General features: G+C 45.4%; 6 protein-coding genes, 1 long non-coding RNA gene, 1 other non-coding gene and 1 pseudogene across 10 annotated transcripts in view; 6 read left to right on the top strand and 3 right to left on the bottom strand.

Moving 5' to 3' along the window:
- The first annotated feature begins 3587 nt into the window (after positions 1-3587).
- LOC101773234 (transcription factor MYC2-like) lies at positions 3588-6277 on the top strand. The gene is given in 1 exon segment (XM_012842927.2): positions 3588-6277. A coding segment is annotated over 1 exon segment (2121 nt). The 5' UTR covers positions 3588-3684; the 3' UTR covers positions 5806-6277.
- Positions 6278-7466: 1189 nt separating this feature from the next.
- Positions 7467-7537, top strand: TRNAG-GCC. Its single transcript has one exon. It is a non-coding gene; the product is annotated as a tRNA-Gly (tRNA).
- Positions 7538-7909: 372 nt separating this feature from the next.
- LOC101772822 (dnaJ homolog subfamily C GRV2) lies at positions 7910-25450 on the bottom strand. The gene is made up of 22 exons (XM_004983501.2): positions 24699-25450; positions 23905-24135; positions 23710-23797; positions 23137-23345; positions 22789-22890; positions 22657-22719; positions 19416-21623; positions 18788-19150; positions 18504-18644; positions 15303-15695; positions 14702-15193; positions 14219-14442; positions 13764-14108; positions 13345-13639; positions 12168-12614; positions 11737-12082; positions 11110-11453; positions 10561-11028; positions 9904-10028; positions 9214-9337; positions 8678-8746; positions 7910-8537 (listed from the first exon to the last, which is right to left on the bottom strand). Exons 1-22 carry the CDS (start codon positions 25134-25136, stop codon positions 8310-8312), a joined length of 7743 nt encoding a protein of 2580 aa, XP_004983558.1. The 5' UTR covers positions 25137-25450; the 3' UTR covers positions 7910-8309.
- Positions 25451-26407: 957 nt separating this feature from the next.
- Positions 26408-28922, top strand: LOC101756242 (annotated as a pseudogene).
- Positions 28923-31888: 2966 nt separating this feature from the next.
- Positions 31889-32742, bottom strand: LOC101772420 (protein MKS1). Its single transcript, XM_004983500.1, has one exon. The coding sequence runs from the start codon at positions 32740-32742 to the stop codon at positions 32026-32028; it is 717 nt and encodes a 238-aa protein (XP_004983557.1). The 3' UTR covers positions 31889-32025.
- An 11892-nt stretch (positions 32743-44634) lies between these two features.
- LOC111258465 (glycine-rich protein DOT1-like) lies at positions 44635-45522 on the top strand. Its single transcript, XM_022829739.1, has 2 exons — positions 44635-44684; positions 44925-45522. Exons 1-2 carry the CDS (start codon positions 44635-44637, stop codon positions 45520-45522), a joined length of 648 nt encoding a protein of 215 aa, XP_022685474.1.
- Positions 45523-46503: 981 nt separating this feature from the next.
- Positions 46504-50956, bottom strand: LOC101772137. Of its 2 annotated transcripts, XR_215900.4 has the most exons (5): positions 49607-50955; positions 47789-48397; positions 47236-47333; positions 46836-46964; positions 46504-46759 (listed from the first exon to the last, which is right to left on the bottom strand). It is a non-coding gene; the product is annotated as an uncharacterized LOC101772137 (long non-coding RNA). The 2 variants fall into 2 exon arrangements; XR_001163123.3 differs by having other exon boundaries at positions 47236-48397; positions 49607-50956.
- A 226-nt stretch (positions 50957-51182) lies between these two features.
- Positions 51183-56003, top strand: LOC101755840 (glutamate-rich WD repeat-containing protein 1). The gene is made up of 12 exons (XM_022829738.1): positions 51183-51371; positions 51555-51664; positions 51770-51848; positions 52410-52550; positions 52660-52758; positions 52940-53096; positions 53284-53387; positions 53474-53613; positions 53710-53782; positions 55343-55461; positions 55563-55680; positions 55798-56003. The coding sequence occupies exons 1-12, from the start codon at positions 51183-51185 to the stop codon at positions 55915-55917; spliced, it is 1449 nt and encodes a 482-aa protein (XP_022685473.1). The 3' UTR covers positions 55918-56003.
- Positions 56004-58186: 2183 nt separating this feature from the next.
- Positions 58187-60948, top strand: part of LOC101755428 — a 4789-nt gene continuing 2027 nt past the window's right edge. Inside the window, exons 1-4 of one of the 2 annotated variants that reach the window (XM_012842617.2) lie at positions 58187-58437; positions 58703-58824; positions 59437-59604; positions 60450-60602. In XM_012842617.2, the coding sequence (XP_012698071.1) occupies positions 58358-58437; positions 58703-58824; positions 59437-59604; positions 60450-60602 (523 nt within the window). In that variant the 5' untranslated portion in view covers positions 58187-58357. Of the gene's footprint in view, positions 58438-58702; positions 58825-59436; positions 59605-60449; positions 60636-60948 lie in introns of both variants that reach the window. The other variant, XM_004986720.3, reaches the window with a different exon arrangement.

Genomic DNA, 60948 nt, shown 5'->3' with positions numbered 1-60948 from the left:
CCTCAACAAGTCGTTGCCCATAGCACGGATGGTGTTAATATGATCATTATACATACATAGTCTTTACATGGACACCATTGCTATGCAGCGTGGCAATCCACATGTTTTGTCTTAATGCAAGCACGAATAAAATGAATTTAAAACATTCTATATTTCGAAATATACAACAAACTGGATACCATGCGTTTTGAATCGTGGTCTCCCACCGTCTACTATTTTAAACCAACGGCCATTGTAACATCATATGCTCCCTCATTTGAATCAATGGTAGTTCCTTCGGTGTGGACCCACATCTCCCTTGTCACTTTCATAAAAAAAAGAGCTAAGTGTCGATGGTCTTACTGCTCACTCCTATAGATTTGATTGCTTGGAGTTTTTTTCCAAATAAATAATTGCCAAAAGTCGGATAAGATTGTATTATGCGGCCATCTAAACCTCAGTTGCATGTAGGGATGGAGCCTAGCAAGGGCCATGCGCCCCCATATGTTCAAAAGTTTTCCACCGCAGTTCATTTGATTTGCACTAAATTTATTTAAATCATTTCATTTAGCCCTGATTTTTTAGAAATTTACATGATATAATTTGCATCGCCTTCCTCATATTCCACTACTCGATATGTGTTAGAGTATGTTCTGGAGCGACGACATCAGCTACCAAGGCTGAAAACACCAACATGAAAACAGCCGCTTAAGCTTTTTGTACCATTTTATGTCAAGAGAATGGTGTGTGCCTGTGTGTGCACTTGCGCCCGTTGCACTTATGCCTTTATTCTTTGTCTACTATCGAAATGGCCTATGCAAACATACACATTTTTTTTTGCTTAATCTAGGGCCTTAGAAGCTTTTATCATGAGTACTTTTGCTGCAATCTTTCTACATGGTTATTTCTTCAAGCCAGTGGTGGGGTGAGCGTAGCATTTGCTTGCGGAATCCAAAAGTGCGTGAATGCGTAGTGGCGCATCCGGTGGTCAAGTTGCGCGAGTGGATTAGAGTAATCCTGGGCCGCGACAGCGACCTGGCGGCCACCTGCCTTGCACAACTGGCCCGCCTGTTTATTATCAACACTAAACCTCCAGACCGCCGAATCATCACACACTAACCCGCGTTAATATAGCAGCACGCGCATCTGCTTCGCCCCGGTATAAACTATGCTGCTAAAACCAAGCAAAGCACGAGCCGCACGATGCCGGGCTCGCTAAACACGTGAGGGCGCGAACGGACGGCCAAGATTTTGTGCCAGGTTTTAAACGATAAGATCGCGGGCGGGTCGCTTTCCCCTCCCCCTCCCGTCCCGTCGCCTGCCTGCTGCGTGGGCCCGCCGACCGAGGACTTTTCTCCTACCCCCGCCGTCTCGCTGCACGTGGGCCAGCTCGCTCTCTCGCTCCACCGCAATGGCGAAATGGACCCATGGGTCTAGTCAACGGTCAAACAAAGCTGGCTGGCTGCCTCTCTCTCACTCACTCGGACTCGGCAGTGGAGCTCGAGGTCTCGAGCCCGTGGCTCGGCTCGGGCAGCCGCATCGATCTCAAGCTCACTCACGGGCTCACCCTCCTACATGTGGCTTGCGCACGTGAGTGATCTTAAAAAAAGCTTGTACTCCATTCGAGGCATGGAATATAAGCGATATTTTTTGTTTAATAAAAACAAATGTGTTCTGTGTTCATAAAATACATATTGGCAATTATCTACGAATAACAAATTTGTTGCATCCTAAAAATCAAGAGAAATATTCAGATCAGGCTAAGGAGAAAGGGTTTGGGTCATGATCCCAATTCTCATGCAACAGAGGAGCTACCTGCCCTTAAAAAATGCAGCTCTCACAAAGTACTGGTATTAGGTGATGGGTCTCTTCTTCTTCATCGTACCAGTTGTGGTACTCCTAGGCCCATAAAGGAGAAATCGGTGTGCAATTGACTTAGGAGTACGTGGAAAGCATGCATATCGTGGTACTAATCCCACAATCAACGATGCAAATCCTTTGCGAACACTTTTTTCTTTGCAAATCTTTTCGGACATAATTCTACGTATCTTCTGGATTCGGTCATGCCTTCTACCGTGTGATTCGTAAAAAAAAGAAGAAGCATATTCTCTTTGCACAAAGTTAGTCTCTCTCACTATAACAAAATGAGTGCTACTCATTTTTCTGCATGTGGAAAATTTACAATGCATGTGATCCGCCGCATACGCATGTCCTATGTCCTCCACCTCCTCATTCCCACATCAAAATTTGGCGCTCCGGTACATTTTCATGTGAAAAGTGCCTAGCTAGCCCCTCTTGATATCACATTTCAAATATATATGCCAACAGGAAACAAAAGCAATGGTTAAAATAGATCTTAAATGGTATGAGCACCAGCTTAGATGGCTTTTTTCACTATTGAAATCCGTAGAATAGTGATTCAATAGCTTTGGTGAAATGTATAGTGACAATGAGTCTATGACACCTTGAAAAACCTTTTAGCAACATGTGCTTCTTATGTATCAAAGCATTTTCTCCCATTCATTCATTGCCTCTAAGAATAACAAGAACAAAATCTACCATATCGTCACAAGTCAATATTCTTTTAAGCGAAAAGCTGGAATGTGATCCAGCCAATATGTATACTCACCCCTTCTTTGCTCCCATCTATACATGTAATACGTTTGGTGAAATGATTAGTGACAATGAGCTGGTGACACCTTGAAAACACCTTTAACAGCATGTGCTTTTTATGTGTCAAAGCATTTTCGCACATTCATTCATAACCTCTAAGAAGAACAAGAACAAGATCTACCATATCGTCACAACTCAATATTCTTTTATGCGAAAGCTGGCGTGTGATCTAGCCGATATGCATGCTCGACCCCTTCTTTGCTCCCATCGATATATGGTTGGTGAGCCACCGTATTCCCATATATAATTACTTGGTCACTTTAATACCAAGATCCTAAAAAAAATAATTCTATGTAGCTTGAAAAACAGCCAGTCATCTATGCAAAATCTAGTATTATCACAAGCAATAAAACGCCAGCTTTTCAAGGATATCGGTATTGTGTCTTCCAGCTAGCATTATCTTATGCGGAAAGTTATCAACGAGATCCAGCCAATACGCATGCCCCCATGCCTCACTCCGCTGCCATCCATACCGGGCGATCCACATCATTCTCACATGTAAAAGAGCCCACCCCCTCTAAATAGTATGCTCAAAATCGAAAATAGCCATGTAAACAAAACCAGCCGTCATTGACAGGTGGGTCCCACCGCAAACCAAGAACCATGCAAAAGGAGTGTCCTGTGGGCTATGGGACCATAAGCACCCGCTGACAAGGCGGGCCCACTTCGCAAGGAGGGCTACAAACCCGGCGGTTACACAAACGCACGCCCCTGAATTTTTAGGTTCACCCTCCTAAATCGACCCCGACGAATAACCCGTTTTACTATTTGGCGCCGCGCAGGCCCCTGCCCCCACCGGTGAAGACATGTTTCCGGATTTGCCCTCGGCAAGCGAACGACAAGCGGGACAAGCGCCCACCCGTGGCGCGGGTATTTTAGGGTTTGTGCCTAATCCCATGGATTCCGCGTTCTAAACCATTTCTTTCGCTTTCCCCTCGCCCTCCATTCTCCACCCACCATTTTTCTCCTCCTCCTCGCCTCCTCTTCCGTCTCCACCCCGCCCTCCTCCTCCTCGGCTCGGCTTGGCTGCCCATGAACCTGTGGACGGACGACAACGCCTCCATGATGGAGGCCTTCATGGCCTCCGCCGACCTCCCCGCCTTCCCTTGGGGTGCGCCGGCAGGGGGCGGCGCCTCGTCGGCCGCCGCCACGCCGCCGCCGCCGCAGATGCCGGCGGCGATGGCGCCGGGGTTCAACCAGGACACGCTGCAGCAGCGCCTGCAGGCCATGATTGAGGGCTCCAGGGAGACCTGGACCTACGCCATCTTCTGGCAGTCCTCCGTCGACGCCGCCACCGGCGCCTCGCTGCTCGGCTGGGGGGACGGCTACTACAAGGGCTGCGACGAGGACAAGCGCAAGCAGAAGCCGCTCACCCCCGCCGCCCAGGCCGAGCAGGAGCACCGCAAGCGCGTGCTCCGCGAGCTCAATTCACTCATCTCCGGCGCCGCCGCGGCCCCCGACGAGGCCGTCGAGGAGGAGGTCACCGACACCGAGTGGTTCTTCCTCGTCTCCATGACGCAGTCGTTCCTCAACGGCTCGGGCCTCCCCGGGCAGGCGCTCTTCGCCGGGCAGCCCACCTGGATCGCCTCCGGCCTCTCCTCCGCGCCGTGCGAGCGCGCGCGCCAGGCCTACAACTTCGGCCTCCGCACCATGGTCTGCGTCCCCGTCGGCACGGGGGTGCTCGAGCTCGGCTCCACCGACGTCGTCTTCCAGACCGCCGAGAGCATGGCTAAGATCCGCTCGCTCTTTGGGGGCGGAGGCGGAGCGGGGGGCGGCTCGTGGCCGCCCGTGCAGCCTCCGGCGCCGCCGCCGCAGCAGCCCGCGGCCGGAGCGGACCAGGCGGAGACGGACCCCTCCGTGCTCTGGCTCGCCGACGCGCCGGTCATGGACATCAAGGAATCCCTGTCGCACCCGTCGGCCGAGATCTCTGTCTCCAAGCCGCCCCCGCCGCCGCAGATCCACTTCGAGAACGGTAGCTCGAGCACCCTCACGGAGAACCCGAGCCCCTCCGTGCACGCGCCCCCTCCCCCGCCGGCGCCGGCTGCCGCGCCCCCTCAGCGGCAGCACCAGCACAACCAGGCTCACCAGGGCCCCTTCCGCCGGGAGCTCAATTTCTCCGAGTTCGCGTCCAATCCCTCCATGGCAGCGGCCCCGCCGTTCTTCAAGCCCGAGTCCGGGAGATCCTCGACTTATTAATACAGTCCGGTAGGTCATGAACACCCGTCGCCAGCGCCCCCCGCCGCCACAGCCAGCCTCACCACCGCGCCCGGGAGCCTCTTCTCGCAGCACACGGCGACCCTGACGGCCGCCCCGGCGAACGACACGAAGAACAACAACAACAAGCGTTCGATGGAGGCCACCTCTCGCGCCAGCAACACCAACCACCACCCGGCGGCGACGGCGAACGAGGGCATGCTATCCTTCTCGTCTGCGCCGACGACGCGACCGTCGACGGGGACCGGCGCGCCGGCCAAGTCGGAGTCGGACCACTCGGACCTGGACGCCTCGGTGCGCGAGGTGGAGAGCAGCCGCGTGGTGGCGCCGCCGCCGGAGGCGGAGAAGCGGCCGCGCAAGCGTGGGCGGAAGCCGGCGAACGGGCGCGAGGAGCCGCTGAACCACGTGGAGGCGGAGCGGCAGCGGCGCGAGAAGCTGAACCAGCGCTTCTACGCGCTGCGCGCCGTGGTGCCCAACGTGTCCAAGATGGACAAGGCGTCGCTGCTCGGCGACGCCATCTCCTACATCAACGAGCTCCGCGGCAAGCTGACGTCGCTGGAGTCCGACAAGGACACGCTGCACGCCCAGATCGAGGCGCTCAAGAAGGAGCGCGACGCGCGGCCGGCCCCGCACGCCGCCGGGCTCGGCGGCCACGACGCCGGGCCGCGGTGCCACGCCGTGGAGATCGACGCCAAGATCCTGGGGCTGGAGGCCATGATCCGCGTGCAGTGCCACAAGCGCAACCACCCGTCGGCGCGGCTCATGACGGCGCTGCGCGAGCTGGACCTCGACGTCTACCACGCCAGCGTCTCCGTCGTCAAGGACCTCATGATCCAGCAGGTCGCCGTCAAGATGGCCAGCCGCGTGTACTCGCAGGAGCAGCTCAACGCCGCCCTCTACAGCCGCCTCGCCGAGCCCGGCACCGCCATGGGCAGGTAATCGGGGCTTGCTCGGCGCACCTGTGTCCGGCCTGCCAGATAGGGACGATACTGTTACCGTTACCACCACCGGATCGTGAGCCGTCGTCACCTCCATTGTTACAGCAAGATAGCCAGAGAGATTCAGGAGGAGGAAGACGATTACTCCGGTGTTGCTGTAAACTTTAGAAGGGGAGGATGGATGATGATACTTAGCTCCTGCTGTTTTGTTCATCGTCGTCTCTGTTTTTTTGCTAGTAGCGTGTTAATTAGCAGTATTGAGCAATCAGCAGGCGTCCATCCAGTCTTGTTAATTACTACCCTATACCTATATTGTTTATGAGCTGTGAATGTGATGATGGATCGATCGACGCTAGCGTTGGTTGGATCGAAAACTGTATATAGGATGGGTTGATCGTCGTTGTGCCCTGATGTATGTATTTTGCAGCAGGATCTCGCCTGAAATGGAGTCTGTTTTTTTGATCGCACAGCAATCCATAGTCTCTGGTTGCTTTACCGTTGAATTCTTTGACTGATCGATTGATCTTTTAATTGCTTACCATTTGACGAGCTGAAACGGAGAGTTCAGGGTTTAGGAACGGTTGCCGTCCCGTCACCTGCGAAAGCGTGCGTGAAATTCAACACGAGCGACAGTAGGATTTGCACATGACATGATGGAGACACCATGGGAGCAGGGGGCATGTGAGTTGGGTAGACTTCATCATCAAGCACGTGCAAGCACTAGGGGTGGAGGGAGTTAGGCGAGATAAGGAGAAGCAACTTTCCCCTTCTAAACTAAAAAAGGAGAAGCAACTTGCTTAGCCCATGAATCCGCAGGAATTTCACATGGAGCACCACAGTTTCCTCGTGAATTAAGAATCCATTAGTAGGAGTACTTCAGAAACGGGGCCTTGACTTGCATAAACACGATTATCCAGTGGCCAGCCAACCGCTGCCTAATGGCTATTATGAAGTACGAGTACTCCTGTCTGTGAAGCAATCAAACGTCACAACTCACAAAAGACGCTATTTGCTGTAGCGATGGATGAGAGGCATGGGTGCAAACCATATCACATGGCCTTTTTATGTATAAATAAAAACATCCTTTTCTATTAGCGCTACTGATAATTTTCTTCTGAGTTGTTTATAGTTTCCTCCGAGACGGCAATATATGTTTTCTGGAGGGGACAAGAGTGGCGTGCGGCTTTGCTTATCGCGCATGTGACTTTTAACTAACACCAGCCCGGGCCGGCCATAACTGGCCAACAAAAGGAGCTTTGCTGTTTGCTTGCCTCCCCAGTCCGTCTCACATGCACCTCCTCATCCACATCCACTGCCGCGCACTCCAAGGATTAGGAGCTGGCTCCAATTTTAGCTTAACTGGCTTGTGCAGAAGCTCCATTCATTCTGTTTTTATAATCTGGTAATCAAGAAGCGATGGAGGATAATAAGAAATCTGGGTTAAGACTTCAAGAGTTGTCAATCAAGGAAGAAGGTTCCTCAAAAAGAAAAATCAAGGAAGAAGAATCCGATCGTTCCTAGTTTTAATACACATAAGATATATTCTTCTAAAAAAGTTAATATATTCATTCGGAAAAAAAGGGTTAACATACAGGGATATAGAACTATCTGAATCACAAGTCTTCTTACACAATTTATATTTTCCTTTGATCCTTACGCGAAGCACCAGTGGTCTAGTGGTAGAATAGTACCCTGCCACGGTACAGACCCGGGTTCGATTCCCGGCTGGTGCATTTTTATTTCTCCATTTCGAATTTCTGAATTGAAATTTAACTTCAGCTTATGTTTTGCAGCATCTCAGCAAGCAATATAACAAAGTAGAAGCGAAGAAAATATCTGTCGTCAGCAAGCAATATAACGAACGCTTGGAGAAAATGTCTGTCCTCGGCAAGCAATATAACAAAATCCATGCGAAGAAAATGTTTGTCTGCACCTAGGAGCAACGTTTAAAACTACTACAATCGTATATGGTATATAATGGTACTAAAATCGGTCTCAGGCCGTGAGCTAAAAATAAAATTCCTTGGCACGAAGCTGGAGTAGAGCTCGCAAACAACAATAAAACTTTTAAAAGGGTTAACCAAGCCACACGTACACAATAAGCGTAGAACGGACAAAAATCATCCATCTTTCTTCCGTCGTGTCAAAATGACAAGCCAGTCATGTAAATCCATAAGAGAAGGTATCCACCCAGCCAAGAATCGATACACATTTCCGAGCTCGAGTATTCTATGGACATCTATGTTACAAAAAAAAGGAGCATATGCTTTACATGTGTACTAGGAACAACAAACGCAAAACCGACCCCTATGTAATGGAAAACTGTACATGCTATGTACTGAAATGCAGCCACTCATAAGCTGCTCTTTGGTGGGGTATGGAGGCGTGAACTGTATTTTGCTGCTGTAACGAGCCCAGTTATGGTGGCTTCACTCTACAAATGATACCAACTTCAAATGGACATATCTCCAAAAGGAACCATGATTAAGGAATTTGTTTGTCGTGCTACGAATGATGGTACGAATGCCGTCCACTAGGATTTGCAGGAGCTGTTGGGGGAGAGGGAGCTGAAGATGGTAGCCGGACCAATGCTGGCTGAGGCGGGGGTGCTGTAAGGGCATAGGTGAGTCTTGATGACGAACTCTCAATGAGCCCAGCAACTCCAGCAGCAGAGGATTGTGCGTTGGATGGGAGAAATAGATCATGCTTCTGGTCCTTGTAAGCACCCCATACCTACACAATAGGGAAATTGTTTATTCAGGCCACTATGTGTTGTCATTTTCCAATTGGTCAATCACTAGTCATGATCACAAATGCACTTTTACATTCCTAAGAATTTCAGTGTAACTGTGCTGCAGCAGGGAGTTACTTACATCAGAGGAATTCAGGACGTCAAGAACTCTAGCACAGTGTGCACCTTCTGTTGCAAAAGCATGAAGCACCTGTGTGAATCAAAAGAAAAAAAGAGTACCACTTGAGGCTGGTGCATCAGCAATTAAAAAACTGTCACAATTTGTATGCTCTGAAGACACTTCGTTTATTTTTTAAAATATATAGTGCCTACTTGCATGAAATATATATCCGTCCAATTCTTGTCTGAATACTTCATGAATTCTAAGTTTAAAACATTCCAGGCTAAGCAAAAAACGCTGGATGTACAATTTTTTACAAGTTATGGATACCCAAAACAAGAAAAAAAGGACATTATCTCAGTTGATTATATCATCTGCCTGCAGAACTTTCACAATTGATCTAATTTGTTTTTCTTTCTACAGAGTTCCAATTTTTTATTGCATCAATCTCATGTGAAGGTCAATCCATAAAAGTAAAGTCAGTGTACTATACTAATATGGAATTGAGCTGAAAGGAGTTAATTGCATCTCAAAGAAACAAAGAAGCTAACAGTCACCTCCACTGCCAAAACACGCCCAATTGAAGCCTCCGATTCATTCCACTTCATTTGATTACAGAGTCCCTGTCTTCCACCAGCACGCCAATCAAGAATACCAAGGAGTACTTCAACAAGACCAACCCTGTTTTGTTTCATTATGAAATACATAACAAAGATTAGTCACTGCAAGGCTTGATTCCAAGAAAGACTAGGTTGAGTGAATATATGGTAACAAACAATATTTTTTGCCACCTAGTGGCAAGGTGAAGCAATTTTTTGGACTACTGATATCCTTTCTTTTGCTTAAAAAGGCTTCAAAAAATGGCACAAACTGATTTGAATATGGAAAGAAGAGGTTAATACTTTTTCTATGTCAGCAGGAATAAAATCAACAAAATGGATTGCTTAAGTAACTCTATAACCAAGAAAAATTAGGCATGACCTGAGATACTACAGAATACTCTGAATTCCCATATTAAACTCGAATGATTTCACCCCCTCAAGGAAATTTGCAATTTTGACTGTTTCCCTTTATATGCATCTTTTACATGGCTATATAATGTACCAACATTTACAGCCGTTAAACTTCTCTTTCAAAAAAATCGAAATTCCATAGTTTTACAAATGTTCTTGACAGAAAGTTTTAGCTTTTAGGGCAATTTCACATGATATACACCAATAGCTATATAGGCATTTGGAACAGCTTACTTTAGCCCCTGTGCAACAAGTGCATCACGAGCTCGATTACCAGCACCAACTACACGCTTTAATGTCTCCAATGCCAGTATACTTCCACCTTGCCACCCAATTGCTTTCATAAGCAGTGGTACAACCTGCATGACAGTTCAAGCAAGAAAAGATTATGATGGAACAATGTGATCATACAGGATTCCTATTGAGTTCCCCTAAACAGTAGAGATAATTTATGGATTTCCACGATATCAAGTCAGGCATACTTAAAAAAGATGTAAGTACTGATAGTGTTCTAAAAGCACAAAGTGGCAGGGTGGCAATAGGCAAGCCAAGCCGATTTCTGAAACAGTGCTAATAGTCACTGTGGAAGTTGAGAGACATAACTCTGCAGTCAAACTGATAAAAGATGCCAGAAATCAAATCATCACATGAACAGGCTTAGATTGTAATCTGAATTCTGAGCACTACAGGTTCTAAACATTATAATTACTTTTCAAATCGCTGATTCTAGCATAAAAAAGCTTGATCACAGGAATCCTTTTAGGAGGAAATCAATTCACAAAAGCAGTCACACTGTTGTATAGACAAATCTAAAAAAACATTGTGCAAAAGATTGAACATGCCTTCCTAGAAAGAGTTACAACAACATAAAGAAGCTAAATAATTCGATACCTGAGGAGTTCCTGCACTTGTTGCTGCCATAGCTTCGGCACAAGTTGTGCTAGATGCAAGCTGATGTAGTACACGCAAACAACTAAGGCGAACACGTTCTTGTGGAGTCTGCACATTGGTTTCAGAGTGACCTGAATTGTCATGTTCACTAGGTTCTGCCTGCAATCCACTTGTGGCCTGCCCAGATGCCATAGTTTCCCTTCTTCCCTCATAGGCCATAGCTGCAACAAGTTTTGGAACATAACCTAGGTAACCGACATGGTCTGCAAGTGCCGGATGAACTCGTAGCAAGGAGACTAGTGCCGCGGACAGCAGCAAAGGAAGCTCTGGATCAACAGCATTTGCTTCATAATGTGTAGCAGCAACAGAGGAGACATACTGATCCAGCAGTCCTTCAAGGAATCTTTTAGGGTTTCTCAGTGGAAACTTGGGGTCCTTCAGGAAAAGTCTTACATAAATTCCACCAACCTGAAATTTGCAAAGCATAGCATCTTAGCCAAAGTAACAGAAATACATTATGCAGAAAAAAGGTTCTAGAAAACAAATTACCTGTGGTTCATCCTTCATTACATGCTGGCCAGATGCTTGTTCAGGTACATCCCAATCAACAACACGCCCTTTCATCTGCTCTTGGTAGAGGTCTGATGCCATGGTTGCCAACTGTGCAGAAAGAGAAGCTGCCATTGCAGGTGTCCACACCAGTTCAGGAGTTTCCGTTGTCTGTTCAAGAGATGAAACAACAGCTTCCCCAGGTCCATCTTTAATGGCAGAAACCAAACCATCAGGCAAGAATCTAGCAAGTGTGATTGCCACCCTGGGACCATGCATTGGTTGACCAACAAGTTTGCCCAATAAGGATGCAGCTGCAGCTCTTTGTTGCATAGGGATTTCCTCTACATAATATAAATTGAGTGATTAATATGCTTACATAATCAGATCTATAAGTCATCTGACAAATTAAACATGTAAAATAAAACCATGTGCGTAGAAGTTAAGTGAAGCAAAGTTTAAAAACATTAGAACTTTACTGGAGGTTGATGACCAAGATTTAATACATGCAGCAATTAATCACAGCTAGAGCGTGTAGACTGCTAGTATCATGCACATTATACAAAATAATGGAGATAAAGAAACATCTGCTTCTATAGTAGCAATATACTAAAGTAAAGATCAAACCTTCAAGTGGCAACATAAGTTCAAGAATGTAAACAACACCACCATGCTTGGCAGCAGCCCAGGCAAGCTCTGGAGTGCTGGCTAAAGAATACAGTACAGCAAGTGCTCCATCCCTGCAAGGAGGATTGCAATGGAGTATCTGAAATAGCAAAATGAGGCTCATCCTTTCTGCAACCATGGCCTCCAAACAAGGAGCATGCTTTGTCAACAGAGAAAGAACACTTAAACAGATTTGTGGGATGTTGCTTTCAGGAGGAACATGCAGCGCAAGGCATTCAAAAAGAGGAATCAGACGCTCCTTGGAAGTAAAAACAGCAGCCAGGCCTGGACTACTTGTCAGAAGATTCTGCAATAAAAAAGATATGGCATGCAATTCAGAAAATGTGCCTCACACAGAAAAGGTTAAGAAAGTACTATTTCAATAGAAGCACCTGTAGTGATGTTAGCCCACTTTGGAGGTTTGTAATAACTTTAGAATCTCCATCAGTCCCTGTACTTTGTTTTTCTGATGAATCATCCATTTTTCCTTCATCAGCAGAATCACCGACTTGGTAATTTTCAGAAGCAGATGTATCAACAAGTGAAACATGTTGATCAATCGTACTTTCCTCCAAATTAATGGAATTCCACTGTTGTACTAACTCTGCTATAAATTTAAGCAGAGCAATGCAAAATTCTTCCTGATCACTTATTTCAAAATCCGGCTGATTGTTGTAAACTCTCAAATATACATTACCAACATTCAATTCTTTTGATAAAGATTCATAGGTGAAAGATTGTGATTCTGTCAAATCGTATGAACCATCAGGGCCTTGACTAGCACGCTGCTGGTCAACAAATTTGAGCAGCTCACCTCTGGTGGAAGAATTCCATATGATCTGAAACAAAAGCAAAGTTTTTTGAGCTCAAAATTATCTGAATCTAAGAGCATTGGATTTTGTGAAATATTTTTTCCATAGTATTAGACAGGAAACAGCTTTTAATTGCACACAATTAGCCTATACACACCATCTATTGGAGAAGCGAATCATGTACACATGTACAGCCAAACAGAAGTTGATTGTAGCAAAATACTTGCATAAGGTGCCACAAGGAACAGAATAGTTGCTTGCTATGACAAGATATTAATTGATGACGCAAATAATGCACTACCGTTCTGAGAGTATCTGTGCATTCATACACAAACATGTGCTGCCAGTCTGTCAGAGTTACTATTAAACAAGGGGTAGGGAGATCTTGAGTATGAAACTGTCCTTGCTACATTTTTCAAGCTGGAAATAATTAATTATACCAACTCTAATTATAATTCCCAAAACTGAGTGTGCATGACCACACTCTTAAATCATATGCGCATGCGTGCATGTGCATTAGCAAATAATTAATTACATATGCACTCTGATTATAATTCCCCTAAACTGACTTAGTGTGCGTGACCATACACTCTTAAGCCGCTTGCGCATGAGTGCATGAGTATTAGCAAGTTGCTTAACATATTGCAGACCATGGTGACGACTAATATACAAAATGCATACATTTACACAATATATTTTTATATATTATAACACTATCGCAATGTTCTAGGCATAGCAATTAAAATAGAATCCTTACCTCAGGTGACTCTAAATTTGAATTTAGATTTGATAATAGCTCTTTAGGTGGGTGGTTTCTCAGCATGTCAGCAAGCTTTGGAGTAAGAAGTGCCTTTAGTGCATTGTATGCAGGTTTGTTAGATGGGCAACGTATCTCATCGCTACTGAGACCACAAAGCCTAGACAAAGCCTCAATTGCATGAACAGCATGCAAATTTTTAGCAATCTGCACCCTTGCCCCAACACCATGTGCCTCACTTGTCTCATTCTCTTCTGCTGTTGAATCGTATTGAAGCAGCAGGGGCAGTACATACCTGCAAGTATATTTCAATTAGATACATCAGAGACATCTGTTTTTCTCCTAATGTATATCATATTTCGATTTAGTTTCTAATTTCCACATTTATTGAAGAAGCAATAAGGATGGCAGGCAGTTACCATAAAAATCCAGCCCTTAGCAGAGCATCTTGCAACTCAGGTGTCACTGAAATATTAGCAGCTGTCAACAGCGCAGCATCCACAGCTGAGGGAACAAATTCAAGCTCTGTACAGTGCACAATGTCCTCAACAAGGCCACCAAACTTAAGAATCTCGACTCTTCCTGATTCAAACTGACTGAGAACGGAGAAGGTATGCATTATGTTGGTGACTATTCTTGCAGCTGGTTCATTTGCCAGTGTTGTGGGCTGAACAATGCACATACAGCGAGAAAGAAGTGTTGCCAACAAGGGAATACCACCATCTCGTATAAGTTCTTCTCCATTTAATGAAGAAGACACACATCTAACAGAACATTGCAACAAAAACATCAGATAATGGATATCCAATCTGAGTGAGCAGTATTTAAGAAAATGTTTGTATAAACTTAATAAATTGAGTCTCTATCAGCTTACGTCAGCCAAATTAGCTCCGAAGCAGCTATCAGAAGAGGCGCCCTATCGGATGAAAGAAAATTGCTGTCATCCTTATCTACAGTAACTGCATTTAGCAACATTGGATAACCAGCATATTTAAATGGTTCCAAGACATGTCCGTATCTCTTGTACAAGATGCATTGTGCCTTGAGCAAGAGTAGCAGTCTCCAGACTTGTGGTCCCTGTAATCCCTGCATACTTGCCTGCAAGTATACATGATAGATTCACAGTAAATAATCAACCATGTAAAAATATGCCTTAATGGGTCTCGCTGTTTTGCACATCACTACCATTTCGTAGGAAAAGGTGTTCAAAAGGTGCACAGAACAAATAATATTTTTGCCAGTTACTTCAACAAGTAGGATAAATCAAATAAACAGTGTAAGCAACAGAAGGAGAAAGCATGAAAAGATAGCATGCATCAATGACCAATAATAATTGACCATATGAACAAAGTTGCACCTGCAATCGCTCATAAGCCTTTTGCACAGCAACGAACTTCTCTCTCCCCTCAGGGTTCTTGTCTGGATGGTACTTTATTGCTAACTTCCGGTACTGGCGTTTAAGCTTCTCCTCATCGATGTTTTCAATTTTGTTTCCAGAATTAGCCACACTTAACTCAGATGACTGCTTGCTACAACCATTCTCACCAAGCACAAGATCATCAAGAGAAATCTCCAGTATCTTACAGGCTTCTTCTTCAGACAAATCCATTGGACGACGAGTTAACTCTTCGCGCCACATTACCAACAACGATTGCAAAAACTCCACGTGTTCAACAATGGGCCAGTTAGGAAACCTAATCTCATCACATAGGTTACGAAGGTAGTAACGATGACACCACATCTCATCTTTCAGATTCGGGTAAGTCACAGGTGGCATAGGAGCATAATCATACAATGAATGGCAATGCTGTGCCAACTTCTGAGGAAAATCACCGAGATGCTGCAGGACCTGCAAAAGGATATCAGATGAATAACATAACTAGAAAGGGGATTAAAAACTCAAGGCTTAAAAAGCAATTGTTTTAACAAATGACAATAAAGGGGTATAGGTAAAGGACCTGATGAATAAGGTTTTCTGCTCGCATCTTGTGAGTCCATATAATTTCTGGTGTGTCAGAATCAGACACCATTGCACCAGCAAAGGCAGAAGGGCCACTACGTTCTAAGACATACAGCAAAGATTCTGGGAGCAGTCCACCTAGTACACTACGCTTTGCCAAAGGCAAAGATGAAGATACTGCTGCCTCTTCACCACCATGAAAAGCTTGATGAGTATGTGTGGCCGAAAACAGTTGTGAAATTGATAGGAGATTTGAACCAGGATACGCTAATGCAAAGTAAAAGGCACCAGTACTATATAGGCGAATCATAGCTTTAGGGTTTCTTGTAACAATAGCCTTAAGCAATGAGGCAGCTGCTTCAACAATGCTTGGTTCCCCAGTAAGCATAACCTATACAATTTCAAATTGTATTTCTTGTCAGTGTCAATGAAATTATTGAAAAGAGAAATATATCTGAAAAACTGAAATAGAACATTGAAGTGCTGAATATTATCACAAATTAAAGGATGAATTTTACTGGTATAAACAAATAGTTTATCATAAAGACAACTGGCAAATGTATGTATTCTATTGCTGATGGCTATACTAACAGGTTTACTGAGTTACAATTCAGTAACTCAAAATATTTTGAGGAAATGTTTTCTTTTTCTCTAACACGCAGGAGATCTGCGTATCATTTCATTAAAAAGAAGAATAAAAGGTACAAAAGGCAGGGTTATGTATTCTGAGGAAATGTTACTTGTGTCAGCAGAGCTATTGGCTGCATTCTTTTTAGCTATTGGTATATAAATCTATTATCACTTTTATGCCGTGTTTATCTAATCCCCATAAGATTTTTTTGTTTGGCCAATGAAATTATTGGAAAGAAAGAGAAAAATATATCTCAAAAGTTGAAAAAGAATATTGAAGTGCTGAGTAAATAATCACAGATTAAAGCATGAGCTTTACTGGTATGAAGAATAGCTTACCATAAAGACAACTGTCAATTGTATGCATTACACTGCTGATGGATATACCAACAGGTTTAATAGGGAGTTACAATTTAGTAACTCTATATTGTGAGGAAATAAGCAGAGTTTAATGGCTGTATCTATTTTTTTAAGGTGTGGAGATGCTTCGGGGATATAGCCATAGTATGGCTAACCAAGTTTTGTTCAACCATATTTTTCGGTCGAACAAGATGCCAGAAGAGTGGAGGAGAAGTATACTGATACCAATATACAAGAATAAGAGAGATATTCAAAGTTGTACTAATTACCGAGGAATTAAGTTGATGAGCCATACTATGAAGCTATGGGAGAGTTATCGAGCATCCTTTGAGAAGGATAACACGGGTCTCTGTGAACCAATTTGGTTTCATGCTTGGAAGGTCAACCATGGAAGCTATTTTCTTAATAAGACAAGTTATGGAGCTGTATAGGGAAAAGAAGAAGGACCTACACATGGTTTTCATTGACTTGGAGAAGGCGTATGATAAAATACCAAGGAATGTTATGTGGTGGGCTTTGGACAAACATAAAGTCCCAACGAAGTATGTTGGACTAATTAAGGACATGTACAACAATGTTGTAACTAGAGTCCGAACAAGTGATGGCGACACAGATGACTTTCCGATTAGAATAGGACTGCATCAAGGGTCTGCATTGAGCCCTTATCTATTTGCCTTGGAGATGGATGAGGTAACAAGGGCCATTCAAGGGGATATCCCTTGGTGTATGCTCTTCGCGGATGATGTAGTGCTAGTTGATGAAAGTCAAGCAGGAGTAAATAGGAAACTGGAGTTGTGGCAGGAGACCCTAGAGTCAAAAGGTTTTAGACTCAGCAGAACTAAAACTAAATATATGAGATGTGACTTTGGCACTACTACACATGAGGAGGGAGATGTCAGTTTGGAAAGCCAAGTAGTGCCCAGGAAGGATACATTTCGATATTTGGGATCAATGCTACAACGAAATGGGGATATTGATGAGAATGTTAGTCATAGAATCAAAGCGGGGTGGATGAAGTGGCGCCAAGCATCAGGAATTTTATATGACAAGAGGGTACCATTGAAGCTAAAAGGCAAGTTTTATAGGACAATGATTAGACCTGCAATGCTGTATGGTGCAGAATGTTGGCCTACAAAAAGTCGACATGTCTAGCAGATAAGTATTACGGAAATGCATATGTTGCGTTGGATTTGTGGTCATACAAGAAGGGATCGAGTCCAGAATGAGGATATACGTGATAGGTTAGGGGTAGCACCAATTGAAGAAAAGCTTATCCAACACCGGCTAAGATGGTTTGGACATGTCCAACGAAGGTCTCCGGAGGCACCGGTGTGTAGTGGAACCCTAAGACATGACAGTAATGTGAAGAGAGGCAGAGGAAGATCAAAATTGACATGGGAAAAGGCAATAAAAGGAGATTTGAAGGGATGGAATATACCCAAAGATTTAGCCATGGATAGGAGTGCTTGAAAAACAGCTATTCATGTGCCCGAACCCTGATGTGGCTCTTGTTGGGTTTCAACTCTAGCCTATCCAACTTGCTTGGGATTGAAAGGCTACGTTGTTGTTGTTGTTGTTGTATATAAATCTACTCCCTCCATCCCAGAACATAGTTACGTTAAGGGTTCAATATTTGTCCCGAATATAGCTATGTTTAGAGTTCCAACCCCACCTTTTACATGTGAACTGACCAAGTTAAACCTCATTGTTTTATCTCCCCACGCCGCACACAGTCTCCCCAAAATCTGCCAAGGAATCTGGTGAGTGGATGTAAAAAATGAGACTGGAATTGTCCTTGGCGGTAAATAAGTGCCGCAAGGATTCTGGTCAATGGGATCATTTTGGCGCAAATGAACTGTTGTAGCGTATGCGTTCCTGCCATGCAAATGTATGAGCTGCAACTGAAATCTTTTTTAGTTTCATCGGCATGCAAATTGAGTGGCTCTGTTTTTCTGGTGGTGTATGGAAACAAAAACCGGCAGGCAGCGCTACTGACGCGGGATGCACGCGCCTGTAGATAAACATGATTAACTAAGGGCAGATTAGACCTTCCATCCTCCTCCTTAGTCTGTCAGAAAATCTCTAAATGCAGCTATATTTTGGGACAGAGGTAGTATTAGTTACAGTTACTTTTATATTGTGCTTATCTAGTCTCCATAATCCACTGGTGATAGAAATAGAAAACAAACACTTTGAAGCTAGAGCAAACCTGGGCCACATGAGGAAGGCATCTTGGACTTGACAATATACGTTTCACCCTAGGAGTTGGGGTTACTATTTCACCTGCGTCATCAAGATCAGAGTGTGCTGACGCCATACTGTGTAATATAGATAATGCAGCCTCCCCAACCTGTAAAAGAGAAATACATTTTGTGAGACAAAGAAAATGCATTTATGAGAGGAAAATTTGTGCTTGCTGGTGAAATAGCAGCATGATGTGTGTGTGTGCGAGTTTGCGGCCATGTGTCTGATCAAAAGATGCAGATTCAATACCTGAGTAGGAGTCAGGACAGGTACTCTAACAGAAAGTGCCCACCGTAGTTCCCGTATGTCACGTAACCTTTTCCAGTCAGACATACCAGAAGCCCAACATTTTGTTGTCCAGTCAATTGACTTCTTTGACCATAGCCTTCTTAATGCATCCTTTTCAAGTGGCCCAACTTGTGTGCCATCTTTATCAATGTACATCCACTCTTTTGAAGGTTCCATAAATGCGGTTGCTGCAATGAGGTTAGATTGCAAAGGAATAGCTGTCCGCTCAGATGTTTCATGCGCAACCGTGAGCAAATCAACAGCCAAAACACAGCCTCCAACCAAAACACATGCTTCAACGTTTGAAAGGTCATTCATCAAGGCCTACATAAAAGGAAAATAGAGGGAGAAGATTTATCAGCTTTCAACAGTATGTCATGACAGCAAAGCCATATTAGTCATGGTCCTTGGAAACCTTGTCCAAAGTTAACGCCATGTCCCAAAAGACTAAAGAGATTTATGGATTCTACTGTACAATATCAAGACGAAACCACATAAAGAAGCTTGTTGACATTTCCATATCTGGCATATCTTATGTCATCTTCTTACTATAAAATAAGAGAGGAAATGACAGTACAGAGCAAAAAACCTTTAAAAGTAGTAGCAGACGATGCCTCAATGCCCTATCATCTGTTCTGTCTAAGAGAACAGTAATATGTGCAGTGCCATCAAATGGTCCAATAACTTTATAATGTTGCTCATAAACTATGGCCATTGCTCTTGAACAGAGTTCTCTTACTGAAGACCCACCACCTCCACCAAAGCCATCTAACCTTCCCATGTCACACCAATCATCTGATGAACCTAGCTCATCAGGAACCGCACCATCCACAGTAAGGCCAATATCTGCGTCACACAAAAACCGATGGTATAGAGCTCTAAAAAAGGCAACAGGATCACGCAGTGGAAAATCTTGTGCTCGATAGTTACTCCCACTTTCAAGCAGCAGCCGCAAATAGTATTGCCCCACACAGACTTCTTTGAACAAGCTTGGGTAGCGAACTGAAAATTCAGCATAATTCCAAGAAATTCGAGGTAAGTTGTCACTACCACCAGCATCCTCAGTGACCGAACCTCCAGGGACAATGTCATCAGTTCTTTCTTTCTCGACGTCAAGGTTATGAACTTCAGCTTGCAATGCTTCCTTCAATTCCTGTCTGGTGCGCTCATTCCATATCAAATCTGCTCTGTTGTGATCTAGACTGAAAGCCCTCCAAAATCCATACCAATTGCACAGGAGCCTGCCAGATCCCACAGGAGTATTTTCCACCACAACTTGTGCAGGGACTGAAAAATCTGAATGCGATGAGCTGACAAGATTGCCATTGGCATTGGAGTCCACTAAATAAACATGTGAGTCCAGCTGTGGTGCCCCGATTTGATGATTATTTTCAGAAAGGGCCTCAGGTACAGAACCATGTGGAACCGACATTGCATGAGAAGGGTCAATGTTCATACCTGCCACTGGGGAGTGGGCGGAAGTGTACTGGCCAACATGCCTCTGATCGACATCTGCTCCTCCATAAGTACCCGCACTGGTGTGCCTGAAGAGTGCCCCATCATCAACACCATTGGAGGGTGTCCCCTGTTCTTGTGCTGCCATACTTTTACTGCCACGAGCCCTCCTCTGCTGAAGTATACGTTTCTGCCTTCTGCTTAATGGTGCTTCATCATACTGGCTCTGTGAATCTTCATCTGATCTTGTATGAAGATATGCAACAAGTCCAGGAGGAAGTATTCTTGACAGCAAATCAAGTGCAGGTTGATAAGAATCAGCCCAAAGAGCAACAAGTTGCCGACTAACATCACGCCGTTCACCAGCAGGAAAGAAAAAAGCATTTAGCAAATGCCTCAGAAGAGCACCATCTTTCAAGGCAGCATCACGCATGGACTCTGCTGCTATCGCATCTTCCTCAGCAATTGTACGCATAATAACAGAAATAGTCTCTCGCACACTTTCAGCTGGATGTGCAAATAATGCAAACAAACGACGACGCAAACCAGCAACTTGACGCAGTAGCTCAACAAATGTAGCATGCTGGGTTGTTTCACCATGGGGTTCACAAAGCATAGCTTCAAGGACTTCCACAACGGACAGAGATAACAATGGTGAAACTGATATAGGCTTCAACCTGTTAACAAGGATCGGAACATACATTGGGTGTGAGAACAGTACAGACTTTGCATGCATGTAGGTAGCATGGGATTCTCCCCTTGTATCCATTAACATGGATGCATCACCAGGACCACCACCAATTAGCATAGCTACAAGTCCAGAACCTTCAGCTGCCACTCCCTCAGAACCATTCCTAAGCAAACCCATTATTCTAGTAACAGCAGCAGGAAATGCCATCACATGCGATGCCACACTTCTTGATGTAAGTAGCCTGCGTAAGCAAGCAACAAAACCCATTATAGTTGCTGCTGCTTTTGGGGATGGAGGCGGAAGAGGATAAGCATCGATGGGAGCGCTATTTTGTGGGTGGTTCGGAAGAAGACTCATTAAGGCCACTAAGACCATTTCAGGTACTTCAATATTGACAGGCACTCCAGTATAAGGTACACATGCATTAAACTCCCTTATTCTACGCCACAATCTGATTTTTGCTCCAGGAACAGCGTCAGATGATGCTACAGCCTCTTTAGCAACTGCAGCTAAATGTTTTATGTGCATGGTAGCAGCTTCCATATCAACAGAACCATGATGGGGCATCTGATGATGGGCTACCCCACAAGGTGGATCTATCCGATGCCCAGGCATCGTTAACCTTGGTAGCACTGGAATTGCACACTGTCTCTGAAAATAATAAAGAGAAAGGAAATATGAGGCACGGAAACTGGTAAGCATGACAGAAAACTAGATCAATCCATGCTTAAGTCCAAGAAACTCAATGACACGAGTAAGATCAATCCAAATACTAAAATGAAGCTGCATAACAGTTAACACCATTTTGCAGAGCAGCAGGTCAAGATTCCACTGCTGATGTACAATTTGAAGTTATTATACAGATGATATACGGAAGACGTGATTATGTGAAAATGGCAATGTTCTACAGAGTACAGACACTAAATGGGAACACATATGGTCCTTCTCCAGGTATTTTGGTCATTGTACTTATGGAGCTTAGCTAGCATATAGGTGCTTGCAAATAAAGAGTTGCTTTAGGTGTCGCGCATACATTTGAAACTGTAATCTTCATTAACTTCATAAGTGTAACTGGATGATACAGATTGAATGCCGCCACAGGAGTAAAATGCACCTTAGATCTTAAACATGTGTAACCATGTCACTTGGGCTCCCAAACTTAAGAATTGCGTATTTTGATCCCTGAACTTACATAAGTGGGTCAATAAAAGGTCCAAATTCTATTTAATCAGTAACTGAAGATGACATACCACCTAAAGCTGAATCCTAGTTGAATTCCAACACAGCCATGCTACTTGAAACTTCTAGGGAAAAGGAAAATGGCTTCGGATTTTAAGTAAGCTTTCATGGAGCTGCACAACTTCTATAAGAGTTTTGTGGTTTAAATGCCAGTAAAGTATCACATGATCATTAGTCACCAATCATGTGCTTGGACCTTTCTTGACACACAATCACCTAAATGTGACTTAAGTTTGGGTAGCTAGGTGACACGTCCACACACGTTTAGGTGGCATGTGCCGCATTTCACCCCTGAACAGAATGTTTATTTTTGTTAAAATGCATTGCTTAGTTGTGCTGAAGATCTAAAGAACAGCTGCATGTTAATCACCTTAAATTTGGGTGTTAAATATACCAAGGCAGTATGACCTCAAGGGGAGCATCATTGAGAGAAAACAAATGATACCTGGGTTTGTAAAACATCAAGAACTGTTGCAAGTAGATTATCACGGGAAGTGCTTGCATATACCTGAGAGAAAATATAGAAGAATTAAATGGTATTCCTTGTAGTGGGATAGAGACCTGCATGCATACTTACATGAATCGAGCAGCCATCATTGAATTCAAATGCAAACATCTGCGGCTCTTCTGCAAATCGAACAAGGGCATTTACTGCTGAGAGAGGTCGGACAATGACAGCCTGAAAAGATAGTTCAATGAAAACAAGTAAGAACCTGACATGATGAAGAGCTGGGGATAATATGGCAAGCAATCTAGAAAAATCGAATTCAAGGGAGAAACCATTATGATGTATTGATGTGTAAACCCTTAACACTCAAAATTAACCACCATTTCTTGGTTTGCCAATGCCTAGAGGGGTGTAGGATGTCCATATTATAATAGAAAAGTTTAACAATTCATACAAAAACAAGGAGAAAATTTCTACCTCGTAGTTCTCTGGACGCCTTTCAACAAGTGAAGTGTTTGTAAGAACAAGCAGACGAGAAACAGAATCACCCTGCTCTCCAAGACCACCCCTTGGTCCAACACCCAAACCTAAGCTCTCAATACTAGCAGTGCCATGTGCAGCAGAACGTAATCTTGTTACTGACCATTCTCCATGTCGAGTTTCAGCAGCTCCAACTGCCTCCATAGCTGGGAAAGAAGTCCAGTAAATTAAAAATCAGAAGATCACAGTCACAGGCTCACAGGTAATAAACAAACTATCAGTGTGAGCTTTCAATCCTTTTATTATACGAGATACTCTGGGATCAGCGACATAGATAAATGCTGATTTTGTTGATCAATATGATGCTTGAAGGCGGTATTTTACCTCATTCAGTTCGTTTTATTTTTCAAGATCTTTTGTGCTACTAAAAAACATATGGAAGGAAAATCAGAAAGGAGACACTACCAGCATATAATGCTAAGAAAACAAATGTACCATCATCTCAATATCCAAATAGGTTCCCCAATAAAATACATGTTAGTTCTCCATCACTGGAGATACAGCGCCTACCTCTTTTTGCTATGAAGTCGGCCGCCTTCATTGACTGTGAATTGTCCACAGATAGTGATAATCCAATCATTAGCTTGGCAGTTTTTGTCTGAAAAAGATAGCTAACGTCAGGAAGTTGCATATAGAACTACAAAAAACCTATCATTGGGCAATATAAGATGGAACAAAAAAAAAAATGAGAACATAAGGGTGTACCAAATGAGATATAATTGCAGTGTTTGTAGTGCCTGAAGCAGCCATAAAAGCTTTTGACTTCCTACCATAAAGGGGGCATAGCACAAACCCTCCACCTTCAGTAGTCTTCCTCCCATAGCTATCCCCCAAGAAAATGATAGCAGGAGAACTCATATCTCTGAAGTCCAGGCACCAGCGCATTTCACCAGAAGCCTCAAGGAGCTCAACACCCACCGAAGTGACCTTAAGTTTCTACAGAATGTTCACATACAGCAACTAAAGTATCAGATATCAAAATTGTGATGGTTATACAACAATATGTTTCTTCAATACAGCGTTTTTTGTGAGTACATCATAGAAGATGTGCTCTGCAATCAGCTAGTTATCTACACCAATGAAGTGGCATACAATCATCTATTTCTTAGCGCATAGTGGCACAAATTGAATAGTAGCATTCGGTTTTCCAATTTTTCCTACAGTTAGATATATCACAAAAATTTGAGCAAGGATTATGATTGTGCAAATATGTGGATTATCTTCAGGAGTTCTGCTTGAACTGGTAGCTTCCTAAACTAGGTGTGCTGCTATGTGAGAATCTGAAGGAGGGAACAAACTCAATCAGTTAGGTTGGGTTGTTTACTAGATGAGATTGAGCATGGAAGCATAAACTGGTCAGCATAGAGTTGTACGATAAAATTACTTGCAGAAATTCAGCCTTGCACTGTTAATTTGTTGATCACAGTAGCACAACATAGTAGACAGTAGCGGGATGCGATGTGATAGCAAGGGAGGGTTCAGGAAGGGGGAGGGCTTACGAAGGGGGCCCACTCGTGGGTGCGTCGGCGGAGGTGGAGGACGGGGAAGTCGAGGGCGGGGTGGACCGGGCGGAGGCGATGGAGCTCGGTGAGGATCCCCGGGCGGAGCGGGGATGAGAAGCGCATGGGCTTGAACTTGCCGCGGCCATCGGAGCGGACGGCGAGCGTGAACTCGTCGGTGGCAGTGAGGGCCTCGGCCTTGTCGAACTCGGCGCCGGCGTCGTAGGAGTTGGTGAGGTTGAGCGTGGTGGGGTCGAGCGTGACGACGCCGGAGGAGGCGATGCACAGGATCCGGCGGTACCTTCCCCTCCACGAGTGCTTGACGACGAGGTACCGGGCGAGGTACTCGGGCTCCTCGGGAGGCCCGGCGGGGGCGACGGCGGGGGGGCCGGGCGAGGTGGCCGCCTCTGCGGCGGCGTGGCGGCTGGCGAAGTCCATGGTGGCTAGGCTCGGGCCGGCATTAGGTTTCCGCCACCAGGGTAGGGGAGGGGAGGAGTGGCGCGAGTGAGTCGCCCCCAGCGCGGCGACCGATCTCGAAGGGAGACGAGATCCCCCTGCTGCTGCTGCCTCGCCGGTCGCCGGAGGAGGGTGCTCGCCGGCGCTGCGGCCGGACAATCCGTTGCCGAGATTTTGTGCTGCGCGATGACTCGTGGTGCCTCGATTGATTGATCGATCGATCGGTTGGTTGGCTCCTTTTCCAAGATGTTTTATTGAAATTTTCTTTTGCGTTTCCAAGCTGTTTCTTGCTTCCGATCTCGATTTTTATTGTCTTCTGTCTACGTGGCCTTAATAACCAAGGCATCGCTCGTGGGGAGAGGGATCGTTCAGCAGAGGGCTTCCGTGTTTGGCTTCAGCACGAGTGAGTTTGAGTTATTTTCTTTTTCTTTTCAGCAAGAAAAGGGATAAAATCAAACAGATAGAACGAGTACGACTGTAAGACGGTACTGTCTGTTTTCCGGTCTTCTTAAACGATGCGGTAGTGCTTTTGCCTTTAGTTTCAAATAAAAAAACAAAACCGTCATGTATGTATTCGAATGCTACTTAAACTTGAACAAGAATACAAGATAGGGTATTCTTTAACTACAATTTTTCTAAAAAAATATTACCCACTTAAAATTTTTAAAATATTAGTTCTATACGTGTAAAATATTACTGGATGGAGTACACACTAATGTCCATAGATACGTAGTATGCTCATTATTACTGGTTATATATCTACTACTTATTACTAAAAAAATGAAAAGGGGACTTTTTTTCATACGTCTCCTTCCGCTCCGCTCCATGGCCCTCGCTCCAGGCGATTTGCGCCGTCCGCTCCACGGATCCCTCCTCCACCGTCCGCTCCTACGCGGTTTCGTCCGCCGAAAATCAATCGCGAGCCCTCCGATCCCTCCTCCTGCCCTCCACCATCCGCTTCCTCCTCCTGCGATCCCTTAGCTCCTGCCGCCTCTACTTCCCCACCACCCCCGCAGCCCCGTCCTTGCCAGCTCCCTTTCTCCACCCAAATCCTAACGTGGGTCCTCCTTCTCCCCGATGTACGCTGCTCGCACCTCCGTCCTCCATCCTCTCCACATTCACCTCTCCGCTCCGTCCATGGAGTTGCTCACCATCCTCCACATCAAGCCTGCCGCTCTCCCTCCTCATGCAGGGCTACGCCTCTCACGTCGGCGCGCCGCGGCAGAGGAAACACTCGCCTCTGCGGGCACACCATGGTGGAGACTCGTCGGAACTCTGCCACCGGGAAGCGCCCGTCCCCATCGTCGTCCTCCTCGTCCGTGCCTCCCCCGAAGAGGCCCAAGGTGAGAGCACCGGCCAACCGCGGATCGAAGAATCCCGCGTCGCCGCCTCCCGATTTGACCCACCGGCTAACCGATCTAAATTGTGACCCTAACCAGGCGGAGGCCCCGACGTCACCGACGGCGTCCGCGCCTAGGAGGGTCGAGGAGGATTCTACGGCTGTGGCCCCAGCGAGGAGCGCCGGTTCGGCGGAGGACGCGGCAGGGGTAGCAGCGCAGAAAGGTGCGGTCTTTGCGGGTGTTTCGGGTGCTAGGATTTGGTGCGATGGGTTTGGAATCGAGCTCATGGGGTTTTGATGCTTTGGTGCAGATCAAGGAGCGGATAAGCCAGCTGCTACGACGGCCGAGAGTTTTAAGAGGAGGAAGGAGCGGGAGCAACAGCAGCCTGCGGCGCCATGGGTGAAGCTGCTATCCTAGTGAGGGTTATCCGCCGTGGTCTCTAGTTCCTTCAGTCATCTTTTCTAGACCTACTTCTTCAATCATATGTAGTTGTTGCAATGTTGGATTATATTATATTCTTTGTTCTCATTGAATTGTGTCTATGTCAAAATATTTGATGCAGGGGCTGGAGCTCATCACGTCGGAGAATTTCATGTCGGTGTCAGTGATGCAGGCGGTAGCTTCTATCATGACCAACAAGTACAATGAGGGGTACACCGGCACAAGATACTACGGTGGGAATGAGTAAGGCCCTGTTCTATCAGTTGTCATTATTGGGATTGTTTCAGTGGAAACAGGCATGTTTGCAAGAGAAATCGAATTGTCATCTGCGTGAATCCATGGATAACCTGAATTGGTTGTTGTTTTGGTTTTCCTTGGTTGCAGATACATTGATATGACCGAATCCTTAGGTCAAAAACTGCTTTAGAGGCTTTCCGCTTGGTCAGCTCGTAATAACCAATGTTTACCTCTGAAGTGAATGTGCAACCTCTATCGGGTTCACCTGCCAACTTCCATGTACACACCGCCCTATTGAAGCCACATGAAAGGATCATGATCTTCCTCACGGTGAACATCTTTCTCATGGTTACCACGTACATGGATCTGGATTTTACTTTTATCTCCTTACTGTTTTTATCTAGAGGTAGCATATAAGCATGAATGTGTCATTTGTTGCTTGTTTTTGCAGATAGTTTAATATTTATGGTTGTTCCATTCTTGCATTGGAAGTTGCTATGCAAACTACGTGCTACCTTCGCACATGATTACATAATGCGTATATATAGTTTCCCATAATTCTTAGAAACGTTCATATATGCTACTGAAACTCCTGTTGCTCAAAGGTTCTACTTAACGTTTGCAGACTGATACTAAGAAGATTTTGGCAACTTCTATATTCTTTGAGACAATGCCCTACAGACTGGATGAAAGCACTGGCTTCATTAATTATGATCAGGTACTTTCCCTCCTTATTTCATATACTTTATATCATCCGCTTATTCAGATAATTTTGTCACTTTTACAGATGGCAGTAATGTGTTATTTCTTTTTTCATTTTTAGCCAAACAAGTTTCTTATCTAGGATATACTTTTTTCATCATTTCTCTTTCGATGGTAAAATTATTTCAACTTGAATCACCCTGACACCTTATCTGCTCCTACACTGCAATCAACCAAATAATTCCATCATATTTTGTGATTGACAGATATGCAACAAGCAGAAAGCAATACTTCTAGCAGACATGGCACATATCAGTGGGCTTGTTGCAGCTGGCATCATTCCATCTCCTTTTGATTATGCAGATATAGTGACTACCACTACTCACAAGTCACTCAGTGGGCCACGTGGAGCCATGATCTTTTACAGGAAGGGAGGAGTGAAAGAAATAAATAAGCAGGAAAATAGGCATGACTGGAGGAAAATAATAGACTATAGTAGCATAGGATGTTGAAGATGTTTCTTCTAATAAGTTCATGCTGTAGTACATTAGAAAAAGGAAGGACTAAGGTGTATCACTATACAGGTTATGTATGATTTTGAGGACAAGATCAATGCTGCCGTCTTTCCAGGTCCGTAAGGCGGGCCTCATAACCATACCATTACTGGCTTGGTTGTTGCGCTTAAGCAGGTTTGTGCCAGTTATGTTGTTTCATATTATCTTTAATTCATATTGTTTTCCTTTGTCTATGGCTCTCAGTGGTTGATTATATTTCAGGCAACTACCCCAGAGTACCGAGCTTATCAAGAGCAGGTTATCCTAACTCTGCTAGATTTGCACAAGTATGCTTACTTAATATGATGATTAGCTTGTTTACTGTTTGTATTAGTAGCAGCTTTTAGGAAAAGCAAGAAGGATGGACCCCTCTGACCTCTAAGGTAAGATCCCATTCTGCCTTGCATCAACAGAAATAAGTTCATGTTCCTTTGTGTATCTATGCTCCTTTGTGTATCTGCTCCAGGTTTCCAGTTCAATCTAATACATACTGAAGCTTTATTTCACTCCGCCCGCTGACCCCAACCACCAAGCACTATCATAGGAACGACCTCACCTCCAATTATTTTCTTGACAGCCATGGCCGGGTCGCCACCATTGACGCGCTCCGGGGCGGCACGAGCGAGACAGTACTTGATGGGCTGTGTCACGGAGGCCACTGCCATCGATGCGCTCCCATCGAGCGCGGCGGGAAGAGAGATTCCCATCTGAAATTAGAGGTCCGTATCATAGTGAAAAGCTAATTAATTTTGCTATATTCTTCTCCCTTCGATCTCTGTTGATTAATTGAGAAACACATTCCTCTTCAGTGTTCGTGAGTGAGTATATATTGTGAAGCCCAGTCCATGTTATTGGTTCGAAAACAGGTTCGTGCACGTTATTGGTTCACGTTGTCGAGCAATGCCCAATCCATTATTCACTTGTTTTTTCTGCTGATGCGGGGAGGTTCCTGATCAACAGATGGATGGGGATGCCGATGTGCCAGCACCATTGTTGCTACTGGTGACCTCAGCTTTCCCTCTTTCTCTTTTTCTAAGAAAATAGAGATGCCCAACAAAGAATGACTTTTACATTGCCTTTTGTCCTACACCTTTCTGCAAGGTTATGCAGGTCATCTCAAAGTAGCAGGAATTTCATCGTGCCACATCTTTTCCATGTTAACCTTGTTGCTTGCCCATGCTATCGTACTCCTCCTAACAGATTCCCTTGAATGACTAAATATGCACTCCTAGAAAGCATTTGCAGCTGCGCGTGCATGGTAAAGGGGACTGTTGTTTAGTCTATTAGCAACTTCCTGCATCTATCTGTCATTGACCGAGAAATACTAAAAATGGAGCACAAGAGCTGTAATTGAACCCAGGAGGTCAGGACCTGTTGAGATAGGAACACTCACCACTACGATAAACCTTGCTGAGTGCTTACTAGGGGCATGTAATTTTTTTCAAAGAGGTCTAATTAAGAGTCTTGTTGCTCATGTTGGTTCGGTAAGTTATGAGTACAGTTACTTACCAGATGATAGTATCAATATTCAATATGGAGGTTCACAATAGGAACATATGTTTAATGTTAATGATTTCTCTCACTATAGGTTAACTTCATAATTGTTTGAATATCAAGTTGATGTTATTTTATTTGATTATGATCTAAGCCCGTAGCAAAGCAAGTTTGGTTAGCTGGTGTTGCATCTATCTGTCTCCAGTTTGTGCTTATTTTTCAGCTGACTGTTCAAATGTAGTTGCTGAGCAAATCTATGAAAAGGACCACATCCTAGATTTATTTAAGCAACCCAACTGCTTGTTTCACTCATTCAGGCATTACTATTGTTGCACTGGCAGAGGTAAGTCAAGGTTTTTATCTTCTTATTTTCATTTCTTAATCATATCCATTTCATTCATTCCCTTCTAATCAATGCATACAAATTTCAACAACTGAATATTACGATATTGTTTCCTCAATGGACATAGTGTTACAATAACTGCAATCAAGATTTGTTCATTGCTTAACATACCTTTTTCAAACTTTCTCTGCAGTAATCCAATGGATGCACACGGGAAAGTTACATGGTAAACACAATGTAGTGTGTTTCAGCTCTTGGCAATCACGGACTTTGAAGCTTAGTGTTTTGCATTCTTAATCTGCGCTTTCAGTCATGTGAAACCCTTTTAAGACCATCAGACTAAGCTTAATCTCCATTAGACTAAAAAGATGAGATCTCAAGGAAATATAATTGTTTCTAATGTTTAGATGATGCTCTATTTTGCAGCTCCATGTATGGTATGGAAACTGGCAAAGTCAGAACTTTAGTTGAATTTTAGGTTACTTTAGTGGTGAACCATGATACTGCCTGGAAGACTGTACGGTTGAAATACTCAAGAATTGTGAACCTGTTGAAAATATCATTGTAGTTTTTGAATTATGTGTAGCATGCAAACTCCATTTAGAAAAATCCAATTGTAAATTGTTGTGTGACATTATGTACCATTCTAAACTGATTTTTATTGTGTGCATTATGTACCATTCTAAACTATCTATACTCATGATATCATTTTTTGTTTTGTCTGTAGCAACGCACGGGCACGATCCTAATTTATTTATAAAATGGTAACAAAATTAACTCGAGCTCTCACTGCACTGTCTGACAATGTCAAAAGAATGGGTGCTATGAGGAAATGGTGCCTTGCGAAACACAATTGACACACACGACTAGTGTAGTACCATGACCGCGTGAACGTCCTTCTAAAATATATATGCTGATATGTTCAAGTCAGTCTTTTGAAGGGTTCGAATAGCCAGGCCCTTTTGTAGAGTGGGAATGAGTTTAATCTTTAAAAAAAAGAGTAGTTTTCAAAAAAAAAGAGAGTGGAAATGATGGTTTCAGCAATATACTGTATCTATCAACGGTGTTAAAGTCTTATAAAGAGCCTGCAAACAGGTTATGGAAGCGGGGGCAGGTGAAGTACGGATGAAGTAGAAACTAGAAAGAGGCAAATTTTTAAGATGGGCCTGGCAATTTGAAATGCTCCTGAATCAGACATGGGCCGTTATCCTCGCTATTCGGCCACAAGGCCCAGCTCACAATCTGCGTGTGCATAATCACTCAATCAGCACAAGTGTACTTTGCTAAAAAAAACAGCACAAGTGTACTAGCAATTCAGTTTCACTGTACATGAACAAAACCAGTTCAAGTAAAGAACATTGATATATACACATGTGGTGTAACCCAAAATTCTCCAACCTATTTATTTACACTGCAAAATTCATCACCGTGAAAGTGGCAAGAGGTGGAACTAAAATAACAGAACTATTAAAGAATTACAAGGATTCCATGCAATATCAATTGATCACTAACTTCATTTTATTCCTAGCAGAAAAAAGAATGAACAAAGAGATGTGTAACTAGGCTACTTTCACATCCATGGCAACATCTCTCCTCTCTTTGTTTTCTCTACACGTTCGCGGGCAAGTAGATATCGATCATGGCTAGAAAAAAAAAAGATCAAGCAAAAATCAACCTCCGGTTATTGCACAATGGCATGGCAACGGCTCATGCATCGCTGCATCATCGCCTGATCCATGCACGGACTAGATCAAGCCTGCCTAATTATAGTCCGGAAACGTCCGCATCGCCTCCACCATCGACGGGGAGAACACGGCCCCACCGTTGATGCCACCGGCGCCGTTCACGTTCGCCGACATCACCGGGCCGAGCGCCGCGGCGTCGACCGGCGGGAACTGGCCGTAGAGCCCCCTTGGCGCGCAGAGCTGCTGCAGGCCTGACGCGTCGGGCGCGAACAGCGGGATGTCGGGCGGTGCCGGCGGCGGCGGCATCAGCTGCGAGTCCGCGTAGGGAGGCGGCGGCCCGGCGCCGTGGGCGTTGGCGCAGCTCTCGGACGAAGACGACGACGACTCGTCCTGCGCCGCGGCGGCGGTGGCGGCGGCGGCGGCCGAGCCCGCGGCCACGCGCGCCGCCGGGGGCGCGCCACGGGCGGGGCCGGGGCTGTCGAGGCCGGTGAGCTTCTGCACGATGGACATGAAGTCGCGAGGGTTGGTGCGGATCACCTTGGGCGAGTGCGTGTAGATGATCACCGGCTGCTGCTGCTGCGGCCGCGGCGCCGGCGCCGGGGGAGGCCGGTGGCTGGTGCTGGTGATGGCGGCGTTGGAGGACGACGACACGGAGGAGTTTGTGGAGGACGAGGAGGGCGGGGAGGCGGTGGCCTTGTGTATGCTGTGGGAGTCCCTGTGGACCTTGAACGCGGCGTGACGCGACCCGCCGGCGGCACCGGCGCCGGACTGCCGCGGCGATGTGGGGCTCATATGGGCAGTTGGCCAGTGGGTGGCTGGCGATGGGTGCCTGGGCGGGAGAGGGGGATCGGGGGAGCGCGTATAAATAGCAGAGGCCGGATGGGGAGGCGGTGGCGCAGCGCATGCCGGGATATTTCTGCTGATTTTCAACAATTTAATAAAATTTACCAGGACCTAAGTGCAATAGTGCATGTGTCTAAATATTTCTAAGGTTGTATTTAAATTCCTTAGGATGCATTTAATTTTCTTAGGCAATTAAAATCTTTAATAAATTAATGAATCATATATGTTTATTGTTAGATTCGTGGTGCACTGTTTTTATTTGTTTGAATTCAATTTTGAATTTGGTTTCAAATCTTTCTTTCTTTTCTTTTTCTTTCTTCTTTTCGGCCCGTCCGCTCTTCCCGCCCAGCCTTTTCTTTTTCTTTCTTCTTTTCGGCCCGTCAGCTCTTCCCAGCCCAGCTCGGCCCGACATAGCGTTGCTCCTGCCTCTGCCCGTTTTTCTCCGCTCGGCCTGCTGCCACGCCGGCCCGTCTCCCTTGCGCCGGCCCACTCCCGCGCCTCCTCCTCTCTCTCGCTGCCCCGCGGGCCCCGCCCGTCATCCCCGACTTCCCACACTCTCCCGCAACCCCCCTCTGCCGTATCCGCGCCGGACTCCAGCGCCTCCGCAACTGCCGCTCCGCTTTCCTTGCGAGCACGCGCGTCTGGGTCTTATCCCCATGGGACTATATAAGGCGCCGCCGCCCTCCAGCGCCCGCACCCCAAAGTCCTCGCTCAAACCTCTGCATCGCCGCACCCGAGCGCCTGCCGTTGTCAACCTACACCGCCGACGCCTCTTCGCCGCCACGAACTCCACCCGAAGGTCCGCAAGATGTTGATGAAGCCGTCGTGGGGTTCTTGTGTTTGCCGGTGGCCTTTCCCCACGTGTCCGCGCCCGCCGGAGCTGTGCCTTGTCGCCGGGCTTCGCGCCACCACCGCCGCCGCAAAACCCACACCGTTGACACGCAAAACGCGCTCGCCGTGATTTCCTCAATCTCCTGGCCAAGCTCGCATCCAAAGCTGCGCTCGGATGCGCGTTTCCGGGCAAAATCCGGCGAGTCGCCGCCGCTTGCCGTCTGCCCCGCCATCACGCATTGCTCGCCTCCGCCGCCTGTTCGCCACGCTTCACCACCAGCTATCGGATCTTGACCCAACAGCTCAGATCCAATCCGGCCCAAGTCAAACCGGCTGCATACCAGTCAACCGTGCCGCGCCGCGCCTTTCTTGCTAAAAAGCTCCGCAGTCTATCATAGTTCAATCTTTACATCTCAGTCCTGTTTCTTTTGCTTAGGCCCCTGAGCTTCTATCTAATAGCGCCCGTCGTCCAGCTTGGCTCTTTTGCACGTTAAACCTTTGGTTTATACGCGTAATTATGTTTTAGCCCTTGGTTTCTTCAAGTTTAGCCCCTGAAAGTTTTAAAGCTTTACCAGTAAGCCCCTGCATCTTGTTTTAGTGCATATCTTTATCATCCTAGACCCGTTTTAAGTGCTTCTTGCGTCCACGAGTTCATCTTGACGCATAGTTTATCTTTTTGTGCTTGTTTTTCTCTGTTTATACTGTTTAATGTATTGTTTCTTATTTTATTTCTTTTATTTGCTTGTATGTGCTCGTGTGATCGCGTTAGAAGGACCGCCCGCTCGAGGAATTTGAAGTTCAAGCCTTCGAGGACTACGAGTAGCAGGAGGAAGTGCAAGAGGCAAGTCATATCCTTGACCACAGTTTGATCCTAAGAACTTTTACTTTCATGTTTAACAACAATTATGCCATGCACTTTAAGTCATAAACATGACGGGACCTAATTAAGGATTGACTAGTTTTATTTTCCCTATACCTTGATCAACCCGGATTTACATATTGCTGAGTAGTACATGCTTAGTTGCTTAACTGGGACTTGGTGGTATTAATGGACTTAATTATTAATCCTGATTTACTCATGCTAAACCTTTCGTTAAGACAAGACCATTCATGCTTAATTGGAACATGGAGAACCACCCGGGAAAACAGTACAACCACAAAAACTGTATGGCTTTGTTCTCTGCTAATTAATTAGGGACTTTAGTCTAGGGTAATCGTACCTGAAAGGGGCAAGAGGGGGCACTGAGTCATTGTATAACCCGGTCCTCTTGGGAAGGGAGATTGGCTAAGATCCTATGCCCACTAGGGAGGTTTATGCGCGCCAGACACCGAAACCTTAGCGGGTTACCACTTATTAACGAATCTTTGTAAAGGCATCGTAGCATCGCTATGCAATCACACCTCAGAAGTGTGGTATGGTGACTAGCTAGCACTGCATGGTTGGGTCCAAAGTTCTTTGAACTTTTACGCGACTTGTGGGTAAAGTTGTGCGACCTCTGCAAAGATGTAAAACTGATCGATCAGTCGTGCTCACGATCAAGAGCGGCCTGGACCCTCACATGATTAATTTATCGAAAGATAAGAATTAATTCATTGTTATTTTGTTGCGGATATCTCTTTTATGTTCATGGTAACGTGGGTGGTATATACTAATGAGGACATTCCTAGCATTCACTCATCTTCACATGAAACTCCACTTGATATAGCTGGTCCAATTACAAGAAGTAGAGCTAAACAATTGGAGAAGGAAATTCATTCTCAGGTGAACGCTAACCTTATGTTTAATAATCAGTTTATGTTGAATGAGCCTATGCTTTTGAGTTCTTGTTCCAATGTCCTTAGGAATGATGGAGTGTATGAACGAGCATGGGATGAAGATGGATTCAAGCCTCTGGACGTTTGAACCAAGAAGCCTATGGTGTGCATGAATAAAATGGTGGTTCATCACCTTTGCATGGGAATGCAACCAGAAGCTAGATGACTGACACATGGTACGAATTCCAAGCATCACCGTGGACAGAATACAAGGAGTTAGACGGTGTTCTATATGTGGATGGAAGCTTCTTCAAGTCTATTTTCCACTCCATCAAACGGTTCATTATTTGGACTTCCCAATAAAGAGTTATGCTCATTTTAGTAACTGCTGCCAGAAGCTGAAAGACGCGCGAACCAGCCACGAAATCCACTAGTGCATGCGCATGCTGCCATTTACTCCAAGCTGAACGCCCCTATCTCTATATGTAACTTGTACTAGACAAAAAAAGGTCAGATCTTGATGGACAAAATTCAGAATACACAAACTCGTGGAGTTTTGTTTATGCGTGAGTCTTGAGAGGCTTGCAACACTTGTTCTTTCGATTCCTGAGGGAGTTGTAGAACGCCGAACTGCGGTTCATCCAGTTCGTGCCTTCACGTCTATAGGGCGTGATTGCGTGGGCTGTTTCGTCGGTACGTGGAAGGGTGATTGTCTCGGTAGTTCGTCGCGTGGACAGCCTCGTGGTGCACTGCCTCTTCACCAGGTCACGCAGCGACAAGTTATCAAGTTCGCAGATCCTACGAGAAGATCGGGCCACACAACTTGCTACACGCGTTGCATAGGCGTGTGCATATCATCTGGTAACAGAGCCTCCGTTTCCTCAGTAGGATTGTTCTTGTTTTTGGTAGGATAGGGTTCATATACCTACTGTCCACTTGCCAAAAAGAAAACCTACACATTTCCCACACTTGTTGAGTACCAACCTTAAGTGTACTCACCCTTACTAAACCCGCTGCTCAGAACAAGTCAACGTCGTGGAGGTACTACAAGATTGGGAAGAATACTAGGCGTACGTTTCTCTGGTCAGCTACCTGTGGAGTCGTCGAGCTTATTGAAGCTACGAAATTTAATAAACTTTTGTGTTATTCGATTTAAAGACTACTGGTTATGTAATAATATTATACTCTCTTACGCTATGATATTGACTTTGATATTCACTTATATTATTGCATGTGTATAATTTGATCCTGAGTACATGTGATTTATATATTCGATTTTGCCCTTGAAAATGGGGTGCGACATGTGGTGGATGGTTAGCGACCGGGGGCGCGCCGAGAGGTTGGTGGCGGGAAGGAAGGCCGCGCAGCGAGCTGCAACCCGATCGAGAGGGTGGCAGTTACTTCTACTACTAGCCTCGAACCTACTGGATTCGTGCATGCAGCACCAGCCACTCACGTGCTGCTGACCGGTGGGTCCAGCATTCAGTGGGTGTAGGATTTGAAGAGAAAGCTCCCGTGTGTACTCGCAGAACGGCAGATGTTGGCGTTGCTGGATTTCTCTACAGATTCGAAGGAGGGAAAAACACGGTATCCTCACATTTTCACAAATACACTAAACTTGCAAGTTAACCTCATCTTTTCCCAAAACCTTTTTTATCCGATGAATTGGTAATAATCGCTGAAAGCGAATAACTACCACTCTTTCTTCTTACTTCTACTACTACTATACAATCGCAAGCTCCATGTAAAAAAAGAGAAAATACATTGGTCAGGACTTATATATTATGGCAGTACGCTACGCACGCATCAGCTTTTGTTTTTGACAAATTGGGCTATGATATATATAGCTCATCCGCGCGCTTTGATTTTGTTTTGCGTATGCAACTATACGCTACACCCATCAAAATGCAGCAAAAAGAAAATGTCGTCATGGCTTCAAAGAACAATTGTAATCTACAAAAATACATGGGAAGCGGCTGGCCTAAGAACTAGATGTATGCTAGATTGCTAGCAGGAATGAGAACAGATAGAATCAACAAGTTTGCGCTCCGTTTGTTGTACTTTTAAACTCTTATCTTAATACACAAAGATACGTAATTTTCTTGCGTATTCCATAAAAAAAGTTTGTGCCAGATGTCAATGTTGTAGAGAATATATGACAGCAATGCCGACGGTACATTATTGTACAAGTGGTAGTAGCAGCTAGCTACACCTGCACGCGTTAATTAGCTAGGTATAGTGAATGAAGCCGATATATGGGCATTGCCGGCGTCATGTAGCTCATCCTCCCGCGCTTGGCGAGCTCAAGCTCCCCGCTTGGCAACCGCCTCAGCTCCACCACCGTCGTACGTGATGGGAGGCGCGTCGCGGTAGGGCTCCATCGTGCTCGTGGGCCTGCAGATGCAGAACCTGCCCTTGCCCAGGTACGCCAGGCTGGGCAAGTCCCTTGGCCTCGAGTCCGAACGGCGGCGGCCGTCGCCCCCGACGCCGGACTCCTCCCAGGGCTAGGGGAACGTCTCCCTCCACACGTGCCGGCGGCTTCCCGGCCCTGATGTCGCACGCGCACAGGACCCAGGTCTCCGCTGCCAGGCCGATGATGCAGCCGAGCTCCGGGACGTGCAGCGCGCGGCCCTCGAACGGCAGCTGCCACGCCCCCTCCACCCGCCACCGCGCACCTTCTTCCTCGGTGTCCAGGGAGAAGGTGCCCCTGTGGGTGACCGAGATCCACACGCGCGTGCCCAGGGCGAGGTACGCCGAGACGAGCACGATCTCATCCTCGGCCAGGGGCCCTACCAGTGGCTTCGGGAGAGGGGTGGCGCGCCAGCCGCCGCCGCCGGGGACGAGGCGGAGCGTCTCGAAGCTGTAGATGCCGTCGAAGAGGACCGTGTCCATCCTGATGATCACGGTGCCGTCGGCGCCGTCTCCGCCGACCCGCATGACGGTGTCGTGGACACGCTCTTCCACGACACCGTCACGACTTCTGGGACGACACGCTCTTCCACGACACCGTTATGCGGGTCGGCGGCTATGACTTCTGGGAGAAGCAGCCTAGCCCATGGATGCGCGACTCCGAAGGCTGCCTCGTCCAGTGGTGGCCCAGGGGCCGCGAGTTCTTGGCACTGCACGCGTTCAGTGGCTACAAGGAAGCGCCCGCCGTGCTCCCCATGGGAGACGGCGTCGGCGGCACCGTGATCATCAGGATGGACACGGTCCTCTTCGACGGCATCTACAGCTTCGAGACGCTCCGCCTCGTCCCTGGCAGCAGCGGCTGGCGCGCCACCCCTCTCCCGAAGCCACCGGTAGCCTGGCCGAGGACGAGATCGTGCTCGTCTCGGCGTACCTCGCCCTGGCACGCGCGTGTGGATCTCGGTCACCCACAGGGGCACCTTCTCCCTGGACACCGAGGAAGAAGGCGCGCGGTGGCGGGTGGAGGGGGCGTGGCAGCTGCCGTTCGAGGGCCGCGCGCTGCACGTCCTGGAGCTCGGCTGCGTCATCGGCCTGGCAGCGGAGACCCGGGTCCTGTGCGCGTGCGACATCAGGGCCGGGACGCCGCCGGTGGTGCGGCACGTGTGGAGGGAGACGTTCCCCTGGCCCTGGGAGGAGTCCGGCGTCGGGGGCGACGGCCGCCGCCGTCCGGACTCGAGGCCGAGGGACTTGCCCAGCCTGGCGTACCTGGGCAAGGGCAGGTGCTGCATCTGCAGGCCCACGAGCACGATGGAGCCCTACCGCGACGCGCCTCCCATCACGTACGACGGTGGTGGAGCTGAGGCGGTTGCCGAGCGGGGAGCTTGAGCTCGCCAAGCGCGGGAGGATGAGCTACAAGACGGTTCTGCCCCGCGGTACGTGCATTAAACCGGTCATACGTTAAAATTAAATTGGACAAAAAGCAAAGTCCGGGTCGTGCACGTTAAAAAAAAACAAATTCAGTTAAATTAAATCTCAGTCAACGGTCATGCGTTCTGCCCCGCGGTTCGTGCGTTCTGCCATCCGTAATCGCCGATTGGTTTCCTACTCTCTCACGGCCTCGATTCCTTCGCTTCTCCGCTATGCACGACCACGGGTTGCCCTCCCGCCACCATCCTCCGATCCGCTCGCCCCCATCGACGGTCACGGCTTGGCACTGCATCAGTCCTCTTACACGGTGGCCAGCGGAACAGGCGGCCGGCCCTCTGCTCCACGCCTCCACGGCCACGCGATTATTTTGGTCGCTTTGGACACCGGAAGAAGGTGGTGGAAGGCTCAGTTTCAAAACAAGAATACGACTGGTCCGTAAAACTCACCTATGACAAGTGCCACAACACCACCTGGCCGAAGGAATGGCACGTGCATCTGCATATGATATTGATGCAGAATTGCAGATGATGGATCGCAAATCCGATCTTTCATGCAGGAAAAGAAGCACATAAAAATTACTTTCATCTTGTACGAGAACGAGTTATGAATGTGATTTTTGGAACTCAGTTTATTTTTCAAAAGATTATGTTGCTTATAGATTTGTTAAAGTCCTAACAATTTGAAATTTTGAAGAGTGGCACCAAGAGATAGGTTACTTTTTTAGAAAAAAATTGGTAGATGTTTCATATTTTAATGATTTAAATTAATTAGTTATGGTTTTTTGATATTAAACTAATTTTTTTCTAGTTTTAATAGTTGGATGTTTCTTGTTGTCTAGTTATGTAGCTCACGACTTAAAATAGGACTGCCATGACAATTGAATGGTGTAAATTAGACTTTTTCTTAATACAATAAAGTCCAAATCACTACTCACTTTATAGCCTAAGTCCACATAACCCCATAAACTATAAAACCGTTTACTTGACCCCTGACTTTAAAAAACCAGCTTATTTCTCACCTTTGCTATCCAACTAAAACCAGCTTTAGCCATGTGGACAGTGGTTTTACTGTTTTTGATGACTCGGATGGCCATATCATCAATTATTGTCCACGCTTGCTGTCCGAGAGATGGTCAAGGCCGTTTGGAGGCATGGCGACGTTGCTGGGCCTGGGCGAAGCTCAAGTGGCGCTTGCTAAGTGGAGGAGGCTCTGGTGCTTGCTGATTTAATTTGGCAAAGGTGGAGATGGAGAGGAACCACATGATTTGGTGGTTGGGATGTCGATGTTCTGCTCAAGCAAGGAGGGACCAGAGAGAGGAAATTGGAAGGGATCAAGGGAGGCGGTCGTGGCTCTAGTTCACTAGTTGCTTGCCGCTTGAAGGGAGTTTAGAGATGCGGCAGTGAAATGAAAGCCTACTAGTCCGGTGGCTTTTGGTGGAAGAAGTAGAGAGCAGTAGAGAAGGGTAGCAGTAAACTTGTGAGGTCACATCAGGATCAGACCACAAGTGCAACTGTACGTGTAGGCCATGGTCTCCTGGCTTCAGCGTGAAACGCAATAATTTCTTCCTTCGTTTCGCGCGCACCAAATTTCATTGCAGAGTAAAAATAGTTGAGGGAGTGAATGTGAAATACACAAGGTAAATGTGGACGATTGTTGATCATGTGGTCATGCATCCCGGTCATAAAAACAACGGCAGCGCTGCAGCTGGCTGCCGCTGCTGGCTTCTACTGCAAGCGGCTGCAGCGCAGCTGCTAGCTGCTGCTTGTGGCTTCAGCTGATCAGCAGGAGAAGCTGCTGCCCAGCGCTGCTAGCTACTGCTTAGGATTTTTCGGCCTGTTTTCCCTACTGATGCGCTGCTACATTTCAAATTTAAATTTGTAACGGTAAAAGGATGTACAACATTCAAATTTTGTCGCGCAAACTTAACCAACACAATGGAAGGTACGAACGTACACAACTAGTACAATTGCTTACATACACATTACAACATTAACATACACAGCATACACCCATTATTTACATTAAAGAGATTCCCATCACAATCCAATCTCGTACACTGGCCATATCAGGAGTAGCATTTGCTGCCCACCCATTCGGACACCCCATAGTCCGAAGTTTGCGCCATGTTTAAACCTGCAGTACTTGCATCGGCAAGGTCCAGCAAATAATTGTGGAGTGCGAAGCAAGCAATAACGAGCTTCATTTGCCGCTCTCGAGAATATAGTAGAACTTGCCGCAGAATGTGCCACCTGGATTTGATCACGTCAAATGCGCGTTCGACCACATTGTGAAGACTGGAATGGTGGAAGTTGAATTTCTTCTCCAAAGTGTCCGCCGATCTTCTGCTAAACTCCTCCAAATGGTACCTGATATTTCGATACAGCCCCAGATAGCCTTCTCGAACTACGTAGCCCGAGTCGACCAAATAATATCATCCTGCAGATAATAAAAAATATTCACCATTAGTGCACCAAATTTTGCAATTGCAGCGTCCTGTGCGTAATTAGTCAAGTACCATACCTGCAGGTGGATGAGGGTAGTTCGGTGCCGCCATACAGTCCCGCAACACCGACATGTCATGACAGGATTCTGCCCTCCCCGCTCCTACATACGTGAATCGCATGTCCATATCCACTATAGCTAATACATTGAAGCTAGTCCACCCTATTCTGTTAATAAAATTCAAACGGGACTCACGCCCGACCTGTACGGGAACGTGTGTACCGTCTAGAGCACCTATGCACCCATCAAAGAACGGTGCATATTGATTCAGCTTATGATTCACCTTAGAGTAAGCAGCATCCTTTGGACCGATTACTATCTGGGCAAATGAAAACATTACATTTGCCACATGCGCCATCTTTCTACTAACTGTGTTCAAACTCCGGTCAAATCTATCTCTAATTTGACGACAAGCCTGTTGTGTCGCACACGCCCACACGAACATACCTAAAGCCTCAACAGATTCTACCCCTTGCGACGTTTTCAATCCATGATTGGTAACCAAGATGTCATGCAACTGAAGGAACGCGTCGGAATACATACAAAAATTATCGAAGCACCGCCACCTTTCCCGCAGATTGAGCTCAACCCATTGCCGTCCGGTCATGCGTGGCAAGTCAACTTGCGGGTTCACCACAGGACGCTGCCTCCTGTTCACCTCCGCATATGCGGCTGCTGCTGCTGCTAAACACTTTAGATCGAACACGACAGAGCTGCTGTCACTGCCGGTGTCACTATTTGGTTCCTCTGCACTACTCATACTTTATTGAACCTGTGCATGCACAATCGGAGGGGCATCAGCAAACACACCTTACACATTTGTAGTTGCACCATATTATACATATGCATTTGTTTCGAACCTGTCAAGTGCTAGTGAAGTTGCCTCTCCACCTTACTTCAGCTGCCGCAAAATTAAACCAATCCTCCTCCTAGTGATGAGCTGAGGGCCTCCAATGAGCTAATCAACTACGTGTCCAAATGGTTAAGACAAGAGACATCAAAATTCCAAATCACTTCAAAGCCAACTGTTCTGACACAAGTTAAAAAAAGTACTGATCGTAGATGACATTAAACTAGAAAGAAAGTACTGATCCTGGACGACATTTCACTTCACAGAAATCACTGATCACGACATTTAACTTGAAAGAAATTGCTGATCATGGACGACATTAAACTTGAAAGGAATTTAACTAGCACTAAAACAAAATGTTCAACGAACAGGACATGTTACATAAGCTAACATTACTGTTCCGACACAAGTGCAAACATTATCTTTTAAACCCATCAGTACACATCACTACAATAAAACAAAGTCATGCCACAATTACTCTACTTGTTCAACATGTCCCAGTTGAATTGTATCCAATTCAGTCGGCCCTCTTTCGTTTTCATCTTCGTGAACGCCCTCCGATAATCGGGTTCTTAGTACATAAATAAAGAGCCTGGCAGTAAAGCGGAGACCCCTCCTGTAGACCATCTTCTTCTATAAGCTGCATTGCACGGTCCATTTCCTCCTGGGCACGGTCAGCACGTTTCTAGCTCCTTTTTGCCACACTTTCAGAAAGGTCCCTGATGTACTGCTCCAAGCTGCTACTTCTCTTTTCCCGAGGACTGTCAATAGAGAATTCCTGGGCCGGTCGTTTGGAGAAGTTACGAGCACTACTAGCAGACATGGGGTCCTGGTCCAAGTCCGCTGCATTGCCCTCAGTCCCCACGCTAGGTGCCGACTCACGAATACTTCCTGCCGTCAGCAAGGTGCACCTGTCTTGGGGGTCATGGCCATACAACTCATACAATTCTTCGAGGAAAGGTGGAGGCTTAACAGAACTCGGCTGGGAACTCGACGGGGCAGCACCACCACTAGTGTCCTGCAATGTTCAAGGAACAGTGCATGTTCAAGGCCGAAAACAGAAATGTACAAATAAGATGACGACTAACTTATGGGACTGTCATAGGACGTACTGCTTCGTTGTCCTCCTAATAGGTGGGATCAGCAGCAACACCACCAGTTTGTGTGTCGCGCCCTAAACCAGATTGGTTTTGCAAGGCCCTCCAGCTCAGGAATGTTCTCCGCAGGGCGTTGAGCTTGTTCTGCAGCTGCTTGCTGCCCAAATGCAACCCAGTCTGTTGGTTGAAGCTGCGGTACACGTTCTTCCATCCCAACTTACTGAGGCATCTGTTGCTCCAATTGAACTGGTTCTTCTGATCAATGCACAAGTCCAGCAAAGTTTTCGTCGTGCCCTCGTCCCAGTTGGCACGGTTATGATTCATCTGAGTACACAGGAGCTACAATTATATTGCACCGAAGTACGGATAACCAGGAGGCATACAACTACACAATCTCAGCATCAATGGATATGTTACTTGCCTTAGCAGTTGTCTTGGCATGTTAGTGGCGGAAATTGTACGTGCAGACCAGGGGGGAGCACGACGAAGTGGATGACGATGCCAGTGTGGGCACCTTTGGTACTTCCTCGCGGTTGGCCTACTACTAGGCTTGTATCAGTCACCTGGAAAGGTGAGAAAACCAAAACCAGGCACATCAATTTAGTTCACTATGTTGTAGACAAGTTTGGGAGTTTAAGCTGAATAACATGCTGGAAGCACAATGCACACAAGTGATACCATCAGGACCATGGACAGAACCAGGCAAACATAGATTACATGCTCATGGTCTCTAGTATGATCAAACATGTCATGTATGTCTGTGTGTCATGGTAACGCAGCTATGAGGTCATACATGTATGGCAAATTTGTTGTATTTCAACATCAAAGTACAAAAATGGAGCATCTGCACCCAAGTAGCAACAGCAAGCTAAAAATTTGTAATGCTAATGCACAAAACACGCAAGCATTAGAACACAAACTTCATAATCATAGGCAGTTCAACAGGGCGGTTCATAACAATTTGTAATGGTAATGGCGCTTGATCAACAGCGTCAGGCGTACCTGGGTGACCACCTGCACCTGTAGGTTGTAGGGGGCCGGAGGGGGGTGGAGTGCCGGGGGGGTGGGGGGCACGGGGTGGTAACACGGCGGCGGAGAGCCCGGATCCCAGCTGCCGTGCTGGTCGGCGACCTTGCTCCCTGGCGGCGCCGTTCACCCCCTGTGCGGCAGCACTTCGGTGGGGCGGAATAGCCCGCCGCCGGCGAAGAAGAGTCGTCCCGTACTTCGGTGATTGTAGCCCTCCTGTCACTTGCCCAACGTAGGGAGGTGGTCGCCGCGGGCGAAGCACGAGGGACCGCCGGCGGCGGAGAGCGGCCGAGATTTGGGAGCGAAGGCGGCGGAGCGCGGTCGAGGGGGTGGGAGCGGGGGAGATTTGGGAGCAACGGCGGCAGAGAGAGGGGGAGCGCGAGGGAGCCGGCGAGTGGAGGGAGCAACGACGGCGGAGAGCAGGCGAGAGCGCGGGTGCGGGCGAGCGGCGGGAGCGACGGCGGCGGGGAGCGGGCGAGATCTGGGAGCGCCGGCGCCGGAGAGCAGGTGACAGCGCGGGAGCGGGCGAGCGGCGGGAGCGCCGGCGGCGGAGAGCGGGCGAGAGCGTGGGAGCGGGCAAGCGGCGGCAGCGACGGTGGCGGAGAGCGGGCGAGATCTGGGAGCGCCGGCCGCGGAGAGCGGGCGACAGCGCGGGAGCGGGCCAGCGACGGGAGCGACGACGTCGGGGAGCGGGCCAGATCTGGGACTGATGGCGGCGGAGAGCGGGCGAGAGCGCAGGCGCTGCTGAGCGGCGGGAGCGACGACGGCGGATCGGGGGCGAGAGCTAGCGACCGGGCGAGAGGGAGGCGACTGGATAAGGACGGCAGGCGATAGCAGGCCAAATGAGGTTGAAGCGTCGGTGCCTTCAGCCGCTCGAACGGCTTCAAGCAGCGCACCGAACGGCTGGGCTGAAAAGCCCAGCTGGAAAAAGCCTAGCGGCATCCAGCTGCAGCCCACCGAACGGGGTGAACAAAATCATTGTCCATACGGCTAAAAGTAGTTTAGTTGGGTTGCAAAGGTGAAAAATAAGCTGATTTTATAAAGTCAGGGCAGTTTTACTTTTTACAGGGTTATATTTGGATTTTGATCATAGTTGGAGGGAGTAATTTGAACTTTTCTTCTTCTTTTTATATGTATATATGTACATGTGTGCTCTTTTTTTTCAAAACACACAGTACAAACACGGACGTTCACATAAACGCACATACACTCGCCCTTACGAACACACGCACACAACCCTACCCCTACGAGAACACCTCCAAAAGATTAAGATGGCAAATTCTCAAAATTGACGAAGTCACCACTGGCGCTTCGCTGTTGACGAGCACGTCGCCTACCACTGAAAGAATAACGACGGTTAAATCCTAGAATAAATCCAGAAAAAATTTATTTCCTATGTGTACCCTTGTTTGGTGTACGCATGAACATGCCCACAATTCACCCTACGAGAACACCTCCGAAAGATTAAGATGGCAAATCCTCAAAATTGACGAAGTCACCACTAGCGCTTCGCTGTTGACGGGCACGTCGCCTACCACTGAAAGAATAACGACGGTTAAATCCTAGAATAAATCTAGAAAAAAATTATTTCCTACGTGTACCCTTGTTTAGTGTACGCATGAACATGCCCACAATTCGCCTGGCTCCCCTTATTTCCTCACGTTTTCATGTGTTTTGAGTCGAAACTTATATGATGTAAAGTTTAAATCGGAAACCTTTGTTTGCTTTTTTTTCTTACTAGGATTGTGCCCTTGTTTGCTACGGGCAACACAAATCATAGATAGATACCATTCTAATCTTAGTGGACGACTAACATAAATGCAATACATCCAACTTTATACTTTATTAAACAGGCATACATGACTTCTCATGTTCATTCGTATTACAGGTGCAACAAAAATCAAGCATCATGGAGAGTCATCCATTAAGTTATATAAAAAGGACAGTCAGTAGATCGATAGGAGAAAAGCTTATGTCCAGAAATGGTTTTAGAACAAACCCCGCTAAATCTAATGTCTATCGCCTATTATACTACCACCAGTAGGGATCTTGAAGCTAAGCAGCAAGAAACCTGCATAATCAGTAATTAAGAATAATCACATTCAAAAACAGAAGCTAGATAGCTATGCTATCCTATCCTCAGTTACCTCCGATGGCACAAACACCATGAACCTTGGCATAGGAGTGGGATTATAGGGGGCCAAATCCAGCAGCCCCCTTTTCTCCATCATATTCCTGCATTCACCATGAATGATACAACCACGTTGTGCATTAACCTGCCATGCCATGTCAAAGAATGCATTATAACCTCAAGGTTGATGTAGATTGATCTGATTTTTTTTCATTACAAGAAAGGGACTGTTGTTACTTAGTCAAGGACATGATTAATTCATAAGTTAGTCTCATGCAAATCCTAATTAACAAATATATTACCCAACAATCAATATGATCTTATCAACATGCTATTTTGAGCTACATTAAGAAAATAAAACTGGTTGAAAACAAAGCATAGAAACGAAAGAGATTGTGTGCAGAGAAAGCCGGCACCTTTGCACACTTGCTAGAATCATGCGTCTAGCAACAGTTTTGCTCCACCACCAGCTGCATCATGAGAACGTGCGTTGCTACGGGCATACAAATTATCCCTACATGCAAAACAAATGTAGAATCGCATCACATGACACGAAATTGTCATTGGGCATACCATTAATACCAAGCACAGAATGAAACAAAATTAAAATTCATGTGCAATTGCATGTGTAATAGATAAAAACATAACAATATCAGATTGCGACAAAGATGATTACTCCAACCGACAATTTGGATGTACAACATGCTAATGACCACATCACATGATTTCACGTAAACAGAAAACTCAATGAACACATAATCTTCCTCTATTTTCTTCATCAGAAATATCAATGGAGCCACCAGTCACCAGCCCTACCCCATCCCCTATAATTTGGGTGTACAACATGCTAATGTACCATGAAACAAAATGTAAGAAACACAGTGCTGGCATAGTCATAAAACACTAATCATAAGTAGAAGTATTGCGCATATGGCTCTCAAGGAACAACTAAAATGGGCAGAGCTGTACCTTATCTGCCAACAAGCTGCACACAAAAAAGACCTGCATCTGTTGGGGATGGAAATAATTAAATAAAGCATCTGTTTCTCTGGACACAACTCTCACTGCAGAGTTGTATAAAAGACATTGGGTTTGAGGCTTGATGATTGTATACTTAAACAGCACAGATATTTATGGTGAAATTTCAAATAACCAGAAAACTTATATAAAACAGGGGCATGACAGGGTAGTTAGATAAAGAAGCACAAGTTCCATTACAGTTGCTAATATATCTATAAGTTCATGTAATTTAATAACCTCCACTTATTTGATCGCAACATCTCATAATCATAGTGGGAGAAGATCAGAAGAACCAAGATAGGTTAGTGAAATCAAGAATGGAGAATTCCCAAACTAAAATTAAACTTTTTTCAAGGAACAGAGGTATGTGTCCAAACTAAAATTAAACTACTCGACAAACCTCCCAAATCTCACCCCCTAATCACCAGCATCCCAAATAACGTACATTAACCAGGAAAAATATTTTTAAATATGCATGCTTATAGTAAACCAAACCTGGCATAGAACCCAGACGATAAAGATTCTACATTTTTTTCTTCCATCCAACCTCTCTAGAACCTAGATAGACAAAGAAAATAAAAGGATGGGCCAAGTGAGTTCAACAGAGCCTTGCTTGAATGAAATTGTTTTTTTATAATGAAGTTGAATAGCATTTTCTTGCTATATAATCTATAGTTGATATGTTGCTAAATAATTTTGATAACTTGTGTAGGAACCAGTACAGTAATAAAATTCATGGCCTGATCCATCTATGGTTTGTACAACTTAAGACTTCATAAAAAAATTCAGTCCAACAGTGCACACTATTTGTAAATTGTAACTCAAGCAAACTTCTTGGACAACAGTACACCTAGATATGAAGAATCGTAATATTTTGCATTGAACAACCATTAACCAATAGCCTAACTTTCTTGGCAGAATAGCATGGACGGGAAGGAATCAGTAACAGCAAAATAAACCACATTTGGTATTGATTGTACAAGGGAAAGAAGGAAAATGATGTGTCCTAAAATCTAGAAGGCAATTGATTGGGCATTAGTCCTCACAAATACAATGGTTAATGCAGTTCTTGATACCTAAAGCCGCCCATTTACAGATTAAGAGTTGGGAGCTAAAAGTTAAATTTGAAACAAATGCCAGTGCTTTGTAGGCTTGAAACCAAAATTCATAAAATAAATAAGGATTGGAGAGCCTAAAGCTGATATGAAACAAATACCACTGCATGTATCCCTGAAACCAAAATTCACAAAATAAACTGCATGTAGTCCTGATTAAATGTTTGTTTGAATATTAACTTTTCCACCTCTAACATGGAACCTGCATGTTATCTACCATGTTAAGATACATTGCATGGGCACAAGTACAATAAGTGGCCTCAGTAACAAGAAGATTGGCTCAAGAATCAAGATCAATATATCATCACTGATTGCTATAGAAAGTTGACGAGCAAAAGGCCAAAGTCTCCTAACTGCAAATCTTAAAGAAATACTATCGAGAAATTAACATGCACAAAATAAAGTAGTCCAGAATTCCCATATTCAGAATACGAGAGCATAAAAAGGTATTTCCAGTAGGTCTAACTATGGTTCAATCTGGCGAGTATGTATAAGTGTAAACTGGGATGAAGTAATGGCTCTAAGAAATTAGCCTATTTATGTTGGAAAAAAAATCTCAGTTCTATCAAATTAGGAGCAAGATTAAAGCTACTGTCATCTAAAGGCACATAAACACAGGGAGACTCAAAGCAAACAATGGATAGTTGGATACCTCATCTGCAGTACCACATTGCAGAGCAGGTCACAGTCCTCCAGGCCCTCCAAATCTTCAATATGCTAGCACTTGTGATATGTTCTGAAGAATACGCTACAAATGTTCCCGGCCTCTTATAGCAAGCCAGCTCCTCTCAAATAAACACATAGTAGCATCTTTCTTCCTTCACACCTCTCTTTCTCCCTCTGCCTCCACCGAGCAAGCAATCCTCGATAGCTAGCAACCTGCCAACCAGTTTCTTTCTTTTTCTTCCTCCAAATTAGCAAGCAACAGGTCAAATATAATCAGCAGCACACCTCTTCTCTGTTCTTCTGTCCACCATGATTGCAGCAGCAACCAGTAGTTCTCCCTTCTTCCTGCCGGCAAGCACGACGAGCTGATCATGAACCCAGCTAACCTTCTCTCCCTCCAATAGCAGCATGCATCAGCAGCAGCACGCTAAATCCATCTCTAAAATCCCCAAGCTCCAACATCACCACCATGACCTCATCTCTAGATCTCCATCGATTCTTGCTGCACCTCCAACCAAAGCACGACATCTCCTGAGATTCTCCTCCTACCCGAGCCACAAATCCAGCACGGGCTCCTCCCAATCCATCTCCCTCATGGGCAATTCAAGCCATGGCCTGCACCTCAGCTCCTCTCAATCGCACAGCTGATGAGTTGGGGCAGATGCCGCAGGATGAGCCAGTCGAAGGCGACACAGAGGCGAATGTTGATTGGGGAGGTGGAGGTGGGGAACACAAGGATGAGCAGCACGGGGGAAGGGGAGGCGGCATTTGTTTGATGGTGGCGGTGGATTTGTCGAGGAGGGGATCCCGCGCGAGGCACTGCCGCGCCGGGCGGCGTGGCGCGGTGAGCGCAGAGGGCGAGCGCGGTGAGGAGGAAGAGGGGCGGCGAGGAAGTGCTGCAGACCATGGGTAAAGGATGGCGGTTGGCGAGAGGCAGACCCACGTGGGCGGGCAGAACCACGGACCTGTCGATGCGGTGGACGGCAGCGGCGACGCAGGGAGGAATCGGCGGCGGCCCGGCGGCAGCGCAGGGAGGGAGACGGGGATGGTCAGCGAAGTGGTGGACGGCGAAGAGCCCGAGAGCGCAACGAGCAGCAGGAGAGGAGAGGCCGTTGGAGTCCTTGGGCTCCTCCGCCGCGGATCCGGCGTGGCGGCGCACGGAGACCTAGCCGAGGAGAGGAGGATGGCGGGCGGTGGCGGCGGCGCAGGGCGACCGAGTAGTGGCGGCGGCAGCGGCGGCGGCGGCAGCGGCAGCGGCGTAGCAGGGCGAGCGAGCCGAGGAGAGGCGGATTGCGGACGGCGGCCTATCTGCTCTCGGTCCACCCGAGACCTGAGTCTCGGCCCAGCCCATATAATCTTGCTTGGCATCCACGGAACGCAACTGCCTCAAACCCTGACACCGCCACCGCCAGCACCGGCGCCGCGCCCGCGCCGCTAGCTCCTACTTCTCCCTCGCAGCCGCACAACACACCCCATAACTCTACCCAGCTCATCATAGCTAGAAAGAGTCTCGTCGACCTTCTCCCTTCCTACTACATTGGTGGATTTCTTTTACACAACTGATGGGTCGCGTCAAGAGATCCAAGAAGGCGGCCAAATCCAAGAAGAAGGTGCCAGATACATGCATCGTGTTATCTGATTTTTCTGTTTCGAATTTCGATCGCTCACCAGTGTTTCCTGATCCCAATTTCTGTATTCCCTGGCTGAAGCAACTTGGTGAACCTTCGTCATCATCTGCCATCCCGGCTAAGGTAAGGCCGTGAAACAAACCATCCTGTTATTTTCTTCGCGTCTCCTGAACGTGTGGAGACTGCACTGCACATGACTGCGGAGTGCTGAACATCAACGTTCCCTATTATTTCATTTGTTAAGTTACAGCTGGAATCTTTTATCATCGTTACAAGATGTGATTCTTCAACTAGTAATTCATTTAGGTATGGCAACCGGGCGTAGATGCACTGGAAGATGGGGAGGAGCTCCAGTACGACCCCACGGCTTACAATTATTTCCATCAGTTTGTTAGCATTGGCTGTCCTTTCTTGAGGTAAGATTTATTTCTCCACATGGGTTGTTGTTTATACTTCTCCTAAATCCTAATTTGAGGTCAATGTGTGCGGTCCATTGTCAACAAACTTACTTTCCGTTGCAGTTTTGATGTCGTTCGCGATCACCTTGGACTTGTCCGATCAGAGTTCCCACATACATTGTACGGTGTTGCTGGAACTCAGGTGAAAGTCTACACACACATCTATGTATTTCAGCTTAGTGGTGTAGGGCACCAGCAAAACTTGAATTGCTCCTCACTCATGTCTCCCGGACTTGGCTCTTTGATTTTCTAAACATAAATAAATCATATCTCATTGTCATATTTTGTGACTTTATACTGCCCTGGTTCCTGCTCTGAATTTTACTTTGCTATGCTCTTATTACATTGTTTTAGATAAAAAAAAATCACGCCGGTGCTGACTCTGAGCACATAAAAACCATGAGGAAACTGAGTATGAGTGTTTGATTGCATTTGCATCATGATTTTTAGGAAAGATTGTGATGGACTGCGAGTTTTCTCTAACTTGGTTCGTTGAAATAATAACAACGAGATTGAACAAATTTCTAAAATTAATCAATCTTTTGCTGGAACTTTTAAGATTCGTGTAGTTGCAGATAATCAGCGTTACATGTTTACCTGCTCTGTTTTGCATCTTTTTCAGTAATATTTTATCCACCTGTGAACCCAGATAATCAAACTTTTGTCCCTCCAGTTTAAGAGCTAACACTTCTTGTTTCTTCAGACTCCAAAGGGTACACCAAATTATGTTGGAATTTTTATGCTTTCCAACATGAAAGGGAAGATGCCGAGACCTGATGGTGAATGTGATATGGATGGTGACAGCAGCAGTGATGATGAAGAAGGTACAAAGGATACTATGCAAGTATGTTTTTTTTCTCAAATGACTTGTCCATAAATAAAGTAATTACTTCACTATCCAGTAGGCTCTTCTGATGCATAGCTTATTATGTGTTATTTTGCTAATGTATCAGCTAAAAAAGGTGGCTCACGCGGGGAGTGTAAATCGGATACGCTCGATGACTCAAAAACCACATCTATGTGCCACATGGGGAGAAACTGGTCATGTTCAGGTAATTCGGTTCCTCCATCACATTTCCTTTTCATGTTCTGTGATTGTTGACTGGCCCACGTCAATGATCAATCCCATTTCAGACATCAACAGAATGTATACTTTACATGTTATATTTCGTTTTGGAAAGGAATAGAATGCCCCATGCTGACTATCTGTTCATAACTGTGCATTCTGTGCAGGTGTGGGACTACAGCTCTTTCCTTAATTCATTATCAGATTCAGGGATGGAAGACAAAGTAATCCACAAGCTCGTACCTTTGAAAGTATTTAGCGGCCATAAAGATGAGGGCTTTGCAATTGATTGGAATCCACTTGTTACTGGAAGACTTGTTTCTGGTGTATAATTGGTCTTATCCATTTCACACTTTTTGCTATTTGTTATAGTATCCAAAGTATTTCCTTATTGGTGACTTAATATATCATCTTGCCCCCTCTGATACATGTCAATAAGTCATCCAAGTCATCTAATTTGGTATATATATAGGACATCTGCATGGATTAGTTTAATTCTTTGTATATGCAGGTGACTTGACCAAGTGCATTCACCTGTGGGAGCCAACTTCGAGCAACTGGAACATAGATGCAAATCCATTTGTTGGACACTCTAAAAGCGTTGAAGATCTACAGGTACGGCACTGAATGATGTAACATAGATCTTCACCTATGTTTTCTCGATTGTGATTGTTTCAACTCCTACAATTATATTATTGCAGTGGAGTCCCACGGAAGCCGACATATTTGCCTCTTCTTCAGCGGATAAAACCATAGCTATATGGGATATACGGACAGGAAAGAAACCATGTATTATTATGAAGGCTCATAATTCCGACGTGAATGTTATCTCATGGAACCGGTAAGTTTATTGAAAAACTCAAATTTTACTTATGAACAACAATAGATGCATAGAGGATTTCTTATGCATGTTTCTTTACTTCCATTATATTCTCAGGCTTGCCAACAACATGATAGCTTCAGGAAGTGATGATGGCAGTGTCTCAGTCCATGATTATAGATTAATCAAGGTATTTCATCTTGAATTCTTCGTAAACCACAATAGTTATGCCTATGACTACCTAAGTGGTGCTTTTATATTAACGTATATAATATGGAAGGATCACTGCCTACATTTTCATTTAGATACAATAAAGAGCATTTGATGCGTAAAATTGTCCACGAGAAATAGCAAGATTAAAAGGCTAAAAATAAATAAATGGTCCTCTGTTTTTGTTGATTTTCTTTTGGTGGGGATTATCGGTTTAGTCCAGTCTTTGTAATGGGCCAACCTTCTCATGGAGGAAATCTTGGATTTTTTTTTCCAAGTTGAGATGCTACGGCATATGTTGTTTTAGTGCAGGTAGTACTATATAGTACATTGTCAAGCAAAAATCAGTGCAGAGCCAACTGCTATTGCCTCTGTTATTACCCTTTGGTCTTAACATATTTGATAATGTGTACAATGACAACAACAAAACCTTTACTTTTTGTCCCAAGCAAGTTGGTAAGCTAGACCGCTAGAGTCTAGAGATGAAACTCAAGAAGATCCACGAATGAAGAGGTGAAGTAAAATGGGTATAACTGATTAAGAGCAATGTAGTAAAAGGATAATGTCCAAGATCTTATCTCAACAAGCACATGTATTGCTAATTTCCACATTGTAACACCCTAATTTTCAACCTTTGCAATTTAATAAAATTTGCTAGAATTAAATGCATGTGTCTAAGGATTTTTAGGTTGCATTTGAATTTTCTTAGGCAATTAAATATTTTTCAAAATAAATTAATGAATCATAGGAGTTCATTGTTTCATTCATGCTGGTGCATTATTTTTGGTTGCTTGAATTCAAATTTATGTTTGAATTCATTTGTTTGAATCTTTTAAACAATTGGAAAGCCTTTTTCTTTTCCCTCCCTCTCCTTTCTCTCTTTCAGCCTGCTCTTTCTTTTGGCCCAGCTCGCCGCCGCAGCGCAGCGCTTCGCGCCGGCCCGCTTCCGCCTCTGCGTCGGCCCAGCGCTTCGCCCCAGTGCTCTCGCGCGCCGGCCCGCTCCCGCGCTGCCCCTCCGCTCTCCCCGCTGACCACCGGCGAGCTGGGCCAAAAGAAAGAGCGGGCCGAAAGAGAGAAAAGAGAGGGAGGGAAAAGAAAAAGACTTTCCTATTGTTTAAAAGATTCAAATAAATAAATTTAAACACAAATTTGAATTCAAGCAACCAAAAACAATGCACCAGAATGTATGCCACAATGAACTCCTATGATTCATTAATTTATTTTGAAAAAGATTTAATTGCCTAAGAAAATTCAAATGCAACCTAAAAATCCTTAGACACATGCATTTAATTCTAGCAAATTTTATTAAATTGCAAAGGTTGAAAATTAGGGTGTTACAACATCATGCTCCTATTCATCTGGATAATTCTTGGCATATATTCAATTCCTTCAGGCCTCTTTATCAGCATGTCATAGAATTGCACCCAGCAATATCTAAAGCAAACACAACTTTTTCCTGCAAAAAAGTTGAAGTACATGGCTTCTCAATGATATTTTCTCGTCGAATCTGTTTCCCTTATGCTCTCTATTGTGTTCGTAGAAGGGCGTTGGCTCCTTGGCAGCACATTTCAAGTATCACAAGAAAGCAATTACATCTATTGAGTGGAGTCCCTTTGAAGCATCAACATTGGCTGTATCATCCGAAGACCATCAACTGACGTGATTCTTCTCGTCTTCTCTTGTTTATATATTTTTTAAATCCCCCAAGCCACAAAAATGTTCTACGATTCACTGACACCTCCTGAATTGTGTGGCTTCAGAATTTGGGATCTTGCAGTAGAAAGAGATGCAGAAGGGGAGGACGAATTCGAATCAAAGATGCAAGATCATGTAAAGGCGCCTGAAGATTTACCCCCACAACTTCTTTTTGTTCATCAGGTAGTATTATCACATCATCTTTTGCATTGGCCCAGTCGGTTTTTGTTTCTATACGTAGTGTTGTAATCTGGAAAAAAGAGTTGAGTACTGATGGCACTGGCTGTTTTGTATGAGCAGGGCCAGAAACATTGGAAAGAAGTGCACTGGCACCCACAGGTACCCGGGATGCTCGTAGCGACGGGGATCGATGGCTTGGATGTGTTGATGCCTAGCAACGTTGCTGCGACCTTGTATTGATATGCTGGGCCGTAGACATCAGTGGAAGCACCGTTTAACATTGTATTGATGCTTCTGTTTATTGTCGAGCATTATCGGAAATTTTGATCGACTGGCATTGAGATTTACTACAGAGGTCTTTTGCTTGAGAAACAGGTCCGCTTTGATGAGCAAATATGCCAGAACGAAGTAATAGGAGCTGTGTTCACTTCCTCCTCTTCAGTGCACAACTGCACACCACTTAACAACTCGGTTATGACACAATTCACCATCGATTTAGATGGTTTTCAGGCGTCTGGGTACTAGATTTTTGGCGGATGATATAAGGCGATCGATCTATGCATACACCGACACACTTGATGCACGTACGCGCCCAATTTGATATAAAGCGATCGATATGTTGTGTCGGCCCAATTTGAATGAAATGTCTGTCTGGTGCAGCTCCGGTGAACGACAAATAGATATGTTCACAGTAGTTGATGAAATGTCAAAGATAAATAAATATGAACCATCTGTATATATACGTACATAAAAAAGGGCAATGGATAATGGGTACTGTACAGGGCATATCTGGATGGATGGGCTAGAGCTAAACCTTAGCACTGCAGAGACATGGCTAATGGATAGAGCTAACTTGTATGAAGTGTCACTTTTGCCCTTGCTTTTCTATTTCCTTAGAGGTATTTTGACACTTTCCTAATGTACTAGTTCCTATTAGCACTCGTTAGCTCCTCTTTCCTAGCTCACCCATGGATAGGCTAGTGCTAAATTTTAACTAGCTAAACTTTGACCCTTGGATCCAAATATAGCCATAATCATATGGATACACACGAGAACAATAAAAGTCTTCACACCTACGTTGCACAAAAACGATAGCACAACGCTATTTAGCTAAATATGCCATAAAATAGAATACATTTTTTAATGAAACAGGAGAAGCAAACCCCTACTTGATATTATATTGAGAAATAAGGAAAAGGAGCACTAGGCTCATGAAAAAAGTTCAAAAGTGAAAAGGGAACAAAATAAGAATTACAAGTTATTGAGCCATGATTCCATAGAGGTGAGAAGATTTAGCTTTGCTCTAAGGACTAGGGAGAATTCTGAAATAAACTTTCTCATGCAATAATCCACAATTGGATCAATATCATCGAAGAATGAAGATCCAGTCATATCTCTGATAGTCCAAATGCTCGAAGTCATTTGAATATAACTTCTTCCACGAAGAAAGGAACTCCCAACTACTGTCTGATCCTTCTAAAAGCCTGCAAAACTATTTCTTGTCATTGTTAGTGTGTTACCGATGGAATCCTAGCAAACATTTGCAAAGTTGTAGTGTATGAAAGAGATGAGCTGCAGTCTCATGTATTTACAAAATGCAAAGTTCACACGTGTATGATTCCAACTCCATTTGCTTTCTTCTAAGGGGGTGTTTGGATCCCCGGGCTAAACTTTAGTCCCTATCACATCGAATATTTGACACTAATTAGGAGTATTAAATATAGGCTAATTACAAAACCAATTTCACAACCCCTAGGCTAAATTGCGATACGAATCCATTAAGCCTAATTAGTCCATGATTTGACAATATGGTGCACAGTAAATATTCGCTAATGATGGATTAATTAGGCTTAATAGATTCGTCTCGCAATTTAGCCTAGGGTTCTGCAATTAGTTTTGTAATTAGCTCATATTTAATCCTCCTAATTAGCATCCGAATATTCGATGTGACACGGACTAAATTTTAGCTCCACGATCGAAAAGATCTTTTGCATTGACCCTATCCTTGAGAAGTGACTAGAAAACATAATACCCTAATACAGAAAAACAATACCACTAATGCTATCAGCTAAATATGCCACAAACAAGAAAATTTGCACTTAAATAAAACCCCACTAGATTAAAAGACCGCCGGCAACCTACGAACCGCGTTTGTAATTTTTCTTTTTCTTCTTTTGGCATGTTTTCCTATATACTCCTGCGCTAAATATGGAAATCTGGGCCAATGGAGAGGCCTGGTGGAGCTGCTGACGAGTTTTGTTGAGAACAGCAGCGCCGCAATTGACTTGTGGAGGATTCGATTGATTGACTGACTTGACTTGTGTGGTCCGATGGCGAAAGCCCACGCAGGCAGACACAGGATGGGCCACACGGAGTATGGCCTCAGAAACACACGGAAGCTGTCTCGACGCAACGGCTAACTCGTAACGAACTTTCCCCTGATCCCCTCCGCCCCCCTGCTCTGCTTCTTCTTCTTCTTCTTCTTCTTCTTCCCCCCTTCCTGCTTCGCTGCCTCCGCCTATAAAAACAACCGACCAATCCCCCGCTCGGTCCGTTCCCAGACCCGAGCCGCACCAAGGCAAGAACACGAGCGCCGCCGAAGGCAAGGAGAAAAGCGCCAACGCGAGCGAGTCGGTGGGCGAGCGAGAGAGGAGGAGGAGGAGGACGGACGGAGACGGCCATGGAGGGGTGGACTCCGCGGCGACACCGCTTCTGGTTGAGAGCGGAGATCGAGGTGGACAGGGGTTCCTCCATTCTCAGGTAAGCATCAACAGCGGTCTGGTTCTTGCAGCATCGGTCGTTCTTGATCCTTCTGATGCTTATCCTTCCAGTTCTTCTGCCTTCGTGATTCTGGATGCTTGTTCCATTGGTTGCCATTCTTCTTTCTTGGCTCCGCCCACTGAATTCATGTTTGCCTCGCCCTCCGCCCAAACGCTGAATTCGTCCCCGGCTCTTGCGTAGCAGCAGGATCGTTCTGTCTTTTCCTTTTCTGAATTCGTCGTGTTTGGCTCGCTGCGCTCTGCAGGGGCCCGGGGTTCGGCTTCGCTGCCGTCGTGCGAGAGCCGCTGGTGAAGCTGCGGCGGCCCCAGTACGACTTCGAGGGGTGGGACTGGGACTACTTCTCCTGGCCCCATGACCGGCTCGACGGTAAGCACCATGTTCAGGCTCCCCGGACTGAATCTTAGAGGTCAATGAATCTGGACGGAACTTTTGACCAGGTTAATTGAAACCTGCTGTTGGTTACTTTCCCGAAATGAGAAACTGGGGCTGCATCTGTTGGTTTTCGTACGGACCAAATAGAAATGAAATTTCAGTAATGAATTAGTCGCCAACCATGTTCTGAATTTTTCGCGTTTCTGTTGATGTCTGCAAGAAATTGGTGTGGTGAAAAAGTCATAGGAACATGTGGTTGTTCAGGACTGCAGATAGGATAGGTCAATGAATCTGGACAGGAAAGTGGCTTTTGTTAATCTCTCGTTTAATTTGCTTTCAGAAGAGATATAAATATGAACTTTCATGGTAAGAGTGTATAAGTCTTCAATGATTTGCTCAACGCATTTTCTGATGATATTCACCTAGAAGTACATTATCTGATAAGAAACTGAAAATGTGGTTTCATGCGGCAACAGCATATCATTATAGTGTTTATGTACTTGTTGCAGGGTTTTGTCGGTTTCCTGGAAACCATGGAACTCCATTCATTCATCGCTAATTCCTTTGTTGCTGCAGCACAATGACTGAACTTTTGATTTTATGCAGCCAATCTTGAGATGAGGGACAGTGATCCAGAGGCGACACTTGAGGCAGACAGGAAGGCGAGTGAGAGATTCCTGAACCAGAGCACGCTGCAGCTAGAGAGCCATGAGATGTACCAGCACACGGAGCAGCAGCAACACGCTGCAGCCTGGCCTTGTAACCATCTTGAAAGTAAGCATGCTCAAGCACTCAAGCTCGTAGTTGATGATATGTCTTGATCTCTATGAGACTATGAAGTTTCCTAGTCACGGTGTATATACTTCCACAGCCCAACATCATGATCTGTTCGATTCACTTTTAGTACTTAATTTCCCTAATTGCATCAGGTTCTGACAAAATTTGTCAAGAAGCACAATGTCTAACTAAAACCAGAAAATTTGATGGTTCCAAGAGGTCAATGAATCTGGATGGAAATGTTGACTAGGTTAACTGAACTTTCCTTTTTGTTTGTTTCCGAAATGAGAAACGACGGCTGTATTATCTTTCGGTTTTTCAGAGGAACCATGTAGAAATGAAACTTTGTACTAATTAACAGATTAGTCACCAAATCATATTCAGTGATGCTGTGACATACAGGATAGTCTTTACATCAGGAAATGAATTTCTCATGTGTCTGAGTTGTAAAAGGAATATGTAGGTTGTCAAGACTGAGGATAGCTTCAGAACAAAGCGGCAGATATGCCAATGCACTTTCATAGTAAGAGTGTAGCAGCTTCCAGAATTGATACTAGGTTCGATTGCTTAATTGACACTCCTTGATTTTAGTAATGCCATTTTAATAGATTTAATAACACTACTTCAACACATTTTCTTAGGAAATTCATCTAGGAGCACGTTATCTGATAAGAAACTAAAACTGTGGTTTCATGCAGCAATATCACAGCAATATAGTGATTATGTCCTTGTGACAGGGTGATGTTGGTTTGCTGGAAACCATGGAACTGCATTCATTCATCACTAACTGCTTTGCTGCAGTACAATCTCTGACAAGAAACTGAACTTCTGATTTTATGCAGCCAATTTTGAGATGAGGGATGATCCAGAGGCGCTTGATGCGGACCTGAAGGCGAGCGAGAACTTCCTCAACCAGAGCACGCTGCAGCTGGAGAGCTGTGAGATGTACCAGCATGCTCAGCACCAGCAAGACTGGCCTTGCAACCATCTCGAAAGTAAGCATCAAGCACTCAAGCTCCTAGTTGATGGTATGTCTTGATCTCTATGAAGTTTTGTAGTTACAGGGTATATACCTCCGCAGCCCACATCATGATGTGGTCGGTTCATTGTTAGTACTTAATTTCCCTAATTGCATCTAAACACAGGTTCTGACAAAAAAATGTCAAGAAACACAATATCTGACCAAAAACAGAAAGTTTATGGCTGATTCTGAGAGATCAATGAATCTGGACGGAATTGCTGACTAGATTAACTGAACTTTCCTTTTTGTTCGTTCCAGATTGAGAAACTGAGGCTGTATTCTCTTTTGGTTTTCAAAAGAACCATGTAGAAATGAAATTT

This window comes from Setaria italica, chromosome IX (genome assembly GCF_000263155.2).
Source record: "Setaria italica strain Yugu1 chromosome IX, Setaria_italica_v2.0, whole genome shotgun sequence".
Taxonomy (NCBI): Eukaryota; Viridiplantae; Streptophyta; class Magnoliopsida; order Poales; family Poaceae; genus Setaria; species Setaria italica.
Note: the sequence above shows the minus strand (reverse complement) of the source record. Positions and strands in the feature narration are given on the sequence as shown.

What these genes read in the sequence shown, in the direction of transcription:
- LOC101772822 (XM_004983501.2), bottom strand. Translation starts at nt 25,136, where the DNA reads ATGGACTTCGCCAGCCGCCACGCCGCCGCAGAGGCGGCCACCTCGCCC. An exon ending in CTGCAATTATATCTCATTTG is followed by an intron (nt 23,798 to 23,904) that starts GTACACCCTTAT and finishes TATCTTTTTCAG; the next exon opens with ACAAAAACTGCCAAGCTAAT. An exon ending in ACTTATGTTGCCACTTGAAG is followed by an intron (nt 11,454 to 11,736) that starts GTTTGATCTTTA and finishes TATATTATGTAG; the next exon opens with AGGAAATCCCTATGCAACAA.
- LOC101772420 (XM_004983500.1), bottom strand. Translation starts at nt 32,742, where the DNA reads ATGAGCCCCACATCGCCGCGGCAGTCCGGCGCCGGTGCCGCCGGCGGG.
- LOC111258465 (XM_022829739.1), top strand. Translation starts at nt 44,635, where the DNA reads ATGGCGCTTGATCAACAGCGTCAGGCGTACCTGGGTGACCACCTGCAC. An exon ending in CTGGGTGACCACCTGCACCT is followed by an intron (nt 44,685 to 44,924) that starts GTAGGTTGTAGG and finishes TGCCCAACGTAG; the next exon opens with GGAGGTGGTCGCCGCGGGCG.
- LOC101755840 (XM_022829738.1), top strand. Translation starts at nt 51,183, where the DNA reads ATGGGTCGCGTCAAGAGATCCAAGAAGGCGGCCAAATCCAAGAAGAAG. An exon ending in AATGTTATCTCATGGAACCG is followed by an intron (nt 53,614 to 53,709) that starts GTAAGTTTATTG and finishes TTATATTCTCAG; the next exon opens with GCTTGCCAACAACATGATAG. An exon ending in AACTTCTTTTTGTTCATCAG is followed by an intron (nt 55,681 to 55,797) that starts GTAGTATTATCA and finishes TTGTATGAGCAG; the next exon opens with GGCCAGAAACATTGGAAAGA.